The 72,089-nt window shown below is 33.3% G+C and overlaps 5 protein-coding genes and 1 long non-coding RNA gene across 13 annotated transcripts; 1 reads left to right on the forward strand and 5 right to left on the reverse strand.

Moving 5' to 3' along the window:
* Positions 1 to 5,294: 5,294 nt before the first annotated feature.
* On the reverse strand, positions 5,295 to 7,103 carry LOC137832227 (autophagy-related protein 8C-like). Of its 2 annotated transcripts, XM_068640275.1 has the most exons (6): positions 6,964 to 7,103; positions 6,794 to 6,856; positions 6,583 to 6,638; positions 6,451 to 6,503; positions 5,647 to 5,765; positions 5,295 to 5,576 (listed from the first exon to the last, which is right to left on the reverse strand). In XM_068640275.1, exons 2-6 carry the CDS (start codon positions 6,828 to 6,830, stop codon positions 5,476 to 5,478), a joined length of 366 nt encoding a protein of 121 aa, XP_068496376.1. In that variant the 5' UTR covers positions 6,831 to 6,856; positions 6,964 to 7,103; the 3' UTR covers positions 5,295 to 5,475. The 2 variants fall into 2 exon arrangements, with proteins under 2 accessions (XP_068496376.1, XP_068496377.1); XM_068640276.1 differs by having other exon boundaries at positions 6,794 to 7,019.
* Positions 7,104 to 15,093: 7,990 nt separating this feature from the next.
* Positions 15,094 to 16,221, forward strand: LOC137833156 (uncharacterized). The gene is made up of 2 exons (XR_011084691.1): positions 15,094 to 15,581; positions 15,842 to 16,221. It is a non-coding gene; the product is annotated as an uncharacterized lncRNA (long non-coding RNA).
* A 6,056-nt stretch (positions 16,222 to 22,277) lies between these two features.
* LOC137833157 (protein S40-1-like) lies at positions 22,278 to 23,454 on the reverse strand. The gene has a single exon (XM_068641518.1). It carries the CDS (start codon positions 23,162 to 23,164, stop codon positions 22,631 to 22,633), a length of 534 nt encoding a protein of 177 aa, XP_068497619.1. The 5' UTR covers positions 23,165 to 23,454; the 3' UTR covers positions 22,278 to 22,630.
* A 3,329-nt stretch (positions 23,455 to 26,783) lies between these two features.
* On the reverse strand, positions 26,784 to 40,325 carry LOC137832228 (starch synthase 3, chloroplastic/amyloplastic-like). Of its 2 annotated transcripts, none has more exons than XM_068640277.1 (17): positions 40,126 to 40,325; positions 39,750 to 40,001; positions 39,551 to 39,602; positions 38,107 to 39,456; positions 37,147 to 37,361; positions 36,569 to 36,839; positions 35,669 to 35,844; positions 34,515 to 34,622; positions 34,039 to 34,148; positions 32,752 to 32,857; positions 32,022 to 32,192; positions 29,515 to 29,643; positions 28,753 to 28,935; positions 28,130 to 28,261; positions 27,911 to 28,022; positions 27,596 to 27,719; positions 26,784 to 27,287 (listed from the first exon to the last, which is right to left on the reverse strand). In XM_068640277.1, exons 2-17 carry the CDS (start codon positions 39,870 to 39,872, stop codon positions 27,152 to 27,154), a joined length of 3,498 nt encoding a protein of 1,165 aa, XP_068496378.1. In that variant the 5' UTR covers positions 39,873 to 40,001; positions 40,126 to 40,325; the 3' UTR covers positions 26,784 to 27,151. The 2 variants fall into 2 exon arrangements, with proteins under 2 accessions (XP_068496378.1, XP_068496379.1); XM_068640278.1 differs by having other exon boundaries at positions 40,132 to 40,271.
* Positions 40,326 to 55,488: 15,163 nt separating this feature from the next.
* Positions 55,489 to 58,111, reverse strand: LOC137832234 (ATP synthase gamma chain, chloroplastic). Of its 6 annotated transcripts, none has more exons than XM_068640284.1 (2): positions 56,540 to 58,111; positions 55,489 to 55,764 (listed from the first exon to the last, which is right to left on the reverse strand). In XM_068640284.1, exon 1 carries the CDS (start codon positions 57,677 to 57,679, stop codon positions 56,552 to 56,554), a length of 1,128 nt encoding a protein of 375 aa, XP_068496385.1. In that variant the 5' UTR covers positions 57,680 to 58,111; the 3' UTR covers positions 55,489 to 55,764; positions 56,540 to 56,551. The 6 variants fall into 6 exon arrangements, with proteins under 6 accessions (XP_068496385.1, XP_068496386.1, XP_068496389.1 ...); XM_068640285.1 differs by having other exon boundaries at positions 56,544 to 57,930; XM_068640288.1 differs by having other exon boundaries at positions 55,489 to 55,781; positions 56,544 to 57,930.
* Positions 58,112 to 58,692: 581 nt separating this feature from the next.
* On the reverse strand, positions 58,693 to 71,061 carry LOC137832233 (uncharacterized). Its single transcript, XM_068640283.1, has 9 exons — positions 70,750 to 71,061; positions 68,208 to 69,796; positions 67,745 to 68,099; positions 64,827 to 64,911; positions 63,765 to 63,821; positions 62,861 to 62,920; positions 62,554 to 62,775; positions 60,660 to 62,162; positions 58,693 to 59,719 (listed from the first exon to the last, which is right to left on the reverse strand). Exons 2-9 carry the CDS (start codon positions 69,679 to 69,681, stop codon positions 59,249 to 59,251), a joined length of 4,227 nt encoding a protein of 1,408 aa, XP_068496384.1. The 5' UTR covers positions 69,682 to 69,796; positions 70,750 to 71,061; the 3' UTR covers positions 58,693 to 59,248.
* Between the last annotated feature and the right edge of the window lie 1,028 nt (positions 71,062 to 72,089).

Below are 72,089 nucleotides of genomic sequence, written 5' to 3' on the forward strand. Positions count from 1 at the left end.
TAATCTCTGTTTCTTATGGGCAAATTTGAGAGGGTTATTGGAGTTCACTGAGGGAAGTAATATTTTTAACTCGTGCTAAAGAGATGTGAGATAAACTAAACTTGTAATATTTTATATACGAAATTCTGTCTTTACTTTGTTCAACTAATCTCTCGAGACTAGTTCTTATTTTGTCACGACTTGTCACTATTTTTCATTACTTTTGTGAATGCTTGTTGGGCGTCAAGTGATTGGTAATGGATGTGAAAGCTGCTACTTGTAAGTTGTAACATCGTCTTAAACGCACGTGCAATGCCCTAATGATGTAAAGACAGAGTAATTAATGGGGGGAGAAGAATATGAATGACTGACGACTAAATTGAAAATATTGATCATGTCCTCTACCAAACACCGCCGTCCTCGTTGCCACAGGATCTAAGACTCTTACCTTAAAATTTTAAGGGTCAACAATAACCAGCAACGATAGGGAGGAAAATGGTCAAAGACTCAAAGGCATATAACACTTTACTTTGTCAAAAGTAACCTTAATCAAGAGCACAATTTAGCATGTAATGCATTGTTGTACAAATGTATAGTGTTACATAAAAGACATTGCTCATGTTTTGCTCTAATGACCAAAACAATTTTCGTACATTTCTCTGTGGAAGTGCAATACATTGAAGCAGTAGACAGAGCAGGAAATGTTTGATGTTAGATTGGAGAATGAGTAAAGATGTTTGTGAATTGTAACCCTCTTTATTTTGACTGCAAATAGCGCCTACCCTGTTAGTTTAGTTATTCTGAAATGTACTGTGTATATTCATTTGGATCAGGCTCCACTCACTTTTACTCTGTCGCCACATTCAAGATTCAGTCTCCCTAGACATCAGTACAGACCAAGACATTTCCTGGAATCTTTATTCCTTTTACCCCACTCTTTGGACTAAGTTTTTCCCTTTCCTTCTTTAAATTTCTCAATGTAACCTTGAACAAGATTTTTAATCCCAATTAACAAAGCCCGGGCCCTCAATAACCCCACAAGGCTATTTCAACAAATATCACCAGTTTCTTCTTTATTCCTTTCATTTATGAAAAATGCAGATTTTACTCAAAAAAATTAAAAGGAAAGAGTGAATTAGAAGCATTAACATCGTTGGCCTAAAGATAACACTCAACAAGAGGTCTTCGCAGTTTCCCAGGAAATGTGATTTTAAATTTCAAATTTAACAAAAAAAATACCACTAAACGAAGTTGATGCTTGAAGCAGTTCAAAGTTTTTATGACCAGAAGCTAATGTTGTACCCACAAAGTACAACAGGGTTCTCTTTAATTTAATCTCTGATTTTGATGCGTCTTATTTTGCCTTCAAATGGTGTATGATAACACAATGATTGAGTGCTATTATAATAAATTAAGTAGAAGAGACGGGAACAAGGGAAATACATGCATTGATAGAACTGGACTATAAGGTGGTGCCAACATAATAATAAAACGACAAATACCCAATTCACATTGTCTGGAGGGACAAGGTTGAGAATTAAAAATTAAGAAAGGCATCACAAAGTTTGCTTAACAAGGCGGAAATATTCAACTTGGTGAATCTGCAAGTGTTGCTACGAAAACAACAACATAAAACATGTATTAGGAAAAGAATAAAGAATGTATTTGTTGGGTTACTCGAGTGTAGTTATCTGAGAAGAAGAGAAACGAGAGAATAAATATGATTGTGGAAGAAGAAAAATGATTTATTCTCACACTATTTCAATGAGTCACAGCAGTATAATATATAATGTAAAATAAAATAGAAACAAGATATACTTAACAGACCTAAAACATCAACTTAAAAATAGAATACCATTCTAACGAATATTAAGACAATAAATTTGTGATTTTTTTCCTACTCATTTCGGTCACTGACAATCGAATCTAACACTGACAATCGAGTCAGACTAGGTAGCACCCATGTCTTTAACCATTATTGCTTAGTTTTCAACTCTTACACCTGGGAAAAACTTGTACATCTGATTCTATTATAGTTTGCCAAAAATCACATCTGGTTAGATGTTGTAATATAACTTATTAAATAACAAATGACATGTAAAATGTAGACTTTGTAACCAAACATACTATATAAGGTACGGCATGATTCTTGGATCTATATGATTCACCGGCACGTGCCCGATTGATGTTGCAAATACGATATTTTTCAAGGCAAATGCTTTCTTATGTGTTTGATTCATCAATGAAAAAGTTCATTATGAGGCCTCCCTCACGAAATTTGTTAAGATGTAGCAATCATTTAATGATCCATTGTTTCCGAGTAATGAAAAATGAGTTCCTAAACAAATCTAACAAAGCTTTAACAATTAATGTATTCTTCTTTTATTGTATGCACCGACAAATAGGATAGTGAAAGTCGGGGAGCGAAGCACCAAGTTGGGCTGATGGTGAATGGGGGGCAAGTGGTATTGGTGCTAAGGAGGATGATATCTCTTGTTATGGTTTATAGTTCAAAGGTTTTTGTGGGTTACCGTGGTGTATTAATTTCTATCCCTTTCTCTCTTCAAATCTATCACAAAACTTTGATCTCCTTTCTTATTAAGCTCCACCTCTTTATAGGAGAATAAATTTTCCATATATATGGTACTAGAAAACAAATTTCAAAAAATTGCGAATTAGTTGGTCGATTCCCATGATTTTTGTTCTTGGTCAGACCTCTCAAAATGTACTTAAGGAATTTGAGGGGCTATTTTATCCCAAAATCAATGATTAGATATAACTCTTCAGGCTCTAGGGAATTTGAGGAACCAATCTCCCCAAAATCGATAACTAGATATCACTCTTTGGACGATATGGGACTTGAGAGACCAATCTTCTCCAAACTGATGACTAGGGGAATCCCTTTTTATGTTAATTAGTAGTTTTAGAAATTAGACAAAACATTTTTATGTCAACCGCCAACGTTAGGGATTAGGCTGAAACCTTTTCTCTGTCAATTAATAGTATCAATAATTAGGATGAAGCCATTTTTTTTATGTCAACTAGTAGTGCTTGGAATTAAGTAGAAGCCAACTTTATAGGAATGTCAATGTGGGTTGGCTCATCCCGCATTTGATCTGTCTCGCATAAGACGGGCCAACTCACACAACAATATATTTTTTAAAAATTATTGAAAAAAAAATATAAATTTAAACGAAGTTAATTTTTTTTTTTTTAGATAAATTAGGTAAATGGTCTCATAGTATTATTCTCACAAGACATGCGTAATAAGATATATGTAAATATTATAGAATGTGAAATTCAGAAACTTTTGAGGTTATAAAATCTAAAAGTTAAAAATTATTTTTTGGATGGTACAATATTCCAAATTACACAATCTATAATACAATTTTTTTTACATTTACATTCACATCATAAATAAATATAGGATTTATTTTTTAATATAGGATTTATTTTTACATTTACATTCGCGTCATAAATAAATAGCTATTAATATTACATTTTTTTTAATTTAATACAAAACTAATATTCACTTCTGAGTATTTAATTTTCTAATAAATTAAATTCACAGTTTTAATTTTTTAACTAATTAGTTCTTAAAGTAATTATATTTTTATATAATTATTTTTGAAATAATTATTTTTTAATGTAATTAGTTTCCTAAATTATTATTTTAAATATATTTATTTTCTAAAATATTATTTTTTAATATAATCTAAACTTTATTTTTTAAAATATATATTTTGTATAATTTTATGCAAAATATTTATTTTTTAAAATACTTATTTTAAAGATCATATTTTTTATTTTATAATTTTAAACTTTTCTTTCCCTTATTTTTAAATAAAAAAAGTAAAACACAGCTCAAAATTCAATTTTTTAAAAACAAAAATTTGAACAGATTTTCTAGCAAAATTACACATTCATATTCAGAATTTCATTTTCTTGATATTTGGATAGGTATACTATTGAGATAAAAAAAAAATAAAGTGTGTTATTTAAAAATAAAATCTAGATCGATTCCATAGAGAAAAAATTAATCAAGATTGATATTTCTTTAAATGTAAAATTACGGTTTAATAAATATAAGTGAATAAACTTTATTTTTTTAGTCCAATGTTCCATTCATTCTGAAATATATATTTTGCATTTCAAAAAACTGAATAAAAAATGATTGGAAGATAACCTACGAAATTAACGAAATGTAGAAAGAAATAGCCTAAGTTCGGACAACCCAGAAACCTAGTGACAGGATATACCTTTCCATTAGTTTGTACTAGCTCACCATTGTGTTGGGACTGTTACTTCCTGTACCTCCATATCTTCTTCTTTCACCTCCATAATTTTTAAATTTCCAAAAATACCACTCTATAATATTTCGGATTATGTAATCTGAAAGTCATTTTTTAAAATTGTAATTAGTTTTCGGATTACATAGTTCGGAATTCTTATTTAGCTTTCGGATTATGTAATTCAGAAGTCTTTTTTCAAATGAGTTTCTAAATTACGTAATTCGGAAACTACTTTATAGGAGGTGACACTAGAAGGATAAAAATGTATTTTCATGTTGTGTATGGAGGTGGCAGAAGAAGATGTGGAGGTGCAAGAAGAAACAGTCTTGTGTTGGTGCTTGAGGTCACAAAATGGGCCGAATGCACCGGTCCGTTTTGGATTAGCTTTTTGATCTGTCATTTTGTATTCGTCTAACTCGTTAACTAAAGACCACCTAGAGGGGTAGACTGGTATGCCAATTCGTTCTTTTTCATTTTTGATACTTTTAAAAAAGAATTATATATTTTAAAATAAAAATTAATGATAATCAATGTTTTATAGAAAATTTTATTTACGTTATTTTTTAATACATATTGATTCATTATTTATTTTGTTAGATATTAATTTTTTTTATTACAATATTAAAATTTGATTTAATTTTATTGTTTTGTATTTTTATTTTTTTAAAATAATATCAATAATTAGCTCACCCTATGAATTACTATTTTAACACAAACTTAATAGGTCAGTTCGTCTCGTCCGCAGCGGTCTCGTCTTACTTTTGGCAAGTTAATGGCCTATTGGATTAGACTAGTCCGTTTTATCACCCTAGTTGGTGCGGAGTGTTTGTGCATCACTTTCCTACTCAAAAACTTTGTATCAATAGTGCTCTTCTATAGAGTTTTCACCCAAAACCTACTATAAAAAACTATATCAGCGTTACTGAAACTCAGCAACACAATTCAAATGCTTGGTAACCAAATCTAAATTCATCCACTGACGATTTGGAGTAGGAAAGTGATAACATAAAGTAGATGTTCGAGTAACAGAATTCTCCAAAAGGACATGCATTGACAATTGGTGGGTGGTAATCAAATAATAATTTAAAGATAAAAAGCTTAATCAAAGTGTCGGATAACAATACTAAAAAAGGCCGTGCACTGATAATTGAGTGCAGAGAAACATCATCTTGTGGGAGCTATTTACAGAACTTAACAGGCATTATTATGCCTTGTGGGATCCGAAGGTGTTCTCTCCACTGTAAGTCATGTAAAGAAAGCCATCTTGATCCTTATTTTCCTCATAAATAGAAGACATCAGAGCAGCTGCAAGAACAAGGATTTAGAACATAATCATTGCAAAAAAGGTAAAAACATCATTTGGGATGATACTCACCAGTTGAAGGTAGCGTGTTATTGATGAAAACAAAAATAGCCTTCTCTGCACTGAGCTTAATCCTTTTGCGGACAACGTAAACAAACTGGCCAACAGTCAAATCAGCAGGGACAAGGTATCTGCATCATCACAACAAGGTTAATATGTCTAATCCTTTGTAGCAGGAATATTGAAAAAAAAACTATGTCTGGTCCTCCAACTTTCAAACTTCTCTAGTTTACATACACGCTTCAATATTCAAAATAAACAAAAAACCATCGAACTAGTATCTCGTAGGTAATTTCAACGTCAAATAAGAGATTGTGAAATTTGAAAAAAAAAAACAAAGGCATTAGTCATAGCCATTCTGCACATGCATATGCAGAATGCCCCATTCAAAACTCAAATTACCAGACATCCGTAAACAGCGACTTCTTCTATTAATTGTTCTTCAAACTAAACCTTAATAAGATCAAGTAATAGAGTCCATCGCTGCAATGACAGGCGAATCAGAACACTCCATCGTGACCAACAACCTATGGCTTGGCCAAATACACTCACTTCGGATTCCCAATAAGAACTGCATTTGTACATTCTGGCATCGCTCGTTAATCTTTTACAAATACCATTCGATCATGAAGTTAGGGGTGGCGGACAAAAACATCGTAGCAAACATGCTTCATATATTTAAGCATACAAAATAAATAAATCTTGATCACCATCCAGTACCACTATTTTATATGAACATTAAAGTATCAATATGCCCCCCTCCACAAATAAATATAACAAGATTATTAATCAAGAGGGTATTAGAAAATCATTTACTTCTTCTTATCAATGTCAGGAAAGTCAGTTCTTTCAGCTTTCTCCACAATCACCTGCACATAATAGCCATATTAAAAAAAGCGCAGCAAGAATAAAACATAAACAGAGCATCAACATTGAGTACAATCTTACAGGTATTCTATCGGGATATTTCTCTCTAATGCGAGAAGCTTCGGCCTGCCTTCTTTCTGACGCGTAAAAACATCAAAATGTTAGTAAAGTCGAATGAACAAGGGGTTTCATTCTTCAATTTTTAATTTTGACAATACAAAAGGCGTGGCCAATAAAAAAGTGTTTGGATTCCAATGATTATAAGAAATTGAAGAAATCGAAAAAAAAGTACCCAAGGGATGTTGACGCTTGAAGGAGGTTTTGGCCATGATGAAATGGGGAGAGTAATTGGTATCTGCAGATTTGAAACAGCGAAACAGAAAAAATTGGGCCACCACCGAAACCGAAACGAAAACGGGAGTATAAAGTCGAAATGAAGAAAAGAAAAGGAAAATGCGAAACCTAAGAAATGGAAGAGGGTATGTCTCTGTCTGGGTGGAAATGAGATGAAGAAGATGAAGATGAAATTAGGGTTTTGTGTTGCTTGTTATGTTCTGTTCGAGTCCAACACGGAAAGTCTACTTATACTTTCTGCATACGCCTCCAATTGTCTCTTTCACAAGTAAACTTCGCTGCCTTCTTCCAAAATGGCACATTGACACGTAACCAATTTGCATTATCTTTTTCGTTTTATGTTAGTTTTTATATTATATATATACCAGCAAACAGTTTCAAAATTCAATTTCCATTATTAATGGTTGAACACAATATATATTTTAGGCTAAGAGGAAGCTAGCAAGGGACCCATATGAAAACCATAAAAAAGTAGTCGAAATTAGTTATTTGTTTTTTTAATTCATAAAGTTACAGTAATTAAGATTAATATAACTAATATACATCGGATTAAATCAATTCATTGTATACTTAAATATTATATCAATGCATATAAAATATTTAAATTTAAAAATATGTTAAAAGTTATTTTGATTTCGTAACTCAGTTATTATATAACTAATAATTTAGGCAATATCTGTACAAGAGGGTTTTTTTACTGAGATACATTTTTTTAATTGATAAGAAACATATAATTATATTAATTATAACTAATATGATATTTATAATTTAAACAATTAGATTAATGACTTGCAAAATTAAGAAACTTATAAATTTTAACTAAACCAATAAATTGAATTGTTAAATTTTTATGATTTTTTATTGTAATTGATTTATTAAGTTTTATAGAGTACTTTTTTATATCATACTAACCACTTGCCCAGTGATTAAAAAAATAAATAAAATAAATTTATTTAATTATGGTATATTTAATTCCAGTTTATAACAAACTTAAATTAATAAAAATAGCAAGATCTATTTTAAAAAAAGGAAATAAACAATAAATATAAAATTAAATAAATATGGTTATAAATAAAAACAATATTCCTAACTTCATGGAGTAAACTGTGTTAGCATTAGCATATTTGTTAATGAAGTTAATAAATAGGAATAACAATATCTAATTTGATTAATAATAGACTGTTATCCTTGTGAGATCATTGAACTGATCTAACATCTTCCATGCTCACCTTTTCTATTTAAAAAAATCATTTCATTATCCACTTTGTTACTTGTTCCATTTTTATTTACAAATTATTTGCATTTTTTTTTATATCTATGGATATTTATAGATATCCATTTTTTTCCAAAAAAAAATTGTGATCTACAAACAAAATAATCTGAAAACTAGTCTTTGAAAATATAAATTAAAAAAAATGCAGATCTAAAGTATAAATATTGTAAAATTAATTTGTCTATGTTCAAATAAGCCGCACTCTATTTTCTAAAAAAAATTGTACTCTAAAATATTTATTTAAATGAAATTAGTTCATTTAAAAATAATTTTAATTCCACAAATGTAGTAAATCAATAAACTACGTTGTGAAATACTTATTTAGTTACTCGTGTTTTTGTTATCAACAACTTCCCTTTAATTTTTCATTTGTTTAAATCTTGACAAAAATAAATAAATAGCGAATAATAATGATATTATTATTAAAATTTGAATATAATATTTTAAAAAATAGTTTGAAAGTTGATTCAAGTGATAAATGAGTTAGAGAGATGAAAAAAGTTTTCTCCAAAAAAAATAATTAGAAAATGAGAGTACTAAATTATAGATATATCCAATAACCAGATATAATAGAAAAAAAATTAAAAAAAGAAGGAATAGTAACAAAAGTAAACAAGAATAACAATAAACAATAACATGACTAGTAGTAACAAAACAATTTCACATAGGACAAGTTTAAAAGATACCATTATTTAGGCTAGTCACAGTCGTGAAAATGGGAATGTGCTGTGGGCTATCTTTTTATGCCAGGCCAATTTCTTAGTGCACCTTCACATCTTAGTTGTAATTTTTTTTTTAATTCCAACAATATTTTTTTTTAAAATATGGTGAAGAGTGTAGTAAGCTATTTTTCATTTTCAAATAATAGTATTTACTTGTAGTTATGAATGTTGGTGATTGAGACAAGTACTTCAAATTAAAAATTAAAATATATTTTAAAATTATATTTTAGATTATATAATTTAAAAAATATTTCAAATTTAAAAAATATTTTAAAATTATATTCTAGATTATACAATTTAAAAAATATTTTAAAATTATATTATAGATTATACAATTTAAAAAATATTTCTAAATATAAAAATACCTTCTGAATTTTACCGCAAATTACATTTTTTTTTCAAAGACTTCCGTCATGTTTAAGATAGATCCCACTAAATTAAAAAGTATTAGTTTATATGCACTAAACAAATTAAAACTAGATAAAGTATAATTTGTATATACTTAAATAAACTAGAAAATGGTGATACACGAGAGAATAAGGGATTCCTTTATTATTTAAATATTAATTTTATTTTTGAGCATTTTATTTTATCTTATAATTATATAGCAGTTATGTATAAAACTAGATTGTAGTCTCGAATACCGAAAGACATTTAGCATTCCAGCATACGAGTCATTCAGTTGAAACAAAGTAACGTGATATCCATTAAGAAATGACTCACCTTCTGAGATAAATCCATAATAAAAATATAATTAAAATAACTGATCACTCTCTAAATAAGATTAAGAGAGTATTATATTTAAATAGATATGGGATAATCCATCTAACACGAAAAGATCTCCATCTAACACGAAAATATCTTCATAAATAAGAGTTTCAAAAGTAAAAATAATTATTTTTTAACTATAATATAATACTTATGACCTAGATATATTCACTGTTATCTTGAGTGTCAAAAGATATCTTAAATATTTATTAAAATAATAAAAATATTTAATAAATTTGTGTGCTAAAATTTAAAAAAAAAGGGACGTAAAAGTTTGTATCACGAAGTTGGAGGAAATGAGAAATTGAAGAAAAATACCGTGTTGTTGAGAAGCGCAAAAGAGAATATTGGTTTGGATCGAGATAAAATTCAATTTTTTTTGGGGTACTTAGTTATAAGTGTCGTGTGCTGTTTTCATGTGTTATTAAAAATAGTTATAAGGACTATGTTGATTGGAGTTAGTAGCATATAAAGTTGGAGGAAATGAGAAATTGAAGAAAAATACCGTGTTGTTGAGAAGCGCAAAAGAGAATATTGGTTTGGATCGAGATAAAATTCAATTTTTTTTGGGGTACTTAGTTATAAGTGTCGTGTGCTGTTTTCATGTGTTATTAAAAATAGTTATAAGGACTATGTTGATTGGAGTTAGTAGCATATAAAGTAGAACGGGTCTAATGAAAGGCAAAAGTATCTTTTTTTAGCAGAGATTAATGTGATCTAACCATTTATTGCATTGTCTCTTGATTTTAATTATGCGTTAAAGTTTACGAATAATAATAATAATTATTATAATAATAGATAATAAATCATTTATTTATTTGTTATGGTTTTAGGAGAATCTTATTTTATATATGAGATGAAAACATTAATGAAGTGAAGGATTATGATAGTGATAAAATTATTTTTATTTGAATAATGAAGCTCGTGAAGGATGTTGGATATCGATATAGTGAGCTTAAGTTTAAGTTTTGGTGGAATGAAAATAATGCTAGCATAGTATAAGTTTTGATGACCTTGTAAAAGAAGATATTGAATATAACTATACGTCAACAAAATTGGATCGTTATAGTGAGGATAAGAAGATGGTCTATTACAAAAAAAGAGTAAAGAAATACAAATCAAATGGAACAAGATAAAGTTTTAAGTTCAAGCTAGGAATGTACTTTAGTTTACTAGGAATGTTTAAGGATGCTACAATGGAACATGTTGTATTAAGTGTAAAGAAATCAAAGGTCATTGGCACAAAATACATGCTAGAGAAGTTGGTAAGAGTTAGACATTCCATTTTTTTTATTGATAAATATAATTATAACAGCTTTTTGGAACAAAATAAAATCCAAATGAGTGACAAGACAAACTTTTGGCACATTATATTTATTATTTTTCAAAGACATATGTTTTTATTAATTAATTAGAAGCTTAATTCATTTATGTTTTGGTTAGGGTATTATGAATATATAGAATAAACTTATCCCCATTATGAAATTTAATTTTATATTTAATATTTGTATAATAATTTCAAGAAAAAATTAAGATGTGGAAGTTCGACAAGAAACTTTGTGATGTGAGCAACCAAGACAACTTATGTATTTGCATAGGAAGGTAAAATGAGAGAAATAAAACAAACTAATGTTGAAGCATATTGAATTGATTGGTGCAAATATGCATTTAATGCAAATGTTAGGTGTATTGTACCAAATGTACCATCAAATTTTGCACCAAATGATTAACTATCACAAGTAAAAAAAACCAACAAAGCTAATAGAAGTTTGTGATCAAACTTAGGAGAGTTATTTTTTTTTATTTATTTATTTATTTTTTGATCAGCGAGTTATTTTCTATTTACTTCCCCATAATTAATCATGGCATACACTTCATTAAAGTTTTTAAAAATACTTGTTGTAGTTGATATTGCATACTAAGTCTAAACAAGGTTGTATTATTGTAAAGGAAAAGTTAACTTCAAATGGAATTGATTTGACTAAAAACTTGGTAAAATCACCCTTTAAGATTTTCTTGATTTTATTCTAAGCTATAACTAAAGATTAACTACTTTATTGTCACTATGTAATTGCATACTCGTAAAAGCAAAATGAAGATTCAATGAACATTGATGAGGCAATAAGAGCATACTAAGCTTTTTAATGAAATTTGCAAAGTTGCATGAAGTTCACAAATCATAAAAAAAAATTAATTCATAGGGGACTTCCTTTGTCCTGTAATTTTTTAATCTATAAATGTATCGAAGAGTACATTTTAGTAATGTAAACTTTGGATGTAAACATTTTTCTTATTTAAATAAATATATTATTTTCAAAGCCAAAACAATTTAGTGCCTTTTAGAAACACATTGTCAACAAGATATACATATTGTATGAAGACCGTCATTTTTTATTGTATTAAAAATAAAATTTAGTGATAGTTGTTGGCCTAAAATATATTTTACCCATATAAAAAGACACAAGTGATTCATAAAAGAATGAATATCCTTTTAATTGTTCTTTTAATGTTATTTTTCTTAACAATATCCATTTTTTTTCAACTTTCTTCTTTATTATCCCTCTTTTATTTTTTATTTTTTCTTGATCCTCCATCATCTTCTTCCCTTCCTTTTATCATAATTTCTTTATTATCTTCGTGTATATTTTGCGTGGAATAAATTGAATGTAATAAAGAAAACTTTAAGGATTAAATTGCATTTTAGTGGGTATATACAGGAACTAAATTGAAATTAACATTTTTTTTCACTTTTTAAACATGCTTTAATTTCACATTTTACTATTATAATTTTAAATTGTTGGAAGTTTTACCACAACTTTAAATTTCACCAATTTTACTATTTAAATTTAAAAAATTATATTTTTTTTTTACCATTTCATCAACTGACTTTCAAATTATTTACAGTGTATTGACATGGATAATGTGATGTTTTACTTCCAGCAAATTACACATTTTACCACTGAAATTTTGTACCTTTCCAATTTTTATAATTTTTGTTTGGATTTCATAAAATTTATCTTGAACTTTTGATTTTGTAAATTTTACCGCTAAGTTTTCAGTTTGTGAATTTTACCATATGAATTTCAAAATTATACATATTTACATTTTGTTAATTGAATTACTTTATTTACAATGTGATTATGTGGCCAATAAATTAAATGAAGATATTTTATGTTGGATATATTAAAAATAACGATGTAATACACCTGCTCTTAAATATTAAATTAATTATTTAATTTATATGTATTTATTACAGAGAACCAATTTAAAATCTTAGGACTTTAATTTATTTCATGCTCAAAATTCTACCTAAGTTTATTTTTAATATATTATTCAGATGACCGGACAATGGTAAAATAACCAGTATATTCCACAAACCTGTAGGATAAACTAAGAACAATAAAAAAAATTATATAATGAATACATATAAATAACTGGTAATAATTACATGAACTTTTTGAGATTTTATTGAGATAGCTTTTATAACATAAACAATTTATCCTAAACTATTACAAAGTCCAAAAAATTCAAAGATCACATTTATTTTGCAAGAATTGGATTTAACAGCTAATAACATTCAAAGATTAACATAAAATTTAGTGAAAAAAAATTGCCATTCAATCTCATTATATTGTTATAGAATTATGATATCCAGAAAGAATATATAATAATGTTGAGAGGGTAAAAGTTTTGAGATGATGATTCTACTTTATAATTGGGTTTTGCAGTGTTTTGCTATAATAGATTATGGTACAATGATTTCATCCTCCCTCTTCCAAGCTTAATGTAATCTTAACAAACAAACATCGATTGTTTTTACTATGATCATAATTTACAATGAAATTTGGCGAAAACAAGGTTAATAAATGGTGGTTATGACTGAATGAAAGAAAGAAAGAAAGCGTGAATTGAGAAAAAAAAAAGTAGAATTGAGGCACACACGTTTTTAAAGTAAAAGGTTTTACAGAATGTGGGAAGCAATAAGTATGGCGACGAAAATAGAATTGTTAACGAGATGCAGAGATTTGTTTGTGATGAAATTAAGATAAAAGATAATTGGATGATTGGTTTGTGAAAGATGAATGAAATGGGTTGTGTTGTGAGTACCAATCTGGCCCTCATTTATGGGCATTGCTCGCGGAGAGACTACAGGCAACTTGTGACAGGTGAGGTCCCAGGCATGCATGGGAACTAATTAACACTATGTCTGCCGTTGTTCTACCACCTAAGGGAATTTATGTGAAACTTTGTGGGTCCACAATTATATCAAATCACTAATGTTTAACAACCCCCCCTTCAACTAATTCTTTTCACTTCCATCTTCATTTCTTTTTCTTTTTCCAATCAACCATCCTCATTTTCTCCCATAAACTTAACTAAATTCTAAACTTATAAGGAATCAAATACAAAAGTTATTGTTTTCTAAAAGGCCTCAAGCATATGATTTTGTAAAAGATAATTCTTTGTGCTTTTTCATTATGATGTTGTAAAACGGCCACCACAAGGTGCCAATGAATTTCCGGGCCAAATACCACTATACCAGGTTGAAATAGTAAGGTCTAGATCAAATCATAATAATAACTTGCTGCTGTATGTATCCGAGAAACTAGACAAGGAACAACCGTATTATGAAATCCTTTACAACATGTTAGTGGCATTAAGTAAAGGGTAATGATGTATCAACATCGTTATGCGATTTTTCTTTTGTGTAATTTGTTTCTATTTGTCAAGATGTTTACATGTCTACACTTTTAGAATACATCAACTGTTTTCCTTAAATAACGCCAGTGGACAAGTTTTGGGCAATTTTCATTTTAAATTCTGGAGAAAGAAGGCACAAAATAAGAAGATAAAATGGATTTGAAAAAGAAGAAAAAAAACAAGTAAAGGAAATGCTGCGTGAATGATGTATATACTTTCATGCGAGCTTCCTTTTTATGGATTTACGCCGAAAGACTGTGTCTTTTTTAACCAACTCCACTTACAGGTATCTCTGCCTTTGAATGTGGAAGAAAGTGGTGACCTGTTTGATAGATATTCATGAATGCAGGCTTTGCACATATAAAGGCTGTGACAAACACAATTTTCTTCCAATTTAAGTTGGTTCAATGCAAAATCCCTAACACAACACAAGACAACCAAACCACTACTCTATGCACAGCACAACACACCAACCACACACACTTTCTTTTTGCTAAAAGGTATTTGAATTTCAAATGCATGTGATTGGCAGCAGACCCAACTATCTATCCTGTGAGTTCATAAATATGAAACCTTGAAGCTAAACTCGACATCTTGTCTAACTGCACCTTCTCTGCTTGCTTGCTTGTGTTAAATATTACTAATTCAAAATATGCCTTTATCCAATTGCTTCCATTTCCTCACAATTTAATGTGCCCTCTTCCCATTCGTTGTTGGGTTGTTGGCAAATTTAATGCCACTATATTTAAGGCTCTGCATTTGTGTCTCTGCCTTGGTCCCTCCTGTCTCATCCATTAAATTTTAAGAATCTCACAGGACAACACACTTACTCCTACGAAACAATATGCCTCCTTCTTCATCGCTTTCTATTTTCTTTTCTTCATACCCCCCACTCACGTTAATCACTACTTGTTATGCTTTTTTCCTTCTTCTTTATCTGCGTTGTTTCTTCTGATTGATGCATATGCATGTCGGAGTTAAGTTACCATCTGGGGTGTATGTTTTCCTTGTAACTTAGTTACATGTTTCATTAACGAGTTTAAGGTTGTTTTGTTTCTTCAGACAGACAGAAAGCGCAGGAACTTGATGACTCTACGATATTGGTGTCTTAAACATACAATTAAGGGCCTGAGATATTGGTACGGTTCAATCAGAAGGCAGTGCTTTATGATTCTAAAGCTCTCTTTGTTTGATTGAGCCGTGCCAATATCACATGTAACTTTGAGCATCGCTTGAAGCAATCGGCATGCATCCTATTGAAGGTTTTTTCACTAACTATATTACTTTCTTTCCAGTATTCTTCTCCAATTAAAATTGAATTTTCATCTCAAATGATATCTAACTATTGGTATATTAAGGTCAATACGAGGTGAAATTCTAATTTTAGTTAAATAACAATACAAAAAACACCTTAAGAAGTGTGGCTATGTTTTATCTTTTGTGTGTATGGTGATGAGTATTTTAGTTGAGGAGGTAAACAAACAAAAAGTGAATACCAGTAGTTGAGGTTTTTGTTTTGCAGATGTCTCGGGATCTTCTAATTTGGTGTAGGAAGCAACCATGGTTCGATCATAGTCCTTCTTATGGAAGTTTTTTGAAGATGTCTGAGAAGTATGATGTGTGATGATGAATTTGTTGCAGTGGGATGAGAAAGAAATGAAAATGGTAAGGTAGCTGGAATTGGTTTTGATTTTTCTCTTTTCTTTTTTGGGTGGTAGGGACTTAATTAACGTGACCAAGATAAATCTATCTTTCACGTTTAGTTTGCTTCTATTTAAAGCTTCATCTCTTTTTTGACAATCTAGTATTATAGTAGGTGTCTAGGTGACAAGATCCGAGCTTCGTCATCCTTTTATTATTATTATTAAAGCACTTTCCAGGTAATACACATTTTTGGAAATATTTCTCTATCACAACCTTCCTTAATTCAAATTATTGTAATTTGGTGGTCCAAAATACATCAATTTATAACTCACTTTCTTTCTTTATGTAATCAATATTTTAGCTTCACATGGAAAACGCAAAATTTCAATAAAAAGAAAAATACTAGCATTACATTTTCTAACACATTATTTCTCTTTAAATTCACTTGTTTGACTCTAGGAAGAAGAACAAGACTTGCACATTTAATGAGACTATAATATAGTTTAATTAATCATGTTTATAATATTTTTATGATGGTACTTTGAAACTCCATTCTCTTTTATCAAAAAAGTTATTTGACATCAATTCATATTTTTTACTTTTATAATAATTATTTTGCAAATATATCACAAACAAATTTTAATAAGTTCATAGAATAATTTTTTTAGACATCTCTATATTATAATGTTTTTCTTTGACATGTTTCTTATAGTTGAAGAAATGAGTCAACTCACTTGCTCCATCCTAACTCTGCTGAATCCAAACTAAAAAAGTCTACAAGATCAACAGGTCCACTTAAAAAAGCTTGTAACAGTAGAAAATAAGGCTAGTCAATGGTTATTTTAAATTGTTTTTTTTTGGGGGTTAATATGAGCTTTTAAAAAAAGTGAATTTAGATCTTAAAACATATTTTTACTGAATACATATATCAAATTATTGAATACATAATTCAATTTGAAAATTTATTGACTTAAACCTTACACAATCTAATGTAAGGCTCTTTGTACTGTGAACAAATATATTTTTTCTTTGTTTTCTATTTTAAAATTTTACAATTGTGTAATTCTGAACATTGATTGTGTATAAAAACATTTTTTAAAAAAAAATATTTTCTGAACCAAGTAATGTAGTTGTAAAGTTTTATTTTAAATATTTAAAAAATGATAAATTTCTAAATATTTATAATGTTAAAATATTGATATATTTATTAAGAAAAAATATGAATAAAGTGTTAGGTGATCTAATAATAAGGTAAAAATATTAAATTAATTGATTTTATCCTCCTAAATAGTTATTAAATTAAAGTAATAAAATTATATAAATAATTTTTAAAATATATGGAATATTTGTCAATTTAAGAGTATGAGGCTATAGTCTGGTACAAAAGGGGTGATAGAGAACATACTTTTCCTTTTCCCAAAGCACGCTCTACTGTGGGCTACTCCCCTATAAGCCCTCTCTCTCAAATAGAGATGGGTTCTACATCTAGTTTTCATGTTATCTTTTATTCTATTTTAAAAAGAAGAAATAAAATGAAAATGAAATATATTTTATAATTAAAATTAAAATTAAAATCTTTAGTGAAACCAAATATTTCCTATTTTCTTTTCTTATTATTCTATTTTAATATAACTTGTCCAGTTCTAGGGTAAGTAGTTTAGTTGTTAGCAATAATGATTAGATTATGAAAAAAGATTTTGGCTTCTTATATACACGTCATTGGATAAAAGTGACTGGGAGTTTTATAATATTTTTAAATAATTAAAATTTCCTTTGTCAATTAGTTAGAGGTTTAATTTGTGATGATAGTATTTTGAATATAACATAAATTGTATTAAAACGAACATTCTCATTTTATACGTCTCTAATGTTTCTAGCCATGAATAGATTATATTAATACTATAACTAAAAAATTTAATGTGATTAAAAAATAAAGTTTAGCACTTAGTATTAGAAAGTGAACATAAATTTGGTTTCTATTTATTTATATAAATATTTTTATTTATTTAGATTAAAGGTGAGATCTCCAACGCGTAGGTCATTTAATTTTTTTTTTCTTTTACTGAGATAACATGTGCCTTGAAGATTCTTTATGTCGGTCTTCACTCATGTTAAGAAGAGATTATTAGCCTAAGGTTCCATCTTGAACTGATTGTGTGAAATATATAGGAAATGGGAACATGAATATGTAAAGCTAAACACGGAAAAATGGTGATACCGCAAACTCTGCTGTATTAAAGATTGACTAAATGAAATCACGGAAACAATATACATAATTATAAATTTTTTTAAAAAAATAAACAATACAGAATTTAATGTAATTCGGTAGTTAATCTCCAACCTACTCTGGATAACTTATTAAGTTTTCATTATATTTGTTACAATTTTATTATAAACACAAAATTATTTTAAATAAAAATTATAGAAATGACATAATACAATAAATAAGTTCATTCACTAAAACAAGATGTCTAGTCAGCGCAATCCAATTGATCTTTCTTTCACAGTCAACAATCGCATACATGTAGAAGAAATGACATGTAGAAGAAATGATTGAGATTCATGAAATCTATTGGAGAAATACCCAAATAATAACTTAAAAAGTGTTTATTCAAGAAGTATTAAATTAAGGAAGATACGCAGGGATGAAGAGCAGAACCTTCAAGGTTTAGCTATATCTTAAAATTTTCAAGCCAGCAGGAAATCATGAAATTATTCCCACCAAGCATTGTAAAAGGTATCAAAATAGTACCAAAAAAACAAAATTCCTCTGAATACTAGAAGGTTATGTTATGTCACAGAAGGACTAAAGCAGTTTTGTTTTGCATTGTCCCTGTGTCCATCAGCTGAGGCTCTCCTATTAAAGTGAATACATTTTTTTCCTTTAATAGACAGCAGCTTGAGAATATAGAAACTTGGTGTTTTCTTTGAGAACATATAACTGTTCAAACATTTCTTCCGTTTCTTGCAAGACCCTTTGTTTGTGCTTGCTCTAACATAGATAGCTTGAAGAGGCAACATAAGATTCATTGATTTTAATTTTAACTAACAAAAGACACATACACTAACACTAACGCTTCATTGAAATATAAATGTTTTAATTCTAATATAGAATGTCTTAATGCAAACTCCTATGAATTTTCAGAAGAGGTTTTTTTTTTAAGTGGAAAATGAAGATCTAGATATAACTTGGCTTTTTGAAAAAGGGGTTGAGATAGTTGAAAGCTAGGGTGGTGACCTTGCTGATTTTGAATAACCTATATAGAATGCTACAACAATTAAGACCATGTAGGCTCAATCATGTATGCTTATTTAAGTTTGACATGTAACTCAAGTTGTGTGATTCAAGCATTTCCATAAGAATCTCACACTCAAGAAACACCATATGCCACTTTGTTCAAAGCTCATAACAATAGCTAATGTGCTTACAAAAGTAAATAATCATCAACTTCTTCTCAACCAAATATATTATCCATTTCTCAATTTCTAGAAATAATTAAAACATTAATAAAGTTGTCTAGTTTAAAATAAATTATTACAGTAACACAAATTCAACACCTCCTTCTTACGTTCGCGATTAGTAAAATAAAAATACCAAACAAGATGAAAAAAAAATCTAACATTTAAAATATTAAAGAAAACTAATTATTCATCTTCTCGTCTACATTTCTTTTCTGTCTACGTACATATTTTAGTGCAACACCTTGACAACAGAAATATAACTAATACGATATTTATATTATAATGAAATATTTTTTTACTAAAGAAAATTTATATTCATACCTTCTGCAATGGGAGAGAAACATGGGTAAAGAAAACATCCACGGAGTGAACTCAATTATTGTTTTCTCTTTATAATATTTATTAAAGAGATTTTTATATTTATAATAAAATTGTAACCAATTAGTTGTTTATACGTTTTTCTCAAAATATTTATTTAAGAGATGTTTTAGAAAACTGTTAATATTTTTTTAAAAATGTTTTGTTAGGATTTAAAAAACTAAAAATGACTTATTTTTTAATAAGCTACTATAATACCTATTAAAGTAAACTGATATGAAAGTTAAACTACTCTAAAATAATCTGACGAGAAAAATTGTTTTAAAAGTACACAGAAGGGCATATTTAATAGTTATTACCAACTTCTGTTTTTTTTTTTAAGAATCGATTATTTTAAATTTTTATTTTTTTTAAGTTTAAATAAACTGGCCATTAATTTTTGAAAAATTAAATCAAACAGAAAACAAAGATTTCATTTTTGTTCTTGTCTCGAATGACTAATGACATGAAATTTTCTAACATAAATGGAGACAGAAATTAAGTCGGGAGAAAATTGTTTAGTGAAGTAAGAGATTTGGTGATTATTTTGAAGAAGATATACAAAATAATTGATTTATTAATTATATTTTATAAATAAATTATTTATTTTTGGTTACGATCATGAAAATGAAAAGTGTTTTATGTTTTTAAAGTTATTAATAATCAGTGGCGGATCCACATGGTTTCCACAAACTTTTTTACATAAATAAATATTATAGTTTTTATTTTGTCCCCATTAAAAAATAGTTTTGTCCCATGAGACAATTTCTTTTAAAAATATGAATGCAATTTTTTTATAAAAGATAAAATAAAATAAAAAAATGAATTAGTACTAATTTTGCCTTTCTAATTTATTTAGGTTTGATGATGAAAAATTACATTTTTTAAATAACTATTTATCAAAATAATAACAAAATTTAATTTAAAAAATAATTTAAACACACTAAAATTTTCAAAATTAACTATTTCTTAAAAGAAAATCAAAGAATTACTGTTGAAGATTCCACATCGAGATGAAAATACTTCATTGTATATAAGTGGGTGCAAACCTCACGTCATGAATCAGTTTTATGAGATTGAGTTAGGCTTAAAGTCCACTTTGTAATATGATATCAAAGTCATTTAAAGTCTATTCTAACGAATAAGAGTGTGTTTTTCTTCGTGAAGCAAAGTATAGGTAAACTTAAAAATTTTATTTATATTTTTACCAACTTAAGTCAAAAACGTGAAAACTCTTATTTCAAATTCATAACACTCATATTCCCATGGAAGCATATCTCCAGAAAGTTTTATTCTTGGTAGCTTTATAGTATTTTTTTTTCTTTTAGTGATTTTGTGTTCTTTTAGTTGGACTTATACTTTCTTTACACCAAAATAAAGAATATAAGATAGGACATTCTAAAAAGCAATACAAGCATTTATCATTTATCTTTTTCCAATGAAGAATAAGTATTATAGAATATAATTATTTTATAAAATATAAATTAGTAATTCCATATTATAGTAAAACTTATTCTGCATTGAGAAAGCAAATATGTATGTATAAAACCTAGGCTTTGTTGAATATGAATCCAGACACCCGGAGCAATGTATTTGAATGTAAATATTGTTTTAAAAAATCAAGAACAAAAGGATGAGGAGATTATATTTGGAACAGAACTTTAGTGTAAATATTGGTTTCCTAAGGATTTGTGTAGATCAAAAACAGTTTTTTAGGTAAAAAAATTGTAACAAAATATTAATTTACAGCTAAAATAAAAGAGGAAAAATAATCTATCAATGAGTAATAAAAAAAATACTAAATAGAATAAAATACAATAATTTAAAAAGAGAATAATAACAGAAACTTGAAAAGAAGTATATAACTACTAAGAGAATTTCACACATTTTTCTCAATTAATTTATTCTAAATTCTTAATAAAATGATATAATTGGAAAAATTAAACTTTTGAACAGAAAAAGTGGTCTACCAAAGTTCTAATATATAGGTTAGTGGAGTGCCAAATCAGAAAATCCACCAATTTGGAACTTTAGTTCTAAAAAGTTTGACAATATACATATTAATAACAAAGTATATAAGTTATCGAGATCAAATTTCAATTTAAACCATTCTAATCAGAAAGTGGTATAATTTAATACAGGTATTTTTTTTATCATATCGAAAGGTAATTTAGATATGTATGACAAAAATAAGCCATGTTTGCTTGAAATATCTATTCTTGTTTCAACTTTTAAATTTGTTCGAAAACTATTGCCATCTTAGAAATTTAAAACTCATTAGTGTATTGGTTGAAAGAATTAAAATAACAGAAATTTGTAATGCAATCTGTGATTTTGAGAAATGCTGCTTATTTCAATCTTTTAGATGTCCATTTTGTGATTCCTGAATTCCATACTATTTGTTTTATAATTTTTAGTTGGAAAAGACGATTACATTATAATATTTCAGTCTAAAAACATATAATTATAAAACCCTGGAATGAAACAATAAACAATGAGAAGTAACAACTCTTCCATTAGTAAGGTGCACCTCATATTAGCCTAAAACCAAAAATCTATCAGAAATCCCCTCAAAAATTTCAGAGGCTGCCACTGCTCACTTCCACTCATTCTTTTGCTTTCCCTATAAATCCTTCTTTTCCCAGAAAACTTAGAACAAGAAACAAATGCAACCTCCTCTAGAAGAAGTGGCACCCTATTCCATACCAAAATAAACTATATAATAAAAAAAACAAGTGCATGATAACTGAATCTAACAATAATAGACCATTTGATTATGGTAGAGCTACTAATGACACCAAAATTTGAAGCTTATATGATGACACATGACATGGTTGAAGACTAAGCACTACTCTATGAAGCCAGTTTTTGCCAAAATAGCATTCCTCACCTTGCTAAGATCTCTTCCTTTGAGAGTCCTCCCCATCCCTTCACACACAGAGAAAGATGAAATCTGGCTCCTTGCAAGCTTCCTTGCAATCCATTCATGTGGAGGCACCATGTCATCATCCTCATCATCACCACCCTTGTTGCATGCACCAGCATCCCTTGACCCCTTCGTGCAACTCTTCCCATAAATTTTAGACCAGTCAGGGACATCCATAGGTTCTGAGGAACCTTTCAACAATGGAGCATCAGAAGAAGGTGGGGTATTGGAATTAGCCCTTGCAATCTTTCTTGTGGCAGCAGGTAAGCGCCATGCAGAAGAAGAACCACAAGATTCCTTGCATGCCCTTGTGGTTTTTTGGGCAGAATCATCTTTCTGGTACTCTACACTCCACACATCTTCATCCAAATCTTTGTCCTCCATTGCTCCTCCACCAACACCCCAACTTTGATTCAGAAAAACACCTAGATCTGCCATTGTTGTTAGGTCTGCCATAGTGCCACCCCTAGATGGATGAGGTGTTTGTTAAATACACAAAGGAGTGTAAGAAGATTGAGTAATGAGCAGTGATGCCAAAATTACCTTTTTCAGTATATACAGACATAGATAAGTGAGACTTCTCCACCTAATGGTGTTGTGGCTTCTAATGAGATAAAATGGACTTTTTTCTCGTCTTGGGAATCAGAAGGCAGAAAGGTGTGAGGGAATAACATCAGGAATCTAGCTTGCTTTTGTTTCAATATCCCCCAAAAGGAACTAGAAGTTTTCAAAAAGGAAAAACCAACAAATGGTAAATGTAATTAACCCATGTTAAATACCAACCGGTACAAAGGAAGAAGCCTTGAAAATCCGAGTCCAGAAACACAGAAGAGTACATTATTATTTTTTTTAAACATGGGGTGGCAGAAAAAGGCAACAAAAGCAGCAAATCTATGTGACCACATTTATGTACACCTATAAGCGTGTATTATTGTTTGGTTCCAAAAAGAAGATGATGATATATAATCAAGAATGGAATTAATTACGTGGAAATGATGAATGTAAGGTGATTAAATGAAAGACCAAAAGGGGACATATGAAGTGGGATTGGGGAAGTTCCATGGTAACATTTTCATCAATTAACAAAACTCTCTTTCTTTTTCGTTTTCATTTTTGTTATCTGTTTTTAAAAAGCTGCATCTGCATCTTGATTTGGAGAGGTTGTAAGTGAGTATTAGCTGTAACCGTACTTTGGCAATCCTGAACCTTATCCTCAACTCTGTAAGAAAGCTCACTCATTCATTAGCACATGCAGAAGCTCCCTCCATCAGCACCATTTTGGCTGAGTCAGTGCCTTCTCTTCTAGGAGAGGCTGCTTGCCAAGTCAACTCAAACACTCTTTTCATTGGCTGCTGTTAGGACTTCCTAGGAGACTTGTTCATTTTTTACTTTTTTTCTAAAACTTTGCTCTTTTTACTAATTTATTCTCTGATTTTATAACAACTGTGTAAAATAGTAAGAACAACGTAAAAGTAAAGATTTTGGATTCGAATAGTTTAGAATGAATAAAGCAATGGAGAGAAGGGAAAAAAAGGTAAAAGTGAATACCTAATTTTTTTTGGTAAAGATCAGTTATTGAAACTGACATTAGTAATTCAATTAAAATTAGTAAAATAAATCATAGCAAACTATTAATAAAAAATAATATGCTGATAACGAAGAAATCATTGTAGACATCGATAAAATGATTTAATTTACATATAAAAAAAATATCTACCACATTAGTTGAGAAAACTCTAACTAATATTAAGGAATATTTACAATAACTATAACTATAACAACTTAAATTGCAAAATAACTTCTATTAAAACCAAAAAAAAATAAAAAAACTCTAATCAAAGTAATCATTCCAGCAATGTTTCAGTCTTAATGATACTTCAATCAAATCCAAGAAAAACTAGAATATCAAAATATAAAAAAATAGATAGAATTTTTTTTTTAAACCATCCAATTACTCTAATAAATTATAGAACTACCCAACAACATACTTTATCATAAAGTATTTCAAATTCTTTAAAAACATAATTACTCTTTTAAAATTTCCTATCTGAACCCCATAAAGGATACAGATTTAAATATAAATAATTTTAGATGAAATAAAACTTTTATAGATAATTTGACTATATAATGTAAGTATTCACGCATTCAAATTTATGAGTATTTAAAATTTATATAATTGATAAATTAATGAGAAAAATATTTTACTTATCCTTCAAGTAGACTTCGGTGAGTATACATATGCATGATTTTATCTATAAAAAAATTAAAATTGATTTAATTCTCACTTTATAAAATTTTAAAAAAAATCAATTCAAGTTTCATTTTTAAACTAATTTTAAAATAAAAATTTAAAATCTTAACCAAATCAAATTAAATGTAATCTAAATTATATGTTTTAAGTTATTGATTCAAAATATTTAATCAAGCACAAGTTCATCTATGTTATCATTGTATTTTAACATATAAGTAATATGTTTGGATGAAAGAAAAATAATATAGATAATGATATATTTCTTTTTATTTAGTTAATGAGTAAGTAGGAAAAAACTTATTTAAGTTTATATTTTCAATTTAAATCAACCTTTCTCTCATTTTTATACATTGTTTTGTTCACCGCAAATATTTTTTAAAATTGAAAAAAACAATTATAATTCCTCCTTTAAATTTGAGCTCATGACGTCTACAGATCTATCACTCCTTATTATGTACCTTTAATGTCCACATTAGAGGAGGCAATAAGCAACTTCCATGGTAACTTGGTACTTGGTAAGTCAATAGAGTAAAGTGGAATCTCAAAAAAGGAGAGATAAGTATAAAAATGTACCTAGTTCTTATAAATACATAAAAAAATTTAACTATAATAATAATAATAATGATAAATATTAAAATATTAAAAATAGTTATTTATTATTTATAATAGAAAATGTACTTACTTGAAGTTATAAGAAATAATATTGGCATTTTTAATTTTAAAATAAACACTTATATCTCTTATATTTTCAATAAAACTAAACTTATATTTTTTAAATAAATATTTTTCTATTTTACTTTTTAATAAAAAATATTTGTTTCTTCTATATTTTTAATAAAAAATTATATATAATATATATTATTTTATTTGTAATTTAAAAATTATTTATATATTTTAAAAAAATTATAAATTCTATTCAAATTTTAATCAATTATTAAAAATAAAAATAAATAAACTTCATTTATTAAAATATAAAAGAGAACATAATTGTTTACAAACTTTTAAAAAATATACCTATTATTTTATTAAAACTAATACATATATATATATATATATATATATATATTTAAAAAGCTAAAAAATATAAATATGACATCTAGTGATCTTATTAAGAGACATCTTAATGAGAGGTTTTGCTTCCTGCACCCCCTTATTGGCTACCTGCATCCCCATAGTTTATGTGAAAAGTGAAAAAGGCCCTTATATGTTTTATACTTGAACCCTACTTTTTGTCTCTCTCCTTCACCTAACTTCTTCCAATGGTGAAGAGAAGACTATTTGAAATGAAAGTCAAAGGGGAAAAATGATATCGGGCACATATAGATTCTTTTAATGAAACACGGTTCCGTCACTCTTTTTATTGAAATAAAAAAAAATTGTTATATAAAAATATTTAAAAAAAGTATAATTCAAACGCTTGCGTTATAAAATTGTAACCTTAACATTACCTTCGTTGTAATATTATGATAATTTGTATATAAAATTTAATGAATAGTATATAATAAAAATAAAAATTTCTTATATACACAACCTTCTTTTAGAACTATTCTTATGTATAATTATTTCTATTTCCTCTACATATAACCACCAACTTTCTCCGCTTAACTTCTATTTTTGAATACCTTTTACATTTACATTAAACAAATTGAAAAGATAATTTTAAAAATTACTTTGTATAACCTTTTTATTATAATATTTAATAATAATATAAATTACTTTTTTAACTTAAAAAATGAAAACAAACAACTGTGATAACGTCAACATCAACTAGTGTTTAATAAATAAAAGATTAATGCTATCTATCACCTTGGTAGTAGGAGTATGTGCTGGTCGCTGCCAAGACATAAGTATTGGCACTTTCTTCTATTATTGATTTTGAACCATGTAATGCACACAAAAACTTGCAGAATTCAATTTATTCTGCTTTGCATTCCACAACCTTAGCTATTAAAAAACATTCCCTCTCTAGCATAAACTAAAACCATATAAATTACATATTATTATTGCGTGCCAACAAAATAATGAACCTTTTGAGTTTCGACTCTTCCAACAGATGTCACCTTGCAGTTGTTACTTTTCACTAAGATTTGCTATATGCAACAAATTATTCTAAGACTAAAAAGCTTATCACTAAATCTGTGCAGAAGGAATGAATCTTAATTTGCATCTTACTTCCTCAGTCCATTTAAATCTCATTGTAACTTGCATGCTGCATGGTAAAGCTCCAAATAGTCAAGAGCAGGCCGGTTCCAAGACCAGTCTTGCTCCATCACCCTTTTGCATAAACTGTTGAACCAATCACGGCTATCAAACCATGTTGTTATTGCCCTGAAAAAATGTCCACAAAATTAATTTTGCTTTGCAGTAATAAACATTTACAAGAGTGTGGCTAAAACGTAGCACAACCCCCCAAAAAAAGTTCAATATGTAGTAATGAAAATATGCCAAATGCTTTTGGTTTCCCCTGTCCATGTCAAAGCCACTTTCATCCCTTCTTTCCCAATGAAAATTCTGATGCAATAAATTCAGCATACAATATTGGGACACTACTATTATTGAGAGCATAGTACATAGCCGGGAGTACGTAATTGGCCAATTTAGTTTTTCATGATATAATCATATGACAAATAACTCACCTGTTCAGAGCATAATCAACTCCTCCAACATCAGTTCCATCAAAACCAAATCCATTTGTCTCAAGACCTTGTGCTTGTGCTCTATCCTTATCATGATCAACGTCAAATACAGAATCAAAAAGTCCTGCAAAATTATTTTAGATGAATGTCAACTGAACCAAAACAGTTGAATGAACAAATGGAATAAAATATAAAATATATTTCATATATAAATATACATGAGATAAATGGTCAATGTATTATTTGGGTATGCATACTAGCCATGCCATTTAAATGACTATAGTGTAATAGAGTAAGTATATAGCATGTACAGACCTCCAGTTTTTCGAACAACGGGAATTGAACCGTATCTCATTGCAGTGAGTTGAGTGAGTCCACATGGCTCAAAGATTGAAGGAACAAGAATGAAATCAGCACCAGCATATATCTAGAACAAAAGAAAGCTAGAAGAGTCAGTGGCGTCCCATAATGTTTTACCTGTACATATAATAATGGCTAAAGTGTTACCAAAGGTTTTTCAGTTTCATAAGTTACCAAGTGTGAAAGAGGCTCGTCATATGCAAGGCAAAGTCTAGCACGATCATTATGAGAGGAATGCAATTCATTTTTCAAATTCACAAAATCATTTTGGATACGAGGATCTGGGGCCGAACCAAGTAATACAACCTGCATATCATTTTACAGTCAGGACTTGTCTACTTAAATGAAACATTAGCGAACAATTTCTAAATGGAACAAGAAAATCTAATAACAAATTTAATTGCCATACTTTGACATTTACGTTTGGCTTATAATGAAAATTATCAGTACCTATTTGAAGTATAAAACTTATTCAAGAAAGGTAAGGGTCAAAGTAGGTTCCAAGTTTAAGATATCTTTCGTCCTGTATGTTTATTTTTGCCAAATCATTCGACTAAAAGTTGAAACTGCTAAGTGGAGGTTAAAAACTGGCCACCTATCTTTAACCCAAGGGAGATGAAGACTGAGGTCCAACAACTTAATAAAAGAATATTTAATACTGCATCAGTTGTCAGGTAAATGATAACAAAAACAACAGTTAAAATGTATATAACTTTACTAGCCCATATTGTTGCTATTATGAAGGCAACTATGGCACTGCTGGTGTACACCTTTGTAAAACAGAAAAAGAGGAATACCTGTCCACCGCGTTCTAGGGTGCGCCATATGGCATGTTTGATGAGATGGATTCCTTTCTGATGAGTCAATCGAGTAATAATTCCTACCAAAGGAAGATCAGCTCTTTTTAAACCAAGCTTTTGTTGCAAGGCTTCCTTAGCTGCTTTTTTTCCTTCAACAACATTTTCGGATGAGTAAGATACCTGGAATAATGTGATACCAGAAATAGTCATAATTGAGTTAGTAAACTAAACAAAATAGCTTCTGTATAATAAGTACAGGCATTAATTGAGTTTAAGATATCATTGTAGCCATTAATGAATTCCACTGAATAAAAAAGAACCCCTCAGTCCATTTGCATTTAAGAAGTCCTACTTAAAACTTGTCTACGTTAAACTCATCGGAGCAATGCATGCAATTGTGCACTGTTGAAACTTTAACAGTTGAGAAACATATGATGCATATGTTCTACATATTGATGATTCATCCCAAACACTAACAATCATTACGTTACACAAGAAACATGAGGCAAGTATGTTCACAGAATCAGTTGCATAGGCACTAGTAAGAACCAATCGAGTCAGTCATTACAGTTATCCAAAGGAAGTAAAAGGTGAAGATAAATACAAATCATCAGCATTATTCTAGCGTAACTTTCTTACTTTAGTTAGTTATCATTACAAGAAGCCACATTGTTGGGGGATAACTTTGATAACTAGATGCCATTCTAGAACCTACGTAAGAAAAGAATAAGAAAGATCAATGCATATATGTCTACTTACAGGAATGAATTTATCATTATATGGGTCCCATATATCTGGATCGATTCCATTTATTATACCATGGAACTTGTGAAGATGAGGAGCAATTACAGGATTACCAGCAATCTCTCTTGAATATGTGGGGGAGACCTGCCAAATATGAATGACCATGATGTAAAAATCATAACCAGCTTCTTGATTTCAAATTGCTAATTCAATTTAAACTCCAAGATTGAATCTGATGTCACAATTATATAGAATTATATTAGGAGGAAATATTTAAACAGATGAGAGCCAATCAAATTCTTGACAGAAAATTATTTACCTTGTAAGTGCACATTTTCAAATTGTTTGCTGCCATAACATACATAAAACTTTTTCTCTCCATTAAAGCTATCTGGTATAAGCTACGATTATTTTTTTATAAAAAAAAAGAGTCAGCATATGGTCCTCTCCGTGATCCCAGAGGAAAGCTTAAGTCCACTTGAGGCAATATAGTCAGCAAGTTCAAAGCTGGCTACGTAAGTTTATTCAATAAGGTCCATAGTTAAGTCATATGAAAACAAGGCTAAAAAACTGAGTCATGCATTATTTATAATATCAATTGTTTTATTTTAATTTCTTTTACTTTTTTATTGTAGAAGTGTTTAGGAATAATAGGTGTCTACTCATTTCACTCCTAAAATCTGATGTTGTGTTGGTGTCAAAGTAGGCTAATTGAGACTCTGCTGTGCATGTCACTCCAGTCTCTGTTTAGGCTAAAGTAGGGGTCCCAAGTTCATTTGATCTCAAAAGAGGCCCCTTAGTCACCACTTCAGAACATTTGAAAAGATCACGCTCTGCCACTTGATTGGGGTGGAGAACATAGACCTTTTACAAATCTTTTAACTCTTTATGGTATAAATCAAAAACTCATTTGTCCTCATACACATCATCAAAATGGCGTTGTTGAGAGGTAACATAGGCACATTGTTGATTTGTTCTATGATCCTACCTTATACCGCTAGGTGGTAGGTGCTTTACAATATGTCACACTTACTAGGAACAAAGTCTGTCAACTCATGGCCAAACTACTTGATTCTTACTGGGCGATGGTGAAACGCATATTACGGTATCTAAAAGGTACTTTGTTTCATGGATTGCACTTTCGACCTGCATCTCGTGATCATCCTTTATCCTTAAAGGCCTTTTGTGATGTTGATTGGGTATCAGATTTAGATGATAGACGTTCTACTTCAAGAGCAGACATTCTTCTTGGTCCTAATTTGATATCTTGTGATCTCAAAAACAGCAAGTTACTATGCGCTCTAGTATTGAGGAAGAATATAAAAGTTTGGCTCAAACTTCTAATGAACTATCATGTTTTTCTACACTGCTTACAGAACTGCAGATCCCTACACTACTTTAGTTCTTCTATGTGACATTCAAGTGTTATGACCATTGCTCACAATCTAGTTTTTCAAAATCGCACTAAACACATGGAGATTGATGCTTTCTTTGTGTGAGAAAAGCTTATGACCAAGAAACTCGGGATCTATCATATTCCTGCTCTTGATTAGTGGCCGGATGTACTAACGATGCCTCTATATTCAACTCAATTTACTTTTCTTCGAAGCAAACTCAATGTGAAGAATTTTTCTTCTGAAAAATCTTCTACTTGAGTTTGAAGGGTGGTGTTAGCAGAAATAAGTCAGTTAGTTTGTACAGTTGTCCAGTTGTCTGTTTGTACAACTGTCATTCTGTTGCAGCTGTTAGCTATTGCTAAATGGTGCTTAGTAGTAGTTACATTACACTAGTGAAACGGTCCGGTCCTAACCGGTAGCACACAAGTGCCAAGCAGTGCAGAGTCTATAGATACTTGTTGTACTCCTATTATCATTCGTACTACGATTTAATAAAATTTCATCAGTTCAGTTTCTTTAAGAGGATTCAAGCAAACTCACAGGTAACTTCTTATACCATCCCTACATTTTTAATTTACACATGGATTTTAAATAAATTATTTATCAAGTTATTAATCAAATCTTAATTCAAACACAGCATAAAAAGTAATAAATTAGAAAATTATTAAAAGTAAAGGACTATATTACATTTTACAAAATAAAATTATCATCTTGAGTCGTTACTAATGTTAGGAAAGAGTTCAAAAATACACTTGTTGAAAATAGTATGTCCGGGGAAGATAGTGAGTTCACTCAACATGGTATATATGTTCTCTGTTTCTTAACCAAGTGGTATGGAGTTTAAACCTTGTTGCCCTTATATATATGGTAATAATTAAAATTTTATTGAATAAGCTTTTAGGATAACTAGTTCATGACGTGGAAAATTTTAGTACAAGGTATATGTGGTGTGTACACTGTCCATGCTTCAAGCCTCAAAAGGGCTTGATAGAAATGTAATTTGAAAAACCATTTATCTACTTTCATCTAACAACTTGAGGTTTGGAACGATTAGTTAATGATTACTAAAATAATCAAATACAGGGTGAACGTTAGAGAAATTGACAAATTTAAGGCAGCACTTACAGTTGTAGCCTTGTCAGCATATTGCATAGCTTTTCCAATGAAATGGGCTCCAAATTCAAGGTTATGAATAGTGAAGACAAGTCGTGCTTTACTAAGACCATAATGTGCATAATTGTCTTTAAATATCCATGCAACCGGAGCACTTGACCAATCATGACAGTGGATGATATCCTGCCCATTTACTAGAGCCAATTAAAATACATCCTTGGTGACATTGTTAAACCTGAGTCACTAGCTTTATTTAAATGGTATGTTAAATAAATTTGAAAGAGAAATATATATCCCAAATAGGAAATCTGATCACTTGGAAAGGTGCTGATAATATTTTTGGTTGTTTTATGCATAGAACCTTAGTTACGATTACACAAATGCATGGAATTACACAAGGCAGGCATATAATGTTTTTAGGTCAAGTGGGATTACACAAATGCATGCAAATTGCATTTACCCAAAAAAGAAGTAAGGACAAGAATATCTTGCCACTGTTCTAGTTTTAACCACTCTCAAGTCTCAAATGAAAAACTGCTTGCATATCATGTTTTTGGTTCAGGTGGGTTATGAGAAAATGAGTTAGCACACAGCATCCAAGAATAATAGACACTTCTTCATTCACTCTTACACAAAGGAAAGGAAATGTTAATTGGAAGTTAAGAAATTGACATATTTTAATGAAAAATAAAATAAAATAAAATAAAATGAAAAGTTTAGTCACTAGTACGATATTTCTTACAGGATGAAATCCATTTTGGAGTAGAAACTCAAGAGCAGCATGACAAAAGAAACCAAATCTCTCTGCATCATTCCCACGACCATAAACACAGCCAACCTGAAAGAACCTGCAGCCAAGAATATTCATATGTAAAGCTCGCTACAATTTGTGAAACATTTGAAAGTTTTCAGGTCAGCTTAATTGCAGCAAAGAGTAAAAATGAGGTTACCCAAAATAAAAGAAAAAATATCTTTAGATAATTACAATGAAAATATAGTTTAGCCCTCACTGTCAAACATAATACAGCTAACAACTATCAATTCAATCTGTTGAATTTATATACTTAATAAACGTGATATATACAACTGGAGAGATCAACTAATTTCTTTCACCTATGCGATTTTCTTCTGTCTCGTCCAAAGGCTTATTTTACAAATAATATACAATATCTTTTAAAGGTACAGAAAGGATTTTCTGTTCTCTTGACAAAGTGGTGACAGATTTGATCTAATCCTTAATTTGAATTCATCAAAACAGTTTGACAGAAATAAATCTGTGGTTGACATTCAAATATAATTTGGGTTAAGATTTGAAAGAGAAAAACTTGGATTTTACAAATTTATCCTAGTATTGTACAAATTTGGGTTTAACAACTTTAGCCAACCCATCTTCATGCTACTGAGAAATACTTTGATCTCGTGTTTGGTACTAAGTGCTTCATAAACATGTAGAAAACCTAGCCAGAAAGTTGATTACATGTGCCTGACCACCACCTTTACTTCTCAAGCCCTAAAAAACTCTGATACCTTTCAGCCACCTCCGGTGATGACCAATCAACTGATAGGGTCCAGAGAGTTAGAATAAAGGAACTTAATTTAAAAAGTAGTATTGGGCATTTAATGTATTAGGTGTAGGGAATTAGTTTAAATAGGAGAAGAGTGTAGAAGAGGGGAAGGTGGAAGGAGAATCTTCTCCTTAGGTACTTAGTTTGTAATTAAAAAAAAAAAACTTCCAATAATTCTTTCTTCTTCTCTTACTATGTTTTTCTTTTATCCCTGAACAAAATTGTGTCCGAAAGAATCAAAGCCTTTAAGATTGCCATCAAGAAATTTGATTATAATACTGTTGAAGTTCAATTATGTGAATAGAGCTACCATAAACTTTGCCTGCGATCTAAACAGACATATTTTTCTAACCTAGAAAGTTGATGTGAAAATCGTATTTTCCAAAATAAAATAGGAGGCTCAGATATAAGAAACAGTTAATTGACACACATTAGAGAGCAAATTGGAGAACCAGCACATTTACCCATTTTGAGGCTCCAAAAAATAGACAGAGAGACCTTCAACTTTTCCATGCCATACTTTTATGTCAGTCCCTGCCCATAAATAGTTCTTCTGACATTCAAAGTCCTTTATCTGCATTACAAGCCACACATTTAGTAGCTAGTAATAACAGTAACTAAAATACATAAACACAAAAAGTACATTTTCCTAGACATATATGTCTTCTAAGATATCCACTGATGCAAATGCTCAATGGGAAGAAGCCGAAGGAACCCAAACAATATTGGTGTCCCGCCTTCTCTCTATTATCGATCAGTTTCATATTGAATAGCAAACTATATCATTGGAAGCATTATTATAACGCCATGTTGTATCCATAGGGACTTGAGGACATAACAGAATTTTTTTGAATGAAGTTGGAATAGACATTATTTATCCAATGCAGAGTATAAGATGTAAAATAAGTACCACAGCAACAGGAAGAGAAAAAAAACTTACATTGCTAAGGTTCAAGCAATCATACTTTGGAAGAATGATGTCCACATTGTGATTTAAATCCTGAACAGCCCGGGATAGACTAGTAACAACATCACCAAGGCCCCCAACCTGCCAAAAATTAATACCATCAGAAACAGACAAATGTGTTAAATTTATTCACAAATATCCTCTGCATAACATAGTAATAAATAACAATCTTTTTCTGAACAAAATTTGCAATAACAACTGATTAATGGAAACAGATACCCTTCATAAGTACCCTAGCTACATCCTAATGCTTACACATTTTAATAAAGAGGAGAAACATTTTTTTTTCTAGATGTTCAATAATTCTCTTTTCAATCGCTAATAAAATAATACACTTAGGGAGGTATTTTACAATCCTCTTTCTTTATTCTACAAAGATACGAAGGGGGAAAAGAAAATAATCAGAGAAGTTTGATTATTAACAAGACTTCCCCCAATGACACTTAAGACAATAAAGATTACAAAAGTGGAAAGACTAAATAGAGAGAGAGAAAAGTACTGACTGCCAAATACAATTGTTCTTAATAAATGTTTTTTAGTATATGCCAAAAATAAATGTTCTTAATAAATCATAACTTTTTTATGGTATTCGCTCAAGAAATATTTCTAACAAACCATATATTTAAGGAATGTTAAATGCTACCCTTAAACCTGCTATAGTTCAGATAAAAATTAAACCATTTTTTTCCCTTCACCCATGAAAAAGAGTATGCTAATTTTCCAGCCCTACAAATTCCACTTTCAATATTGAAAGCGTAAAGAAATTGCAACTGATTTTTTTAATTTATTTTATGAAAACAACACCAAAAAAGTAACTGCTACCATGTTGGGAATGAATCCTCCAGTGTTAAATTTTCATACGACTTTTTCATGTGGAAATTGTGTCTATCTCTTCATAAAAGTTCACAAATATTAATAATAAGGGTTGACATATCCAAAATTTCCATTAGACAAAGTCATGTGAACATTCAACACAGGAGAGTTCAATCTGGCCATACCATAACACATGAGAAAAAGTAAAATTCCTTCACTTTAATTTCCTGAAATTTTCCAGCCTTGGAAATAAAAGTGTCTGCAGAGACATGTCAATAAATTTAAGAAAATATACACGGAATGAGTTAGCTCACTTTTGCAATTGGGGCCATCTCCACAGCAATATGGACTATATGCAAAGGTGGTTCCTTTACAATACCTCCAAAAACTGGTATGTGATAATCCATTCCTAATTTGTTATCAAAAACTCCACCATGTTCGCTCTCAGAGAATACAAAGTCCATCTTGTATGCATCCAATGGAACCTTAACTGCAGAAACACAATCATTTAACTTTTTCAGGGCCAATGTCTTTTTCCCTGGAGAGAACAAAGTGATTATACCCTTGATGAAGTTGCATAATACCAACTTTACAAAACTCAAATGAAATTCTCCATCTTAAAAATCTTATGACACAAGATCCATGGACATTGAATCTAAACACAAACCACAAGTGACACATTAGAAACTCCTAGCAGCTTTCTCTATAAAATTTAGTACAATAAAAACTCGGCGTTAGGACACACAAAGTGTAATGGTGCTAAAAAAATCACTTTTAATAGAAAAATATCTGCATCCTTATATTTATCTCTGATATACGCAGTAGCATATTGAATTTATTTATTTTTGCATAAATCCATATTTAATTGAATCCACTGGCTCAGGAAACCCATTGCCTCTCCTTGTGTCCTGTAGTGTTATTCAAGTAGTAGTATCCGTGAACACAGAGATTGATAGCAGAACAATGCACTCAATATAAAGACAAGTAATCTGATAACTTGAATAGCACGTCATATATGTTGAAGCATCAAAAGTGTGGTATTTGTAGGGAAAATCATATTTCATAAATAACATCCTTTAACCAAAATCTAAAAAAAATAGAAAATCAAAATTAAGCAACCAAAGAGACATTATATCCTTTATATTGCTAACTGAGGGAATAATATGGTCTAGACTATAATCATCTTTCAAATGTAAACTAAGGGAGAGACTCACCAGAGGCTTTGACATGAGTGCCATTCTCTGCAGGTAACATTCTCTGAGGAGGCAATGAACCATTAGAGTGAGTCCAATGATTAAAAGAACATCTGAACCAAACCTCAGGCTTTCCATTCAGATTTGTGTTGGAGGGGTTATAAAATACTGTCACTGTACTCCCTGCTTGAACATCAAGAGGGTCCGTGAATACAATATGCTTTTGAGAAAGCAAAAATCTTTTCAAAGTTTTTTCCTTTGTTTCAGCTTTCATTTGTGCTATTTTTTCAGCCTGCGAAAAAGGATAAGAACAAATAAACAAGATGAGTATTAGTTTGAATATCTGTTAAAAAAAATGATTTCATATATAGGCAAACAGTTATAGGGATCAATCTAGAACTACACTCTTAACAAAAGGTGAACTTTATCCTTCATACCCAAAATTAGAGTATAGAAATATACGATACTTTTTTCTGTATAGATTTACAAGAAGTGGTACAAGAAGGAACAGACAACTGAAAAGCTTATTTTTATGATTGAAGCATCTTAGATCACGCCTTAATGTTACCATCTGGATGTCATCTCGTGCCAGAACTAACCTTGTGACGCATAGCTTCGTCTCTTAACCTCCTCTCCTCCTGAAATTTTCTGTATAGCAGTTGTTCTTCTTCAACCCAATACTGTTCATCAGGTGTAACCATAGGGACAATAGCGTGGAAATCTTGTTTACGATTGTTATCATAAATACCTGCCTTTTGAGGTGCACCATCAGCGAAGACCCAATCCAAGACAAGAGCTTGGTCAGGTACAATAACTGCATAAAATATAATAATTGATCAAGAAAAGGTGTTGCATTCTTCAAATTAATCCTAAAGATAATATCAAGCTTCTATCCGTCTTCTGAACCATAATTCTTTCACTGACTGTCAAACAGTCCTTGACACCTAAAAAGTTTAAAGAGTTGATGTCTAAATCCTATTCTAGGACTAAACATCTAATGCTTCGTGAAAGAAATTCATCTCTCTCTGCCTCTTTCTTTCTATCAATCTATGAAATTTCAGCCAAATGTAAGATATAGTAGAAATCCTATAATTTAGAAATGGTTGTATAACTTAAAATGTTCAAGATTCAAAATTCTCATCAAGATTTTATGCAAAATAATGGCCATAAACACAAATATCCCTGTCCCTTGAATATGCAACCTTTTCATCTATAAATTATATGATGGACATGACAAATATATAAATTAATTTCACTTCATTAGGGTTTTTCTTGTGGATACAGAAGGTACATAAGAATCATGTGTCTAAATCTCATCTGCAAAGTCACACCATTCACCTAATCAATCACCATATACCACAATATATATAGCGTAAGTCCTCCTTCAAACGGCAAACATGTGGCCATTATAAATAAAGAGATGCAAACTCCACCTCCGTCTAGTCACATAATAGCACTTTTTTTTCTATTCATCATCTTTTTTAATATATAGTAAAAGATTATTTTCGAGGAAATGAAATAACTACAAAGACAAAGCATAGATATGTAAAAGAGCATACCATCAGCATACCACCAGTCACCTCCTTTTAAAACAGATTTGACAAGCCTTTCAATGATTGATAATCCATACTTCCAATTATTGTGCCCACCATGAATCCATATTTCATTAGCATGTACAAGAGGACCTGAGCTTCTGTTATAATATAATCTGATCAAGTCCTTGCCTTTAAAATCACTAGGTTCAATATACCAAACATTATCAATTGATTTTACAGCATTCTTCAACAATTGCGGTAATGTTTCTTGCATTCTCTGAACTTCCACCCTCGCCCGTGACCTGTCCTCTGCCTTTGCAGCTCTGTCTGCCTCAATTCGCCTTTGCTCTTCAGCTTGTCTTTCCCTTTCAGCTTGCACCCTAGCAAGTTCTTCTAATTCTTTACGTTTCTCATCAAGTAAGAAATTTTCAAATGCTGATGCATCCATTCCTCCCTCAATGGCTATGCGGAAGTCTTTTTGGTCATTATTGTCATAGACATTTTGTCCGTTGAAGAACACAAAGTCTACCTGGTAGGCCTCCCTTGGCACGTATAATTGGCACGACCACCAATCTCCCTTGAGACGTGTCTTATTCAACTTAACGGAAAAAGATTTCCACTTCCAATCATTGAATGCCCCCATGATTAGAATCTGTGGCTCATCACTTAGTGCTGAAAGGCTCTTATTAAGGAAAACTTCTATATCTTGATCAGGTTTAACAACAGGAGGATATACAAACAGCTTGGTACCTTGAGAAAGTTTTTCCTCTGCAATCCTCTCTATCTCCTGCTGGCGCTGATTTTCTTCCAACTCTAACTTCAACAGCCGAGAAGCTTCCTCCTTTATTCTATCATCATTAGCAGTTCTTGATTCCTCAACAGCTTCCTCGGTTATTTCATCAAGAGTATCAGTATTTGTATCTTTAACATTTTCATCAATTTCTGCACGATCCAACAACCCTTCTTCTGAATCTTCAACAATCCCAACACCTCCATTGTAAGGAATATCCTCTTTTAACTCAAGAACCTCAACATCCTCATCAATTATAGAGATGTTAGGTTGACTGTTCTCAATAACATTCACCGTCTCATCTAACAACAATAATTCCCCCACATCCCCAACGATTTCATCAGTTCTATCTATAACCTCAAACCTCACGTCTTCCGAAAATTCAACCCCCCCTTCTTTATCATCATCAAGATTCACATCAACTGTTTGTTTCTTATCCCCCCCTGAAACCTCACTGACTACAGGAGTTACTGAATCCCCCTTCTTCAATCTTGCATTTCTTTTGCTTGGGACAAAACCCTTTGCAGCAGTGCCTTTTGGCCTTGTAACTGACACCTTCTTCTGTTGCCTCCTCCGAGAAAAATCTACCAAACCATAAAATTAATAGAAAAGCATATTCATAAATTCGTAATCTTAACACAACAAAATAACAAAAAGAAAATAAGATAACTGAAAAACCTGCACTGGCACGGACGAAAGAAGCACCCCAACCTGCTTTGCACGGGGAACACTGAAATCCAAAAGACAAGGTACACAAACTCTAATATTCACCACCATATTAATCCAATTTAAGAAAAAAAGAAAGTACAAGGCAGAAAGCAGAAAGCAGAAAACATAAAACATATACAGGAGCAAACTGAAAAAACTTAGTAATTACCATGTAACCAATTCCAAACGTTACAGAACGACGGGGTAACACCCCAGGAAACGAGTTCGGCTTCACACAACCGCTTCTGTAGGGAAACACGGTTTTGCAGTTTAGTTGCAAAGACATCTCCATAACCACTCACTTCCAAGAACAACGTTTCGTTCTTTGTTCCTCTTTTATACGCGCCGTGGTGCGACCATTTGATCAATGCAATTGTGCTAATAATCCAATGACCCAAAATCAATCAACATGCCATTGAATCTGTGCGCCAAATCATAAAAAAAGCAAAAAAAAATAAATATATATATTAGTCTATTGTATACAAAACGAGAAACAAATTACGAAAACATAAAGAATGAAAATGAGATGACGATGATGATGATACATGTACTTGCAGTAGTTCGGCGATGGTATCAATTGATTTCAGTATCGGAGTTTGAGCCACATATATGACAGTCAAGTGGTGTTGTTTGTGTGCCTATTTCTTGTTATTTTTTTATAACATTTCTTACTATTTTTGCTCCCCGCAATGCACATAACTCGTTCATGGAAGTAACGACACTTCGAAGATTCATCCAACGGTGCAAACTCACTTATATTTGAGTGGTTATTGTATTGTCGAATGTTGGTGTCCAGTGTTCCATGTCTTTTTGTCATTTACGTTAATTATCAAACACTGCCAACTAAAAAAAAAAAAACACTTATGTTTCCACAGATTATTTAATTTCTGTATCTTATTATCATTTTGTTTGGACGGTTAGGCAAAGGCTAAGTGAGATTTTTTAATATTATGTAAAGCTTGTAATTACATGTATAATCTTAATTTAATACTTGTAAGTTGTAACCAGCTATTCCTATTCTAAACTTTCAAGTTTTCAACTGGAAAACTTAAAATCATCTGAAAACACATTCTAACTGGGAAATGTTTGAGTAATGAATTTTTTTTGTTAATTAAATTAAAGTGAGAAGAGATTGATTCGAAGTAGTAGAGTGGAAGATACATGCCAATGAGAATGTGGCAGATGTCAGATGAGAACGCTAGAACAATTTCTTGGTAGGGAAGGTTTGTGTTAAATTCTTTGTTTGGATCATTGATCTATGGGAAGTTGTAATCATACTCACAGACTTATAATATTAACTTTAAAAGAAATCACGTGAAAGTGTGAGCTAAAAAATAAAAAGTGAAGTCGGTTTTCCAGCTTTGCTTTCTCTGTCTATCTATGAAGAAATCTCAAAGGAGTTTTTTTTATAAAGGGTTTCTATCTGTTCAATAAACTTTGTTTTTGTCATTCATGAATCAATTTTTTATATATTGTTCTTACAACAAGGACCAAGAACACTAAAATTAGGTTGACAAGATTAACTCTTATACAAATCTTTCGAACTTTGGGCTGGACTCTCTCGGTCTCTTCTCACATTGGGTGCTCTAGACTTCTCCTCAAGGTAGATGCTCTCGGCTTCTCTTTCGGCTAAGTGCTCTCGGCTTCTCCTTCGGCTAAGAGCTCTCGGCTTCTCTTTCGGCTAAGAGCTCTCGGCTTCTCCTTCGGCTAAGAGCTCTCGGCTTCTCCTTCGGCTAAGAGCTCTCGGCTTCTCCTTCGGCTAAGAGCTCTCGGCTTCTCCTTCGGCTAAGAGCTCTCGGCTTCTCCTTCGGCTAAGAGCTCTCGGCTTCTCCTTCGGCTAAGAGCTCTCGGCTTCTCCTTCGGCTAAGAGCTCTCGGCTTCGGCTAAGTGCTCTCGGCTTCTCCTTCGGCTAAGAGCTCTCGGCTTCTCCTTCGGCTAAGAGCTCTCGGCTTCTCCTTCGGCTAAGAGCTCTCGGCTTCGGCTAAGTGCTCTCGGCTTCTCCTTCGGCTAAGAGCTCTCGGCTTCTCCTTCGGCTAAGAGCTCTCGGCTTCTCCTTCGGCTAAGAGCTCTCGGCTTCTCCTTCACCTAGGTGCTCTCGGCTTTTCCTTCAGCTAGGTGATCTCGGCTTCTTCTCGGGTTGGGCTCTCGGCTTCTTCTCCTCACAGGTGGGTGTGTGTACCTGCAAGGCGCTCCGATGCCAAAGTCAGATATAGTTTTTTGCTTATCAGATCAATTGAAATTCTCCTTACCTTTTGAGCTGAACCTCTATTTATAAGGCTCTCTTATTGGGCTTAAGAGTTACTTAGGTCTTTTCTTTTTGCACCTAACATTTTGAAAACACACACCTGTATATTTGGGCCCATCTTATGGGCTTTGCTATAATCACTAATTTAATTTTACGCACAACCTTTCGGTCGGTCGAGACTTTCGGTTGACCTTTCGGCCGCACAACCTCTCGGTCGGTCAAGACTTTCAGTTGACCTTTCGGCGTCAGAGCCTCACGGTCGGTCGAGATTTTCAGTTGACCTTTCGGCGTCGAGACTTTCGGTTGACCTTTCGGCCGTACAACCTTTCGGTCGGTCGAGACTTTCAGTTGACCTTTCGGCCTAGACAGTACATATATAATCACAAATAAGATAAAAATCTATTAGTTTTTATAGCAAAAACAATCTCACCGTGGCTGTCTCCAAAAAAAATTATTGGAAAAAAAATTAGAGACATGTCTAATATTTAAAAACTCATATTTAAAATGAAAAATTTTAACCTCTGTTACTCAAAATTAGGATTAGAACATAAAATAAATCATGTTTAATTTTGCATCATGTGATTTACTATTATTATTAATATTTTACTTTTTCATGATATTAAAAAATTAATTAAGTTATTATTCTAATTTAACAATTTTAAGAGTTTTTAGATAATGGTCATAAGATAACACCACACTTGTATGTAAGAGGAAAAAAAAATACTAAATAATGATGATTGATTGGTGTGGGATCACACACTTTTATTAAAAAAAAGAAAAAATATTCAATATAATATTGATTGGTGCTAACTATTGCTAAATTGGAACGACGTCTTCTATTAATAAATTTTCTTTCTTAGTTATTGTAGGAAATATTATATGCAGTGTGCGTATTTTATCTTAAAATAATTTACTTTACATAAAAAAAAATATATGATTATTTATGTATGTCTTAATTAAGAAGGATTTCTTCCAATTAGAATATTCACCTTAACCGAGTTGATTTCCTATTATTTTAATCATGTGTTAATTTTATGTTTTATCTATTCTCTTTATCCAGTTATGCTTTTCCTTTTTTTCAATATTAAATATTAATTTCTATTTAAGATTAATTTATGTTATTTCAGTTATTATAATAATATGGAAAGAAAATAAAGGAGCTGTGATATTAAATGTTTATTGTTAGTTAAAATTACTTCATTTTATTATATTCGTAAGCGTTTAAAACCACTGAAACCCATTTCAATATTAAATGTTAATTATCCATTTAAAATTAAGTTATTTTAATTATTATAATAATATGGGAAGAAAATAAAGGGATTACTATATTAAATATTTATTATTATTTAAGATTGCATCATAATTGCGAGAGTTTAAAAACTTCTGAAACACAATTTATGATACGACATTATGAGGGAGTTACTCATGAGATTACTGTGATGGAGTGATTTAAAGCGGTTATTTGAATTTGTTTTTCAGTTGGTTTTGAAAGAATAATCATTAGTGCAAAATGATACCTGAAACGTCAATCAGATACCGATCCAGTCCAATTAGGATGAATAGGGTTTAAACCCAAATCACAAAAGGTGATCCATAATTAAATGAAATTAACCAAAAATTTTGTGAATGTTATTAACGAATTCCCCTCGTGATTATTATCAATAATAACGTTAATTTGAATAAATATATCATAAAAACAATTATTAATTAATATATTTTCACGTCATCAGTTTTTATAACACAATATCTCGATTTTCTTAAATGTACAGAATTTTATAACATCTGTAGTCATAAACATAATATATATTTCAACTGATTTATTTATATAATATTCTGATTATATTGTAAAATACTTCGAGTTATATACATTTTATTTATATTTTATGACATATCATGTACTGGGCCAAGAGATTGGACCGAAAGCAAGGTGTGTTAAGCCGACCGAAAGCAAGGTGTACTAAGCCGACCGAAAGTAAACTAAATAACGAAAGAAATAAAATAGAATGGAAATTATTATTAAGCAAAAGCCCATGAAACGGGGCCCAAATATGTAGGTATGTATAGTAAATGTTTAATACAAAAAGAAAAGGCCCAAATAACTTCTGGGCCCAATAAAAGAGTAGTATAAATAGAGGGTCATCCTGAGAGGTAAGAGAGGTTGAATTCATTTTAATATCCTGTAAAACTGAATCTAACTTTGGCATCGGAGCACCTTTCAGGTACGCACACCCATCTGTGAGAGGATGCCGAGACCAAAAACTGAAAGATCGAATGGAGTAAATTAAAGTTGACCGGGAAGTGTCAGTCAAGCAATTCAATAAAACGTGAAAGATTTTCAAACCAAATACAAACCAAGAACGAGTAAGCCGAAAGATCACACCGAGAAGGGAGTCCGGAAGCGAAGGTCGAGAGGTCAACAGGTGGAAGACGAAGACAGTTTGTTTCTAGGTCCTTGTAAAAACATTTTGGCGCCCACCGTGGGGTCGAGAAACAAAATGAGCGAAAGAGGAGAACATTCTAGAGAACAAGAAGATTGTCAGAACGCCATGACTATGGCCATGTTAATGCAATTGCAAGAGGAATTTGAGACACTGAAGAAGAGTAATGAAGAGGAGTTGAGCATGTTGAGAGCTGAGAATGCTTACCTGAGACAAAGATTGAATGGAGAAACAGCGTTAAATACTTCCCCGAGAAACTTTGTTAATGAAAGAGAGAACAAGGAAGAGAGTTTCGGGGTTACACAAAGGAAGATACCTGAGACTTCCGGTGTCGCTGTGGAAACGCCAGTCAGAAGACACCCGTTTTCTGAGACTATAATAGAGACCCCATTACCTGACAATTGGAAGAGTTTAACAATAGAGAAGTATGATGGGAGCACAGATCCAGATGAACATGTTGCAATATACACAACTCAAATAAGTCTGTACACGTGGAACGACGCCATTCTATGTAGGGTTTTCCCAACTACCTTGAAAGGAGCGGCTCTAAGCTGGTTTACCCGGCTACCACCCTTATCTGTTGATTGTTTTGACACTTTGATAGAAAAGTTTGGAGCTCAATTCGCTACAAGTAGACCACATCACTTAACATCTATAGCTCTCGTAAACATAAGACAAGAACAGAATGAGTCACTGCGAGCTTTTATGGAACGCTTTGGAAGGATGGCTTTAAGCATTAGAAACCTCAGTCCGGAAGTTTCTATGCATCATATGATAACTGCCTTGAGACCGGGACCATTTGCCGATAGCTTATGCAAAAAACCAGCCGTAAGCCTTGATGAATTAAGACGGCGCGCAGCAAAGTTCATGCAGATGGAGGAGTTAAGGGACTTCAGGAATCAGGCAAGGATGGATGTGAAGAACGAGAAGAAAACAAATGAAAGAGAGGCAGGATATCAAAGTAGACGTTTCAGAGAGGAACCCCGTGGCCGAAAGTTTCAACAATACACACCATTGAGCACAACTCGGACCCGAATACTTCAAGAGGCGATGGCAACCGCAGTAATACCGCCACCAAGGAAAGCACGAACCCCAGATCGAGCTGACCATAGCAGACGTTGCCAGTACCATAAAAATCATGGCCATCACACTGAAGAATGCATAGCGCTGAAAGACCGAATTGAAGAGTTGATTCAGACAGGGCAATTAAAACGCTTTGTTAGAGTCGGAAGAATGAAGGCTAGTCAAAGTCCAGAACAAGATGTCAGGAGTAGAGGAGAAAAATTTGGAAGAACGACTGATATACAAAACGATCGAAAGGAGAGAAGAGGAGGAAGAGACGAAAAAAGAGATCTAGGAAGTGGAGGAAGCCACCTCCATTCTCAAGAGAGGAGGAGCCGACAACGCAGTTTGGGAAGGCCAGTCAGGGGGTTCATTAATACCATCTCTGGAGGTTTTCCGGAAAAGGAAACATATAATACGATAGGAAAGAAATATTTGAGAGGTGCCATGACCGTGAATTATGTTTTCAAAAGAAGAAGTTTGCCACCTATGTTATTTACTGATGAAGATTTCCAAGATATTGATCCTGATCAACGAGACCCAATGGTGATAACAATTGAAATTGCCAGGTACGCGGTAATGAAAACTCTAGTAGATCAAGGGAGCTCAGTCGATATTCTGTTCTGGGAAACCTTCAAAAAATTACATTTGAAAGAACAAGACATGGTTCTTTTGAAGGAGCAAATAATTGGGTTTTTAGGTGAAAAGGTTGACACCAAGGGATATATTGATTTGCCGACAACCTTTGGTAGAGGAAATGCAACGAAAACAATTACAATCAGATACCTGGTGGTAGATACTCGTACTTCCTATAATGCCTTGTTAGGAAGATCTTCGTTGAATAAGTTGGGAGCTATAGTGTCGACGCCGCATTTGGCAATGAAATTTCCAACTGAACGGGGAGACATAGCAACCATATATGTTGATCAAAAAGCAGCCAAAGAGTGTTATGCGACCGGATTGAAGATGGTCCGAGAGCCGAGAGTGGCGACCGGAAGTATGGAAGCAAGAAACATGGTTGCAATGGTGGACTTGGATCCCAGAATGAATGATGATGAAAGGATAGAGCCAAGAGAAGAAATTACATCAGTTCAATTAGGCGAAGATGAAACACAATGTACATATGTTGGGGGTAGTATGCCCGAAGAAATGATTGATGACTTAGTGGCAGTGATAAGAATGAACAAAGATTTGTTCGCCTGGAAGGCATCAGACATACCGGGAATTGATCATAACATCATTTCTCACAAATTATCTGTTTGCCGAGAAGCAAGACCGATAGCTCAAAAACGAAGGAAGTTGGGAGAGGAAAAACGAAAAGCTGCTCTTGAAGAAACTGAAAAATTGTTACAGGCGGGTTTCATTAAAGAAATCCAATATACGACTTGGTTGGCAAATGTAGTTCTGGTCAAGAAGGCAAACGGAAAGTGGCGAATGTGTACTGATTATACAGATTTGAACAAGGCATGTCCGAAAGATTCCTATCCTTTGCCGAGTATTGACAAGTTGGTTGATGGGGCATCTGGTCAAGCCATGATGAGTTTCTTGGATGCTTATTCCGGTTACAATCAAATACAAATGTATAAACCTGACATCCCGAAGACTGCATTCACTACCGATATGGCAAACTATTGCTATCAGGTCATGCCCTTCGGTTTGAAAAATGCCGGAGCAACATATCAAAGATTGATGGATATGGTGTTTAAAAAACAAATTGGAAAGAATATGGAAGTGTATGTGGATGATATGATTGTCAAGTCTCATGCGGTAGATAACCATGTGAAAGATCTTGAAGAAATATTTGCACAGATAAGGAAGTATAACTTGCGATTGAATCCAGAAAAATGCGTTTTTGGAGTCAAAGGTGGGAAGTTTCTCGGCTTCATGTTGACTAACAGAGGAATTGAGGCAAACCCAGATAAATGTGAAGCGATAATGAATATGAGGAATCCGATAAATTTGAAAGAAGTTCATAGGTTAGTAGGAAGGTTAAATGCATTGGCAAGGTTTTTGCCGATACTGGCCGAGAAGTCCAAACCGATAGTGAAGTTGTTGAGGAAGGCCGAAACGTTCACGTGGAATGAACAATGTGAGCAAGCTTTTGCAACGATCAAAGAGACGATAGCTAAACCTCCCATCCTGGTCAAACCTATGTCAACTCTGCCTATCATTGTCTACCTTGCCACTTCTCACGAAGCCATAGGAGCAGCCTTGATACAAGAAAATCCAGAACAAAAGCCTATATACTTCGTGAGCAGAGTTCTCCAAAGCGCCGAAACTAGATACCAACGGGTTGAAAAAATTGCTTTAACACTTGTATACACAGCAAGGCGACTTCGGCCATACTTTCAGAATCATCAGGTTATTGTCCGAACCGATTGCCCGATAGCCAAAGTATTAAGAAAACCTGAACTTGCGGGAAGAATGGTAGCATGGTCAGTAGAGTTGTCCGAATTTGGAATCAAATATGAGCCGCGAGGAGCAATCAAAGCACAAGCATTAGCAGACTTTATTATCCAAATGCCGACAATGGAGGCTGATCATGAAGCGTGGATTGTATTTGTTGACGGATCATCCAGCAAGAAGGGGAGTGGGGCAGGAATCGTGCTAGAAGGACCAGGGAACTTTCATTTGGAAATGGCTCTGAAGTTTGAATTCAAAACTTCAAATAACCAAGCCGAGTATGAGGCTTTAATTGCAGGGTTGGTTTTAGCCAAAGACATGGGTGCACAAAATGTTATATGCCGAAGTGATTCTCAATTAATGGTGGGACATATGAGAGGTAAATACCAGATAAGAGATCCTTTGTTATTAAGGTATTATCACAAAGTCTTAAGCATTATGGAAAACTTTATCACAGCCGAGATCATACACATTCCGAGAGAACAAAACACAAAAGCAGATTCTCTATCCAAGTTGGCAAGTCAACGAAGACAACCTCAGCACAACTCCATTTTACAACAAACCTTGCACAATCCGACAGTTGGAGTGGAAGAATGTTTGATTGTTACCACAGAGAAAGATGATTGGATTCGATCATACAAAGAAGTGATTAACAATCAAGAACAAGGAATTGAAATTGATGTTAGAATGGCTAGAAAAGTCGCTAATTTTATCCTCATAGGGGATGAACTGTACAAGAGAGGGTTTTCAACTCCTTTGTTAAAGTGTCTTTCTCATGAGCAAGCTGAACATGTAATCCGAGAACTTCATGAAGGACTATGTGGATTGCACTGTGGTGCGCGAACAATGGCAACACGAATCTGTCGTGCCGGATATTATTGGCCGACAATACGTGAAGATTGCAATCAATACGTTAAAACTTGTAAGAAGTGTCAGGAATTTGGAAGCCTCAATCATATACCATCACAAGAGTTGCAGAGCATTGCTTCTCCTTGGCCATTCGCTAAATGGGGAATGGATATCCTCGGCCCATTCCCTTTAGGCCGAGGACAAACAAAATTCATGATTGTTGCGGTTGATTATTTCACAAAATGGATAGAAGCTGAAGCGTTGACAAAAATAACAGCTCAACAAGTTCAAACATTTGTGTGGAAGAATATAATTTGTAGATTCGGCATTCCACATTCTATTATAACCGACAATGGCCGACAGTTTATTGATAAAAAGCTTCTGGAATTCTATGCGGATTTGGGAATCAAGTCTACAACTACCTCAGTTGAACATCCGCAAACAAATGGGCAAGCAGAATCAGCTAACAAAGTCATTCTCAGTCAACTGAAGAGAAGATTGGGAAGTGCAAAAGGGTTGTGGGCCGAGAAGTTACCTGAAATATTGTGGGCATATAGATGCACACTGCAGACATCAACTGGAGAAACACCATTTAATCTCACATATGGAACAGATGCTATGTTGCCCATAGAGGTCATTGAACCAACATTGCGAAGCCAAATAGAAGATTGGAGTGTTAACAATGAATGTTTAAAGGCAGAATTAGATTTGATTGAAGAACTTCGAGAGAAAGCCAAAATCAGAGAAGAAGCAGTGAAAAGAAGAGCATGTAAGAGGTTCAATGCGAAGGTAAGACCGAGAACTTTTAGTGAAGGAGATTTGGTATGGAGAATGAGAACTGATGCAAGAAAAGATCCAGCACAAGGGAAGTTAGCACCAAACTGGGAAGGACCGTTCAGAGTAAAAGAAAACTTGAAGAATGGAGCCTATAGGTTGGAAACGTTAGACGAAAAGCCAATACCCAGAACTTGGAATATGAGTCACTTAAAATTTTATTTCAGTTAAGGCTTGTATTTAAGAACACTAACTATTGTATATTAAGATCTTTTGTTGAAAGTTCTAAGTGTTAACTAGAAACTCTCGGTCTTGGACGCTTTCACCCCAGGTGAAATCCTTCCCGAAAGAACGATTGCCCGCTTGCTTGATTAACATCTCAAGTGCCGGCCGAACGCTCACCAAATTTGCTTGATTAACATCGCAAATATTGGCTGAACGTAACATCTCAAATGTCGGCCGAACGCTCACCAAATTTGCTTGATTAACATCGCAAATATTGGCTGAACGTAACATCTCAAGTGCCGGCCGAACGCTCACCAAATTTGCTTGATTAACATCGCAAATATTGGCTGAACGTAACATCTCAAGTGCCGGCCGAACGCTCACCAAATTTGCTTGATTAACATCGCAAATATTGGCTGAACGTAACATCTCAAGTGCCGGCCGAACGCTCACCAAATTTGCTTGATTAACATCGCAAATATTGGCTGAACGTAACATCTCAAATGCCGGCCGAACGCTCACCAAATTTGCTTGATTAACATCGCAAATATTGACTGAACGTAACATCTCAAGTGCCGGCCGAACGCTCACCAAATTTGCTTGATTAACATCGCAAATATTGGCTGAACGTAACATCTCAAATGCCGGCCGAACGCTCACCAAATTTGCTTGATTAACATCGCAAATATTGGCTGAACGTAACATCGCAAATGCCGGCCGAACGCTCACCAAATTTGCTTGATTAACATCGCAAATATTGACTGAACGTAACATCGCAAGTGCCGGCCGAACGCTCACCAAATTTGCTTGATTAACATCGCAAATATTGGCTGAACGTAACATCGCAAGTGCCGGCCGAACGCTCACCAAATTTGCTTGATTAACATCGCAAATATTGGTTGAACGTAACATCTCAAGTGCCGGTCGAACGCTCACCAAATTTGCTTGATTAACATCGCAAATATTGGCTGAACGTAACATCGCAAGTGCCGGCCGAACGCTCACCAAATTTGCTTGATTAACATCGCAAATATTGGCTGAACGTAACATCTCAAGTGCCGGTCGAACGCTTACCAAATTTGCTTGATTAACATCGCAAATATTGGCTGAACGTAACATCGCAAGTGCCGGCCGAACGCTCACCAAATTTGCTTGATTAACATCGCAAATATTGGCTGAACGTAACATCTCAAGTGCCGGTCGAACGCTTACCAAATTTGCTTGATTAACATCGCAAGTAAGCTGGCCACCTATCCTTAGTTGTTCGCTTAAAGATCACAATTAAATGGCCGATCGCCCGTTCTTGTTCGATTAAATAGAATACATTTATCGTATGAAATTAAGATAATAAATAGCTGGAACTGATCACGTAAGATAGACACGAAGTACATCAAATATTATCATATAATTTGATGCCGTATATCCAAAATTCCTATTACTACAGAGACAAAACGTCCTAAAAAGTCCGAAAGTTTTTACTCGGAGCTATTACAAAAAACAAAAAACATCCTAATTAGATTACTATTCGGCCTCGTCATTCATTTTTCATCCTTCATTTTCCCTCTCATCTTCTGGAGATCCGTCATAAGGAATATCACTAACTGGAATTAATTTGCCCTTATAGAAGTCTTTGCCGACATCAAAGTTACCGGCATCTAACGGGATCTTGTAGAAATATTCGGCTTGTTGAAGAGCTTTCTCAAAACCCAACTGGTGTTGTTGGATAACAAAACTCTCAGCTTCACCAACTCTCAACTTTAACTTGTTTACTTCTGCTTCCAATTGAGAAATGCTTTCAGCATCGATTTTCTTCGCAGCAGTGAGTTTAGCAACGTCTACCTTCAATTCTTGATTCTCCGAGTTAAGTGCCAAAGTTTGGGCCGAGAGCTGGACGTTTTCACTCTTCAATTTTTCTTTCTCAGTTTCTTGTCGGTTATTAACCGCAGAAAGTTCATCAATTTGCGAATTTAGTAACGCGATTTTCTCATTCGATTCAGCTGCTTCCCTCTTCAATTTCTCAAATTCAGCAGAAGTAACATGGCTCTTTGTTTTTTCTTTTATCGCTTCACTAATCAAAAAAGCACGGCTAGTCAATTCAAACATTGAATCAGCTAGAGAAGGAACAGAAACCACTTTGAACATATCCCGAGCAGAGGAATCAAGGTTGCAATCAACAAAGTCTGAAAAGCGTGTGGACGATGTGAACATTGTTTCAAAAAGCGATTCAGAAGAACTCCCAGAACCATGACGATGCTTTTTAGAGGAGTGTGACCTTCTATTATTCTTGTCTTGTTTCCTACTCTTTCTAGAAGGTCCTATTCCGGCGTCCGCGGCTATTTCAACCTCTAAGCGAGGGGTAGGCTCAACAACTTCATTTCCTGTTCCTGGAGCTTCATTCTCAAAACGCGGAGTTGAACCTCCAGCCTGATTAAACAGCTTAGAGAAATAAGCACGATCCTTCGGTTTTGTGGCCGCCATTAAACCTGGACATCACCAATAGATTCAGCAAAGTTAAAATTCTTATTACTAAAAGAGAAAATCCGAAAGAATCACATACCCATGACATCCTTTTGGGGTTTACGAGAAACGTATAGCCGAAGCAGAGCACGAGTTGGAATCTTATGGGAGAAGTGACTTAGAACCGCAATACTATGCTTCTCTTCGGTAGTCATCGAATGGTAAGAACAAGAGTTGAATTTCACAGGAGCACGGGTCCAGTAAAAAGGGAATTTTGGAATATCACCATCAAAGAAGTACTTTCTCCCGGTTTCCTCAATTAGAATTTTAAAGAAGCCTCCTTTGAAATTTTTATACGAAGAAGTAAATGGAGAAAGGAAACACACTTTTGTCTTACTGATCAGGGACAACCAACTAGGCTTCTTACCGGGCCGAGAGCTATAATAATATAAAAAGGTTTTCGGACTCGGAATTAAAGAAAGGTATCTACACAAAATACTAAAAGCTTGCATATAAGCCCAACCGTTGGGGTGAAGTTGAGTAGGAGCAATATTAAGAAAACGCAGAACACCCATCTGAAATTCACTTAACGGAAACCGAATATGGAGATCAGTAAAGAGACATTCATAAAAATAAAAAAATTCGTGTTCGTCGCCTTCACGGCCATGACAAACATTATCAATGGCACAAGTTCGCCGAAAAGAAATGATTTCCTCAGTGGCATCAGGAGAATACACATAAATTTTAGAAAGGAAGTTACGAAGGGTTGAAGTAAATTGGTACCGAGAGAAATATTCCCGAACTTTTGGATTAACCCATTCGTACCCGCGCCGAAGGCTTAATTTTTGTTCGGCCACTTCTTTTTCCTCGACCTCAACATCTACGCCATCCTTGCTTGACGAATTCAGACACGAAACCGTTTCAGGTGACAAAGCAGGGTTGGCATTCTTATTGGTCTCAATCACTCTCCCAGTAGATTCATTACTCGTGCTCGAAAATTCCGTAAACTCAGAAGAAACGGAAACAGAACTTGATATGGACATTATACCTTCCGCGAATATTTGCTTCAACTTTAATATATAATGTAGGGAGAAACTGTGAAATAAGGTGAATAGAAGTGAAGATTTATAGTGGTGGAAGAGTGGTGAAATCTGAAGAGTCATGGCGTAGTAACCATCAGATTTATTTACATTCGATGGTTGGCACTTCCAGCTTGTCCTGTCAAGCGGTCTCATCAGCTTGTCTTTTCATAGTTAATACACCATTCAAGTTTTTCTCTCTTTTCTTTCAAAATTGATTTTCCCTCCAAAAAATACAAGAGGTAGCATTTTATCTTCTAATAGACATTTCGTCGTCTACACCTCCTTATGCCTGGGGGGCTTAGTGTACTGGGCCAAGAGATTGGACCGAAAGCAAGGTGTGTTAAGCCGACCGAAAGCAAGGTGTACTAAGCCGACCGAAAGCAAGGTGTATTAAGCCGACCGAAAGCAAGGTGTACTAAGCCGACCGAAAGCAAGGTGTACTAAGCCGACCGAAAGTAAACTAAATAACGAAAGAAATAAAATAGAATGGAAATTATTATTAAGCAAAAGCCCATGAAACGGGGCCCAAATATGTAGGTATGTATAGTAAATGTTTAATACAAAAAGAAAAGGCCCAAATAACTTCTGGGCCCAATAAAAGAGTAGTATAAATAGAGGGTCATCCTGAGAGGTAAGAGAGGTTGAATTCATTTTAATATCCTGTAAAACTGAATCTAACTTTGGCATCGGAGCACCTTTCAGGTACGCACACCCATCTGTGAGAGGATGCCGAGACCAAAAACTGAAAGATCGAATGGAGTAAATTAAAGTTGACCGGGAAGTGTCAGTCAAGCAATTCAATAAAACGTGAAAGATTTTCAAACCAAATACAAACCAAGAACGAGTAAGCCGAAAGATCACACCGAGAAGGGAGTCCGGAAGCGAAGGCCGAGAGGTCAACAGGTGGAAGACGAAGACAGTTTGTTTCTAGGTCCTTGTAAGAACATATCATATATGATATGTTAATTTATGGAAAAACCAATATTAAAGATTAAGTTTATGAAGATTTATAAATAAATTATTTATTTATTTGAGCATCAAAATATTTTTTTGCAAATTAAGTTTCTTTACTCTTTTGAAGCTAATTCACCCAAACTTAAAAGAAACTGCTAGAAACGATCTCGAAATCTAACCGACTTCGTCTTGATAAAAACAATAGCTAATTAATATTTTTTCGAATAATATATTGTTTTTGCTTTTTCAACGGTCAATAAAGAATATTGTACGCATATAACCCTTATAATAGAATTGTTTTTCTTTTTAATTTGATATATAATAATAAGATAGTCATAGCTTGTGATTAGTATATTAGATTAACGAGTCAGCTGATGAAGACGGGAACACTACTGATCAGAAAAAGTTGGATGAAAAAAAAATTCTGAATCGACTCAATACTTTAAAATTTATCTTTATACTTAACCTAATTTGTTAAAATTATATCTTTTATATATTTCAATTTGATCATATAGTTCGATAATGTTAACATTTTAATAAAAATAAAATATTAAAGATTTATAAGAGTTTTTTTATTAAAAACTATATTTTAATCCAAAATAAAAGTGCTTTCAAACCATAACTAAGTTTCTTTCTTCTCCTATCAAATAATACTCTATTAAATTAATTTTGGTAGGTTTTACTTTTTATCTAGATGGTCGATGATTTCACCACTTCTACTACTACACAATCTGTATATTCATTCAAGAATCCAAATATTCTCTGTTAATTTTTTTTTCTTGTGAGCTTTGTTTTCATGGAAACAATTAGTAGAAGTGGAGTAAAGTGGTGAAACATGTTGTCTTCTAAGAATAAAATTAAGTTTAGCAATGAGAGCATGCTCAACTTGTAGAAAACATTTCTTTATTTGATTCTTGAAAGTAACCTAACAAATAATATGGTAGTTTTTGGGATCATCCTCATTGATAGTGCAAGAGAGCATTGGATCTTGAAGAAAGATTCACCAGAAGCAACCATTTTACAAGGTTTGATATTCTTAAGAAATTCATTGACTAATAATTCTCAAGGATGAATTAGAATTCTTACTGCCAACACCGAAGTGTGAATCTTGTAATCTTAATCAATCGCTCAAAAATCATGCGAATATGGAGAAAGTACCTGCAATCCATATCTACGAAATAGAGATATATTTGATTGAAGGAATACGTGAAGCAATAAGAGTTGTTGCCATAAATTGAGTGAAGATTTTCAGTTTAGGTGCTGTAGATAAATAATGCTATATACTTTTTTTCTGTGGCAATTAAAGCTTTGATTTCCGGTATTTAGAAGTGTTCATTCCAATGATATTCAACAAAGCGTGATTAATTTGGTTTGAGTGTGTTTAAGAGAAAGTTTATGCGTATATAATGTCACCACAAATTCGAACATCAAATGGATGACAAAAGGTTCATATTACTTTTCACATGATTTATTATACAAATAACAAATTGTGCATGTTATGTTTTTTTGCAGGTAATTTGTTCAGACTTGGTGTTCTCTGTACTCGTATTCCTTTTCCCTACAGCTCCATCATAGAATTGAAGAACAAAAAACTTTTCAGCTTTAGAAATCAGAACCAAGTTGAAGAGAAGACAAGACCTCCTTTGGAAAGCGCCAGAACAATTTCTTCACTCTTATGCTTTTGGTGCTTATCTCCTGAGATGAAACAAGAACTGGAAGAATATAAGATGGCCTTTTACAATTGCATGTGCATTTTCTAAGCTACATATGTTGTTGGTCAATCAATCGGAAAACATTTTCAGCTGCATAACTGCATTGCAAGGAAACATGTGAATAGAATGTTTACTTATTACATGTTAGTACAAGACAAATTATATGCACTGCTACATTTAATATAAGTTACTTTCTCCCTTTCTCTAATCAATCAAAAATACAAAAACTCTGAGAATCACTTATTTCAGAGGATAGATTCCCGAAAGCCAAAAACGGAAAAACTATAAAGAGTCAGAATATTGGTGAAAGTGGGATGCAGATATGCAATGTCAAAGTCCAGGTAACACGAGATGGCTTATCTTTCTGTTTGTGTGATGTTTTCATCTATACGATGTTATGTGTCCATCTGTTTAGTACTAAGTTTCAATTCACGAATCAGGATTCAGTGATATAATATTTTATTAATAGCTATCTATGGAGGACCACCGTGGTTCAGAGGCCACCTTATAGGCTTATGCAGCCCACAATCACCACATTGCAGAGGAACATTTTGCAAAAAGTATGTGAAACACCACTTCCTGAGATGTCCATGGTGCAGCAAATCAAGAGAGGGAACTCACTGAATCTTTATATATAGATCTATCATTAATTCATTACATACATAATTCAGGAAAAAAATAAAAACGACACAAAAAAACGTTTCCTCTTCAGTCTTAGAGAAACACACCATATATAATAATGATAATGATAACAATACCTACAAATCGCACTATTGCAAGGCATTGGCACCAGCCACGATTTCCAGAATTTCGCCAGTGATCTTAGCCTGGCGCTCCCTATTGTAGACAGTGGACAATTTCTTCTTCAAGTCTGAAGCATTGTCCGATGCATTGCTCATAGCACTCATTCTTGCAGCAAGTTCACTGGCCAGCGACTCCTGCAACGCCCTCAGTATCTGGCTGTTCAAATACAAAGGCAACAAAGCATCAAGGATCTGAACCGGGTCTTGCTCAAACTGCAAAATTGCTGAGAATTCCGGAGTCTTAGTCCTCACAACATCTCTCTCCACGGTCAACTTTCCCTCCTTGGTGGTCAACCTGAAGAACTCATCTTCAGCTGCATCAATACACACACCATTCACATCGCAAATCTCTCCCTTTGGTGACAATGGAAGCAAAGTGTGAATCACCGGATCTGACTTCACCAATGACACAAACTTAGTGTACAGAAGCTCCACTTTGTCAACCTCTTCGCTCACGAACAGTGAGAAAACATCATCAGCTATAGCCTGAGCTTCCTTAGCAGTTGGAAGTGAACCACCTTCTAGAAACCTGTCAACTGGTATATAAGGCCTTCGAAGGAAATAAGAGTTACCCTTTTTGCCAACACTTATGACAGTGTATTCCAAACCAAGTGCCGTCAACTCCTTGATTCTTGCCTCAGCTTTCTTAATGATTGCGTTGTTGAATCCACCGCAGAGGCCGCGATCGCCGGTGCACACGACAAGTGCAACCTTCTTCACTGGCCTCACCTTTGTTAGAGGAATGTCTACGTCCTCGGTTTGTAGCTGCTCGTTGATGTTGTAGAGGACTTCAACGAGGGTCTCTGAGAAGGGTCTTGCGTTGACCACAGCTTCTTGAGCTCTTCTCACTTTTGCAGCTGCCACAAGCTTCATTGCCTCGGTGATTTTCTGAGTGTTTTTGACGGAATCAATTCGGGTTCTGAGCTCTCGGAGACCACACTGAACTTGGGTGGAGGAAGAGCGTGAAGGGGTGCATGAAGTTGGGTTTTGTGAAGGGAGCTGAAAAGGGTTGAGGACGGAGCGGAAGGAGAGGTTGGAGGGGTCGGAGAGGGAAGGTTTGGAGGACACAAGCATTGTGAGATTGGAGCAAGACATTGTTTGTTGATCTCGTCTCTGAGGAGATTGAGGATGTTTAGGTGTGTGGGTTTGGTTGCTTTATTTTGAGATTTTTTTTCCTTCTTGTGTTTTGTTTCTTTGAGTGAGAGAGAGGGGCTTATCCTCTCCTTGTGTTAATGAGTTGTTTTGTGTTATGTTGGGTTAGGATTCTCAATTGCCATGGAAGTTACAAGTGGGAAATGAGTGGAGGTGGTGATAGGAAGTGGATGAGGTTTGGAGATAACGATTTTGAAGTGGTGGAATGAGGAGAGAGCCACTTAAGGGAATTACTGTGGGTCCAAATTCTGATGTGGCTTTGTATGAAGGGTGCTGAGTGGCAATTCACAAAGGTATATGCGGCTGTTCGAGTGCTGATTCCTTCTCCTTCTAACTCACTTCATTTCTTCTTTTTCTCGAAAAACTAGGGACTGTAACTAATACTCGCTGGAGACAATTTTAAAGCTGGTTCAAGTACAAGTCTATAACAGTCTCATATCAGTTCATCTCAACTCTCATACAGTAACACTTTCTATTATATTCTAAACCTATCATAAAATGTCTAAACATTTTGAATGAAAATGAAAAACTAATTATTTTAGGTAAAAAAAATAGCTGTATAATCAAATCTATTTAACATTAAAAATAAGTTGCCTTAATCAACTCCCGCCAATAATGAAAGGCATGCGCATGCTAAACCAACGTGTGGTTGATTACTAAAAATTATTATTTAGCACGCTTCTAATTCGCAGGTACTTTGTTATTTTGGTTCGCAAAACCAGTACGCATTATTTGCTTAGTACAAGGTATTCCCTTTTCATGCTTTGTTAATAATACAGTATACAGACTAAATTGCAATTTCATTGACGTTAAAGATTTATACTCAAAAGTATACACTGTTACAATTATGGCTGGTTAGGACTTCGGAATAGGTAGTTTTATCAGAACATGAATTTTTTTAAATAATAGCAATGAATAATATTTACATTTAACAAAAGTAATGCAAGATAAAAATGTGCAGACAAAGGCAAGTCCAATGGATTGTTTGCCCACGTACTCATGGCACTTTCTTGAACATTACTTGTTGGGATATCAGAATTAGTAAATAATATTGTAGTTAGCATTAGCATATACAATTTATCATTTCCACCATAAAAAAGAGACAGTGGACGCTCGCAATAGAAAATTTTTGTACAAGATCTCCATTGATATCATGAATGAGCGAAGGCCAATTTTGCCCATGACCTTTCGCAACATATTTACAGAGACAAGATCCCTTCAACCATTGCGAGTAACAATAGAACAAAATTAAAGTCTCGATTCTTGGTGCAGCACGTCGAAAACTGTCATCCAGCACTAGCAACAATATTAGATGCCAAGCAACAACAAAAACAAGCCCAGTTAGTTGAGATGGTGCATCAATCAACAAACTTCCACATTACCATCATGGCTTGAACTTGCAAAATTCAATCATATTTGCACTCCATTTGGCAGAACATTTCAATCAAGATACCATGGCCTGGCCTTTCAATAGTCAATCCTATTCCAACCCCACTTGCCAGAATACTTAAATCAACCATTTTCATGATTACCATCATTGTTTGATCTTTCAACAGTCAAACCTATATTTAAATTTGCATTTGGTTTGCCAAAACGCTTCCTGGGTTTTCGTGGAGTGGTAGACACATGAAGACCAACAGTTGGCTGTTGTGCCGTGTCTACGGTATGTCTCTCCTCTGTGACAACTTTACCAATTGAGAAGTTTCTAGAAGCAGAAGCTTCCCCAATCATACTCGTACTGTGTCCAAGTATGGCCTTTGAAAGTACAGGATTACCTGCCGTGCACGAGTCTAAACTTAGCCATGAAGAACTACTTCGGTCATCTTGTTCCTCATTTGTCAAAGTAATATGCAGTGCTGTATTATTATTATTTGTAAGGAGGCCGCCATCAACTTGGGCATTAGAATTGGCCCTTGGCTCACCTGGTTTTTGCATGCAAGCCATATACTTTACAACATTTTCTTCAGAAGAAATTGAGACCTCCTAACGAAACAAAGTTAAGAGAGTTAGAAGGGAAGAAAAATAAACAAATAATTAGCTGAGTGAGAATATGAATTGGCTTCAGAAGAATACTGGGGTCTTGAATCTTACATAGCATATTAGCATGATACATGACTACAATGATCAACCACTAACTAACTGCCATGGAGGTTCTACTGTTCTAAAAATACTGGCTCATAATGCATTAGATCGTCATGAAACAAGAAACAGAAAAAAAAAAAAAAAAAAAATTACGTGCAACCAATGAATCAACTAGATATTTATTTAGAGCTTAGATATGGTTAAGCCAACAGAGCTGACAGGCTGGCAAGGTTAATGCGAAACTCAAATTTCGCTGATTAAGAAAGGATCCTTCCAAAGAAGGCTCCACAAGAGACAAACATGTAAGATAAAAATTTAGAAAGATGTGAATAGTGCAAACTTGAAAATAGAAGCCCTCACAATCCATGTATGACTCAAACAAAAAGTTCAGTACTTTTCAGTTTAAAGAGTTTAACTTAATAAGAAAATAATGAGTTTAGTAGTAAAGCTAAAGAACAAGGATAACATTGCTAGTTCCACATATCTTAGAAAACAAAGAAGTACTGGCCTATTTACTATGGAAAATGTTTTCCATTGTTTTCACTTTTAATAACAAAATACTACCTTGCTCTCATCTAATTTCTATTTTGGAAAATCAGTACAAAAAAGAAAGGGAATAATTGCTTTTATAATTAAATTTGAAAATGAACAATTTTTTTACAAATGAAACAAGTCTTTTAGTTTCTAGTTTCATTTGGAAGACTGAAGTACGGGGGGAATATACAAAGAGAGGATAAATTGTATTTCTTCTCCTTATTGATAAAATTTGTAATATATAAATGCACACACAGAGACAAACATGCACAAAAGGAAAAGAAAAGAGAGAATTTAAACCAAATACCTTATTTTGAACGTCAAGAGCTTGTTCACAGCCAGAACCATCCTCTCCTTCAGAATCAGTCATCTCCTCACACTCAAACTCTACACGTTCTTCAATATCTTCCTCAGAATCACTTAACTCTTCCTGCTCCATCACTATCTCGGGATGAGACTGATCACCAATCTCGTCTACATCATATCTAGCAATATTATCATTAGGAACAACCAAAGGGTCACTTGAAGCAGGCCCACGGCTGCTTGCTGAAACATTTTCACCACCCTGCTGACAATGAGGAACACTATCCTCTTGAGGTTCCCTTGATATTCTACTAATTGCTACAGTTTTCTTGGACCCTGCTGGATCACGTGCCTTTGGCTGTCTGCTTTTCACCGATCTCTCCCTTCCAGATACAGAACTAAGGTGAATCTCCAAATCAAGTTCATTGGATTTGTCATTAGGGCCAGAAGATCTATTGGCTATTGCCGATACACCACTAGTACCCAGTGACTCAGGCTGATTGGAATCAAAATTTGGTGATTGTGCATCATCAGATTTCTGTAGAAGTGGATGAAAATCAATGCCTCCAGATCTTAGAATGGAATTTTTTGACTTTAAGGACTTGTTAGCACAATCAATGTGGCTTTGTTGCTGTGAGCTATGGAAGAGACTGAGATTTAATTGTGGTTGGCTTCCTGAGAAGAAGCTGAAGGAACTAGAAGTACCAGAACTCAATTTCAATGGATAATACGGCACATTGCCATCTTCAGTGACCTGGAACAAGAGAGGATGCATCTGGAGATCGGTACAGGTGCCTTTTTCTGCCACAATAGATCTGCCTTCAACAACTTCAGATCTTTCTAATTGAGTACCTGTGACAGTGTCTTTCAATGCAGGCCTTGCACCTATAACAGGATGAATATTTTCAGATTTCTCACTATGAGGAGTTTGAGAAGCAAAATGATCTTCTCTAGAAGCAGCTACACCACCGCCAGGAGGATAAACCTTAGATGTTCCACACTGGAACCCTTTAAAATCAGTTTGAGAAACCACACGAACAGAAGGAGGAAGATTTACTGGGGGCAACTCTGGAGCTAATTTCACCAAGTGGGCATTATGTGCCCTCCGAGACCGATAAGGCTGACAATAGTACTTGGAGCTAGAAGTCACATTAAAAACTGGTTTCTTAGGATTAAAGGAGCTAGGAGCACCATTCATTCCAGTTCTCAAATCAGATGTAGTGTGGAAAAATTGAGGTAGGTTAGATACAGATGGAAATGCAGACTGATTACCATTCTGATATTGAACTTTTCCACTTAAACCATAATCTTGAGTACCTCTATAAAATCGAATATGTTGAGAAAATGCATTGTGAGCAACATTTCCTTCTCCAGATGTAGTGGGAATGCGTTCAGAATAAGCAAGAGCAGATGTGTCTGGCCTCCAATCTGCCAGAAATGCCTGGTGGACGTATGGTACATCTGAATAATCTATGCACTCTGAACCAGCAATTTCAGTATCACAATCCTGCAATAAATTCCAAAAATCCTGTGAATTCTCCCCTCAATAACCCATACAAAAGCCAGATAGCCCAGTGTTATGATAGAAAAACTGGCAATGTACTTGCATAGAGGTGAGAAGTTTCGTACATATCACACACAATTTAGAAATATATACTAATATATGTACAAGCACACCCAGAATTTACAATGATTTATAATTTCCTGTTAGCATGAGAACCAAGATTTCATAAAAGTAAATTGAAAACTGTACATTGTGTATATCTGTCACTCATCCAAAGCCATTCAGGTAGTTAACAAAGGCGACATTTAAGAAGACTATAATGGCATCTCATACACATGTAAGACCAGGGAGACAAAATTCAAAACAAGCTTCTAAGCTCAAGTTAGTAACAAACCTCTTTATCAGATATAGCCCGCCAACTTTCTAATGCGGCAGCCTTTGACTTTCTTCTTTGTGACTCATACAATCTCCTCTTCTCCCTTTTTGATTCATCTATCTTGTATGACTTTTGAGTGCCAAGAGCAATGCGCCACTGGCGTGGAAGCAAGGATGGATCTCTATGTGGAACAATATACTGCCACACTGACATCCAATCAAATTTATAAATCTTGAGTCCCTGTCATACATCAGCGAGTCAAAATAATGCTATCTAGCAGAAAATTTTCAAATCCAAAATGCAGTTGAAATGTTGAATACATTACCTCTTGAATGCATGCTATCTCCTCTGCAGTCAATGGGGAGGTTTTCATTCTTCGAACGGCCTGTATAAAGAAATCATGCAACTAATATCAACCATTATTTTCACTAAACTAGTGAGTATAGTATGGTTCCATATGTGCCACAAGCCTATAAATACAGAGCTATAATAGGCACGTAAGCTATAAAGTGAAAGAACATGCATTTCACGTTTGAAGAATTTAGCTACAAACTTCCTATTCTTTTAGGCAAGTATGGTATTTCTGATATCATATATGTTTTGTCTTTTTTTTTTAAATGTTGGAGATCTCACAATGACGAGAGATGAGATAAATTCATAGTATATAAGTGAGTGCAAACCTCATTTTACAAGCCGATTTTGTAAGGTTGAGTTAGGGTTAAAGTCAACTTTTTAATATGGTATTATAGTCATTCAGAATCTATCCTAACAATAGTTTGATGGGCATACTATGTTACCCGCTATCAGGCCACCCATAAATATATCGTCCCACCCACACACGAGTTTGTTGGTCTCGACGTGAGGGGGTGATTGGAAATCTCATATTGAATAGGGATACAAACCTCACTTTATAAACTGGTTTTGTAAGGTTGAGTTAGGCTTAAAGTTTACTACTTAAGAGTAAATACAGTTCAAGGTGAGGATTGGCACTCCCAATTCCAAGGCTAGGCAAACAAACGACTAAATGAGAATTTATATTGGAATTACAAACTGCATACCTGCACGGAATTCCTAGATTCAAACCCAAGTCATGCAGCTGTCACATGCAAAAGGCAGAGACTACAACCAATGTTCTAATATTATTTTTTTTCTAATTTTTTTTCTCAGTAATTAAACACACAAAAAATATATTGGCAACATTTCATTATATAAGATGTATATAAATTCACCTTTATTGGATTCTCTGATGCTTTTGAAGAGCAACGATTCTTCTGCCTGACAAAAATCTGTAACCAAAACATTCCATTTCATATTTAGATAGATAACAACGTTTACCACCATATTGGAATTGCTGAACTAAACTATTATTCAACAAACATTTCAAATCAACTCAAAAACTAGTAAAAAGAAGGAATGCAAGTCATCATTATGATAACAATTCAATGCAGTGGAACAAGCCCGCCTAAACACAAATGATAAATGTAGGGTCTTCGACCTAATAGCACCATGTTAAAGGGATAAAAGAAAAGTGTATCCAGGACACTGCTCTGACAACTAAGAATGTATTGGCCAACAGATAAGTAAAATAGTATACCATGTCACCTATAACAATCATTAAATAAAACCAACTTTCCAAAGCTGTATCGAGGACTCTAATTTGACAACCAAGACTGTTCATTGAGAAGTTATATGGTTTTATCTTTCAAACATGCTTGTTACAGTAAAACAAAACAGTTGCAGACACTAAGGAACAGACATGTTTAACTGCTCTTTATTTGATTTTACTTTTTTCACTCCTTAACCTGTGTTTCAGAGAATCTCACTGTTGAGTGTAGTGTTTTGCAGACACCTGGTTTTAGTATTTCTTCAGCCAAAAGAATGTGAGGCATAGAGTCAGAAAATGGCAAGTGGAACCATGTAAGCCTATATTGCATTTGGCCGGAGGATGTCCGTCCGTCCAATTACTACTAAAGGGTCTTAATTAATCTAATCAATAAATCATATCCAAACCATTTAATCATACAACTTTGTATGATGCCCAATAAAAGAAACAACTGATTCAAGTCTCTATAAAACCATAAGAATTCTCCCATATCTAAAGGACGGAAAGCATAGAAAATAAAACTTAACATACAGATTTCTGCCAAAAAAGACAGTCTATTCACTGCAAGCATGAACAAGATAGCAAAAAAAATTAAATGAAGATGATTCAACAATAAAAAAATTTGCCCACCTCCTCACCCCCAAAAAATCCTCAAAAGAAATCTGCAATAGTAGTAACTACTAACTACCTGATGCTTGGACTTGCAGGGAAGAAAACGTTGTTGAATTGCTTTCCAATCTGTATTATATTCCATTATCCCTAAGGCTAGTAATCTGGAATAAAATTAAAACGAAGAGACGTTAACTCCATACGCTTCTCATATGCAACTGAGATAAAAAAAATTATAAAAAAAGAGATAAGTAAAACAGGCAAACATCAACAGAACATAATAATGTCAATTTGTCTTTGATCTCACAAAAACCACAATAGGTGATAGTGATATATATATATATATATATATATATATATATATATATTATATACACTAAAAACATGTTTAATGATAAAATAAAATATTCCCATTAAAAGGAAAGTCTAGAAGTGTACAAAAAATAGAAATATACTTGAACATGCTCTCTTGAACACATACACATAATTCAAACATAGACTACTGAATAACCAAGAGAGAACACATGAGCATCAAATTCAAGGGAACACGCGCAACAAGACAGAATGTTGACAAAAATATCTTCACCAGAGACATCTCAAATGATTATTTTTTTTTTTCTGATTCACTTATCAAAATAGCTTATTCGTATTTATAACCAACTTTAGCACACATTGAGGTCTAACTGGAACTTTTTAAATTACTAAACAAGCATAGTATAATACGCAGTTGTATTTTCATTTGAGACAAGATGAACATACACAGTAGAGTTTTGCTACTTTATCAAGCTTCATGTCCTCATACACACCAATTCAACAACCATGTTGCATTTAGAGGGATAAAGAAGAAACACAGAACAAAATGTTTTAATGAGAAATCAAAATGGGAATGTTTTATTATTATACAGTAGAATGTGTTACATAGGTGTTGAGTTTTTCAAGTATAGGTTATACAAGACATTCATATTGGACTTTGGGGAGACTATTTCCTAAGCTACTGTTATTTGAGTGCAACTTATAAACACTAATAGAAATGAGTTTTCTTGTGTGATAGATTAACATACAATTCCTAAGGTTGTTAACTAATATTATTTTCAGCAAGCCACATCAATTAATTCAATCTGGATATTAACATTCACCATTAAAATTTAAACTCATAAAGTACTACATCTAAGTGTCATGGCTAGTAGGGCAATATTGTTCCTTTGAGAATTTATGCCTCCTGGCTTCAACCTGTGCAGATTTAAGAGAGGCAACATTAGTTCCAGCATAGGGAACATGGATAAAGGGGACAAAACCTACAGAATCTGAATAATATTACATTTGTTGTTGAGATTCTACACTGGCTAGCTATATGTTCAATGTAGTCTTTATAGTCGGTTTGTGAGGTTGAGTTAAATCCTAAACCCAAATTCTAAGAAAGTATCAAAGTCTATCACAAATTTGTTGGACATCTCGCATCAACTAAAAATATTATCAAATGTAGAGGGTGCAAATTTGACCTCATAAGTTGATTTTGTAAGACTAAGTTAAGCTGAAAGTCCACTTTCTAAAATGTTATTAGAATCTATTTAAGCAAATTTTGTTGGGATTACAATGTTATCTGCCATCGGTTTACTATTGGACCAGCCACAAATACCTAGCTCCACACTTGAGATATTCAATCCTCCTCGACAAGGTGTATTGGAAATCTTATATCAACTAGAAATATAGTCAAATTATAGTATGTAAGTTAGTGTAAACCTTACCTTACCAAGTTAGTTTTGTGAGGTTAAGTTAGACTTAAAGTTCACTTTCTAAGATGATATATCGAAGACTATCCTAGTAAGGTTTATTGAACATATAGTGTCACCCACCATCAAACCATCCATAAATATCCATTTCCACACTAGAGATGTTCAGTTCTCGACGTGATAGGATGTGTTTGCATCAACTACTGCCTTACAAGCCAAGTTTGTACAATTGAATTAGGCTTAAAGTTTACTTTCTAAGATAGTATTAGAATCTATCCTAGCAATGTTTGTTGGGTCTATCGTGTTACCCTCTGTCAGACCGCTATTGGACCACCCACAAATATCTAGTCTCATACTCAAATGTCTAGTTCTCGACATGAGAGTGTGTTAAAGATCTCACATCGACTAGAAATGATCAAATTATAATATATTAGTAAGTGCAAATCTCACCACACAAGCCAATTTTGTGAAGTTGAGTCAAACTTAAAATCCACTTTCTAAGAAAATCCATTAAAGGGTCACCTGGATTTGTTTATGCTTTAGATGTCTATTCCTGAACATGAGGGAGAATTGTTGTTGGCCATCCACTTTTGTTCACAATTCAGATGTCCACTTATTAGATATGAGGAGGTGTGTTGAGATATCACGTCAACTAACGATATAGTCAATGTAGTCCTTGAAAGATTGAGCAGTTTTCTCCTCACAATCAAATTTGTAGGATAGTTGGCCCTAAGACCATATTCTAAAATATGTCAAGCTAATTTCATGAGGTTAAATTAGAATCAACCCAAGTCATAAAATAGTGCCAAAATCTATCCTAGATCTGTTACAAGGCAATGCATTTGTTTACACTTCAGATCTGTATTCCTAAGCATGGATGCGCAGTTATCTGGCCACCTGAATCTGTCCACACTCTAAATGTCCAATCCTGGGCATGAAACCGGACTTGAGAGATCTTCACATTACAAGCAATATTTGTGGGATTAATTTCGACCCTAAGACAAACTCTAAGATCTGCTAAGGACATGTGCAGGTTTAAGAAGCACGACATGTGTAATATTCTTTGAACATACTCAAAGTCGTATATAAGAGTTCAAAAGTTTACTTTCATACTTTAGACCTCCAAGCTACCTACCTATCTACATCACAAACATATGTAAAGATAGTGTGTAGTAATGTTGTTAAGTAAACAGAATAAAAATCAAGCATTTTCATAGTAAATCATTTAATACAGTTTGTTAGCATAATGAAGAGGCATGCAACTTACTCATCCTCAGAATCAGTGAAAAGTATCCTATTTACAACTGCTGCTGGGGGTGGCTTATGTGGGAATAATGCTGGATTGAACAAGGCCAAAAATCTTTGAGCTAACTTTGCAACTTCCTTCGGCACCAAAGCAATTGACTGCTTCTTTGTACTTTCAACAAGCATAGCAGCCAATGTTTTCTTTGGTTGTTGTTGACCAGGTGAAGTTGAGACTGCATTAACTGCTCTAGAGATGGTTCCACTACAAATTTCACTATTAGCTTCAGCAACTGATGAAGAAAAAGGAAAGAGAGGTTCCTTTTCAACAGGTAAATCAGAACTAGACTCAATGTATCTCTTTCGAAACTCTTGGGCAGCTGTAAAAGGAATTTCAAACCAATTCCTGAGTATGCAGAATTTATTTTTACAAACCAGTACAAAATGGAATAACCAGAAGAAAACTTCAAGTCTTTAAAATGACCTACCAGACTTAATGTCGTCTGTGTATCTTCTTACGAAATGAAGAGGAGAAACATCCAAAATAGACTTTACAGGGCCTCTTACAGAGGGAACCCAGAAAGAACCCTCAGCAGGTCTGCAACAGCTTTGCATGTTCAAACCTTCAGAGGATCTCAGAATTGATTGAGAACACCAAACGTTCTGTGTATCTTGTTGAGGACCATTTTCTTGTGTATTGGACTGAACCTGGGCAAACTTTGAGCTTCCGTCAGACACAGAGGAGCAAGCAAACGATGGAGAAAAGCAAACGGTGGGATACGGAACTCTTTTTGAAGCTAATATTTCATCACGTTTGCGAAGCATCTCAAAAAGCAAACCTTGAACCTGAGAAGCAACCTGTTTTTGGGAAGGTTCAAGAACAGACAAAGAGAACACCTGAATAAGAAGCTGTACATGCTCATGTATCAAACAATGCAACTGACCAATCTGCAGGGGAGTGAACCCATTGACAAGACCATTTACTGAAGCAGAAGACTGAAAGCTCAGAGAAGCCTCAGGAACCAAACCTTTTCCTGAAGCTAGGGTTCCATTAAACCAATTAGGCAAAATGGGGCGCAGTGGCCTCTTGACTTCTCCTAATGTTTTCTTCTCACATTGGACAGAGACCTTTTGACGCTTATTTTGCCTAGTCTCAGGTCGTCGTCCAGCTCGATCAGACTCTTTTCGGGTTTTTACCATCGAGTTGTCTTCAGCATCACTCTCCAATAACTCCTCCAGTTCTATCTCGAAGTCTGCATCGTTATCCTCATCATCGTCAAGATTTTCATTTTCATGAGTTGAAAGACCATCATCATCCCCACCCTGTAAAACAGCTGTTAAAAACTTTTTATACTCTTCTTCATCATCAGCATTTTGGAGATCATCATCGTCGTCAGTTTCTTGAAGAAAAGTCTCGAGCTCATCAAGTGTAAAACTTGCAAGTGAATAACGAGCTCTGGTGCGCATACAGATAGCATCCTCATTGTCTATGTCTATTACAGGACTTCGAGATTTTGTTTTGTTACTTAGCTCTTCTGTCCTAGAACCATTGCCATCAGCCATACTGGTTAGGTCATTGTGCTTCACTTGATTAATCTCAGACAGAGAGATCATACCAGAAGGTTGTAAAATAATTTCCTCCTCACCATGTTCAGTATCTACAGCAGTACATATTTTCTCCTTAGTTGTTACCTTTGATAACTCTGAACGTACAGACGGCTCACTAGTGACCACATTACCATCCAAACCATCAACTTCAGAGCTCAAACTTGAAGATGCTTCTTGTGAAAGTGTTTCCTTTAGAAAAGGGTTAAAATCTGCATCTTCATCTTCCTCCTCCTCCCCTTCTTCTTTATCCTCCTCAGGTTTCAAGGTCCTTCCATGGTTATCAGAAGAAAAAAGTGCATTCTGATTCATGGCAAGGAAAACTTCGGCTGACTGTGAATTTGAGCCTAAAGGCATCTTAAAAAAACAACGTATGGCTACAGTTTACTCTTGAGCTGAGATCCTCAGAGACATTCAAAAGTATGTGAAAGAGGCAATATCCATACAACGGAATTTGGAATGACTACAGACCCTGAAGAAAGCAAAAGCAGTAACAAACACATATGAGGGTGTACAGTGTATATGCATATATCTTCCTACTCCAGTCACATCTAGAAGATGTATGCAACAAAAATCTATTTCAAAGCAAATACTGATTTTATTGAAAACTACATCAAACCAAAAGACTAAAACAATAATTAACAAAAGAAGGTGACTTTTTATATTCCCAAAATTCCGAAGTTTCCAAAAACCCAGTTAATCTCCAGTCATATCAGCATTCATTAAGCATATAAAAAAATAACTAAACTAGGAAGAGAAAAAAAAAAGGAATAAAGGATACAATCACAATAACTTACATGTCACACATGATCTTTTATAATTTTATCACAGTCTATGAGAAATCATGAGACTGAAAAAATATAACAACAGACCAAACCACTTATTCGAGTATAATCACTAACAAGATTACATTATTGTATTATTGTGTACACAGTGGACGCAGATTTTGTTGTGTTACTTAATAAAGTCAATGCACAGGTATTCTCCAGCACCCTCCCCCAACCCCTTCACCGGAAGCATACAGGATTATCCTTTCTCCCAATGAGAGATTAAGCACAATACAACAATCCCCAATAAACTCTGACAATTAAGGAAATAATCTTTGATCACCCTTCCTCTGATGACAAACACTCCAAAGCATAACACTTTCCACAAGCTAGAACTCTCAACATCCAACAATACCTAAACGCAAACTGAACCCAAATTGCATTGTTAAGGAAATTAATTCAGAAAGCCAAGAGCTAATTCTCAAATCCAAGCAACACCCCAATTGCGATTGATCGATTTACTTTCAGTGCAACGAATAATAATAATTAAAAATTGACAACAAGAGAAGGTGCATTGCAAAGAACCCTAACAACCTAAAGCAACTTGTGCCTAACCAAAAGAAAGAAAGAAGTAACCAATTAGAGGTGAGAGACGCACGTGTTGAAGCGGAGAGTTGCGTCGATGCTGCGTTGGGCGAAGAATTTGTGGAGCGAAATGAGTGTGCCGTGGAGGAAGAGGTGTTCGAAAGCAAAGACAGAGCTCGTACGACACTGTTTTTTCTTCTCTTTTTTTTTTTCCTTGCTTCTGTGTTTATGCAACGGGAAATTTTCCTGCGTTTTACACCCTCGTCTTTCTCTCTTTTCTTTTTACTTCTATTCTCATCTTTCTCTCTTCTTTTCTTTTTCTTCTATTCTCATCTTTCTGTCTTCACGAATCAAAACGCACAGCTCTGAGATCATCCTTTCTCCCTCCTCCTTCTCTTTATTCTTTTAAATATCTCTTTTTCAGATCCTCTAAACAAATTTTACTGAGATTTATTATCATAATACATATAATATTTATATTGTGCGTAATTAAATTATAAAAGAAAATAAAAACTTAAACTAATGCATATTTTTAATATATTTTTTTCAAAACAAAGAAAACATTAGAAATATTAAATAAATAACTATTAATAGTATATACTTTTTCAAAAAAAAGTGACTCTTTAAAAGAATAAATATTGGCACAATACAAAACATAATTGAAACCATTCTTGTAACACAACATGAATGCATAAAATGTTCGTTATGTATAATCTTGAAAAACAGTTTTAAAGTTTTATTTGTAAAAATGAAATGAGTTTACCTGAAAGTAATGGCTGAGAAAGTTAAATTGTCTGGTAATTAGTACCTAAAGTTTTCCTTGAACAAGGTTCAAGTCCAATGTTAATTTTTAAATGCAAAACATAAAACAAAGGTAAATAATCAAATGTTTTTTTTCTTCTACTGCTCAAATCTAAGCCATTAGAGTTTTCAATGAGGTGATTATTTTCTGCATTTCCATAAATTCTCTCCACAATTCCAATTGGAATTATAACAATATTATTTTAAATTTTTTAATTACTCATTCCAAAATCAGATTTTCAATACCATTTAAGATATATTCTATAATATTTCATTAGGAAATTTTAAAATTAATACTTTTAGAAGGATTAAACATTTTATAATATACTTTAAATTATTTTTAAAATCTATTTCATGTTTTTAATAAATTTTATTACAAGCTGAATTATCAATCCAAAGTAATTAAAGTAAATTCTAACATTTTTGTAATAAAAATGTTACTTTTGTCTTTCCTTTTTAATGAAGAGGTAAGAGAAGAAAAAAAAACTATAAAAATACAGGAAGCAATTGTTATAGCTAGTATTTGGTAAAATTTTCCACCACTTTCATACCTTCATCCTCACCCTCCATATTAATCGAGAAGACTCGGTTTTAATTTTTTTTAAAAATTAA

The sequence above is a fragment of the Phaseolus vulgaris genome, chromosome 6, assembly GCF_000499845.2.
Source record: "Phaseolus vulgaris cultivar G19833 chromosome 6, P. vulgaris v2.0, whole genome shotgun sequence".
Lineage (NCBI taxonomy): Eukaryota > Viridiplantae > Streptophyta > Magnoliopsida > Fabales > Fabaceae > Phaseolus > Phaseolus vulgaris.

Excerpts from the sequence above, each read along its gene's own strand:
- LOC137833157 (XM_068641518.1), bottom strand. The coding sequence starts at position 23,164 with ATGGCAGACCTAACAACAATGGCAGATCTAGGTGTTTTTCTGAATCAA.
- LOC137832228 (XM_068640277.1), bottom strand. The coding sequence starts at position 39,872 with ATGGAGATGTCTTTGCAACTAAACTGCAAAACCGTGTTTCCCTACAGA. Across the intron at positions 28,936-29,514 it reads ATAATGATAAATTCATTCCT|GTATCTTACTCATCCGAAAA; the intron begins GTAAGTAGACAT and ends ACATTATTCCAG. Across the intron at positions 28,023-28,129 it reads ACGAGCCTCTTTCACACTTG|ATATATGCTGGTGCTGATTT; the intron begins GTAACTTATGAA and ends CTTTTGTTCTAG.
- LOC137832227 (XM_068640275.1), bottom strand. The coding sequence starts at position 6,830 with ATGGCCAAAACCTCCTTCAAGCGTCAACATCCCTTGG. Across the intron at positions 6,504-6,582 it reads AATATCCCGATAGAATACCT|GTGATTGTGGAGAAAGCTGA; the intron begins GTAAGATTGTAC and ends TATTATGTGCAG. Across the intron at positions 5,766-6,450 it reads CCTGACATTGATAAGAAGAA|ATACCTTGTCCCTGCTGATT; the intron begins GTAAATGATTTT and ends GTGATGATGCAG.
- LOC137832234 (XM_068640284.1), bottom strand. The coding sequence starts at position 57,679 with ATGTCTTGCTCCAATCTCACAATGCTTGTGTCCTCCAAACCTTCCCTC.
- LOC137832233 (XM_068640283.1), bottom strand. The coding sequence starts at position 69,681 with ATGCCTTTAGGCTCAAATTCACAGTCAGCCGAAGTTTTCCTTGCCATG. Across the intron at positions 62,163-62,553 it reads GGGCTATATCTGATAAAGAG|GATTGTGATACTGAAATTGC; the intron begins GTTTGTTACTAA and ends AATTTATTGCAG. Across the intron at positions 59,720-60,659 it reads CTCTTGACGTTCAAAATAAG|GAGGTCTCAATTTCTTCTGA; the intron begins GTATTTGGTTTA and ends TTGTTTCGTTAG.